The 65,652-nt window shown below is 49.4% G+C and overlaps 1 protein-coding gene across 1 annotated transcript; it reads right to left on the reverse strand.

The window, feature by feature from the left end:
• Positions 1-142: 142 nt before the first annotated feature.
• On the reverse strand, positions 143-46,574 carry LOC137141380 (antigen WC1.1-like; the record flags this gene model as incomplete). Its single annotated transcript, XM_067530241.1, has 15 exons — positions 46,421-46,574; positions 38,513-38,677; positions 28,988-29,320; positions 28,438-28,743; positions 21,940-22,258; positions 21,547-21,869; positions 20,793-21,104; positions 18,842-19,156; positions 9,284-9,598; positions 8,723-9,037; positions 4,835-5,149; positions 4,441-4,569; positions 1,165-1,473; positions 544-606; positions 143-457 (listed from the first exon to the last, which is right to left on the reverse strand). Coding segments are annotated over exons 1-15 (3,988 nt in total), but the record flags the coding sequence as incomplete, so codon positions are not given.
• Positions 46,575-65,652: the final 19,078 nt, after the last annotated feature.

A 65,652-nucleotide genomic window follows, 5' to 3' on the forward strand; every position in this document is an offset into this window, starting at 1 on the left:
TTCCACCCCACAGCATCCATGATACACCTGCACACAGGATGGGAGAGCCTGGTCTGTGACCAAGTCGGTAGTGGGGGGCAGGCGGATCCATCTTTCTCAGGGATAATTACAGCACGTGGCAGAAACATCCCCTGTCACTCACCCGAGCAATTCACGGCAGCATCTTCCTTATGACCACAGTTGCTCTCACCCCAGGGCGTGGCAGGACAGTCCCAGAGAGATGACTCTGTCCCTCTGCAGTTCACCTTCTCCACCCAGATGGGACCAGTCCCCTCGCCGAATGCAGCCTCGCCCGGGGCAGATACGGCAGATCCACAGCCCAGTTGTTTACACACAACGTTAGCGTCCGCCAGGTCCCAGGAGTCATCACAAACTGTTCCCCAGGAGCCACGGTGCCAGACCTCCACTCTCCCCGAGCAGCTGTCCTCTCCTCCCACGACACGCAACTTCTCCTTGTCTGGAAATGCAGAAACCTCACATGTTACTGGGACAGCTGGGAAAGTCCTTAGGGACCAACAGGGAGACAGAGAGAAGCAGAGATACCTGTGCAGCTCGTAGAGTTTGGGCATTCGACAAACAGGGTCTGAGATGGTTTCACTTTTTGTCCTATGAAGAGAAAGTGCTGAGGTGAATGGATTGGCTGTGTGTGTGATGTGGGAGTAGAATTTAAACCCCTAGTTTCAGCATTGTATAAACTGTATTGTGAAGTGCAGGTCACCTAATAACTAATGAATTTGCTATTCTGCTGTATTCGGACACACAGGAGGACATGCAGACAAACCTGTGGGGAATTCCAGTCTTGACCCAAACTACACAACCTGGGCCCATCTCTGATTGTTCAACCCAAAAGGATTAATAATCACAGAGCTGCCTAGGGATGGTCTCAAGAGAGAGTCTTGTCTGGGCGCTCACATTCCCTTAGCACACTGTGTAACGCTGGTTTCTTTTATAATTAATTAATTAATTTGCATGTTTGTTGTTAACCCATCAAATGCTTATTCCTATAAAAGAGCATGAAAATATGTTTGCATCTTATCTTGAGAAGTTAAATATATCTGCCCTGAGATGTGAACAACATCAAAAGTTCTCTCATAAGCTTCCAATTAATTACACATATTGCATGCCTGTGTGTGCACACGCGCATGCAGATCATTTCAGCATTACCATGACAAGAAATATGGGTCTCTTCTGCTCGGTTATCACATGAATTTGGATTCCACTGTTGTGATGGGCACTGCCAAAGGGAGCTGTGCTGCTCACGGCATGCAACGTGGTCCAGCCATGTGGGACCCTTTCCATATTCAGTGCCTCCTGCAATCTGCCCTCCATCTCCACACTTCAGCTGTTTGCATACAATTGTTGCAGTGATTCCAGTCATCTGATTGGAGCAAACGCTACCCCATGTCCCATTGTAGAAAACCTCCAGCCGCCCAGCGCAGTCACTGCTGTCAACCAGCCTCAGATCCATGAATTCTAGAAGAAAACGCACAGAAAGGGAATTGACATTGTTTGAGTCTGAAATGAACTGGGGTGTGAAGAGTGAAATCCCAGTGATGGCTGACACTCCTGTGCCTTAGTTTGCACAAGCAAGTGCCAGAGAGAATCACTCCAAGTACCAAAGACTGTTTTAGACACCACAGGCCCTATACAAACACAATGGGTGTCTCTGAAAGGCCACCATTTACCAACCGTTCCAGACAGGTTTTAGTAAAATAATAGATTAAGGCCAGAAGGGTTCATGAGATCAAATAGTCTTCTTTAAAATGCCCAGTTACCATGCCTAGAGTCAAATACTTGAGTTTGACTTAACCATATCTTCCAGAAAGGCATCCAGGTGTGACAGGAAGACTTCAAGACATGCCAAATGCACCATTTCCTTCGCTAGTTTGTTCCAATGGTTAATAACCCCACGGTTCAAAATGTGTCTTTATATCTAATGTGAATTTTACTGGTTTCAGGTGCCAGTCATTGGTTCTTGTTCTGCCTTTCTTCATAGATTGAACAGCCCTTTAGTAACTGGCATTTTCTCGTTGCAAAGGAATTTATGCACCAGAATCGTCACCTCTTGAGGTTTTTGAAATGCTAAACAGATTCAGAGTCCTACATCTCTTACCACAAGGCTTTTATTCAAGTCCTCAAATCACTTTTGTGCCTCCTCTCTGCCCGCTCTCCAATTTTTGTGGACATCAGAACTGGACACTGTTACCTGTCAGCTCCGTGTTCTTGGGGAACCAGGGCGCCAAACCCCTACTTTCTGACTCACCTGAAACCCCCTGCCCCCAGCCTCTGCTTTAGCCAGAACCGATCAGAGACGGACTTACCAAAAGCAATGAAAAGGCAGTGGGAGACACACCGAAACCCCTCTGGACAAGGGTGACAGGATTATGGCAACTGCCCTAGCCTCATCTAGATCGAAGATGTGAGAAGGAGGCATCTCCATCAGCACAGCGAATGGAAAACAGAGAGCCTCATTTGTATCGAAGATGGAACAAGGAAACATCTCTACTAGCGTACCAAATGGAGAACCGAGCTTCAAGGCAGGGACCGCACTGAAGTCTGGGATCAGAGAAGCGGGGAAGCCCAGCATGATGGGAGATCTCTGCTCCAAATGTTAATGTACCCACGCCTGCACACACCCAGCTCAGCAGTTATCAGATCAGCTCAGCAGTTATCAGTTATCAGTTGTCATAGATCCATTACTGATGTCCAAAACACTGAATCTGCCTGATTGCACCATGAACACTCTCATAAGAACACTGCCCCATAGCCAGGAATGATCCGTTCCTATTGTCCAGCCTAAACAGAACAACCCTGGTATACTCCTTTGAGTCATCGTTAACCCATAAACAAACCTAGTGTTCTCCCTTGAACCATTGTTTCCTCTCTACAGAAAACCCTACCCAAGTTCAAACCTCTGTTCTGAGGCCTGGATCCAAAAGCTGCATCAGTTTCTCTGGGACTTCACCTTTTCTGGACTGATTGTATTGGGGGCTCTTCCTGTCTCAAGCATGCTGGATCCTTACCTGAACTGCCTGTCTCCTGGGCACCTTTGACTGGTTCATGCTGTGCTGAATGGTGAGACCCCGACTCTCTCTGTCTCTCTTCTCTAGTTAAGCCCACTTTTTTCCCCTCAGACCGAATTTGATCTCTCTCTCTTTCTCTCTCTTAATCTAGGTACAGCTTTCTAAACCTGACTTTTAAAATCAAACCTGGCCTAGATTTCCCCAATACCCCCATTGAAATTGTGTAATATTGTAACTGTCTGGTTGTTTTCCTCTCCTTGTACGGCTATTACTGTTAGTATCATAAGTTTTATACACCTGGCAATACAATAACTTTTATAATCAAGCTGGTTGCCAGACTCCCTCCGAACTTTGTTTACTCTTTTGTGTTCTCAGCTTCCCTATTTTCCTCTGCAGCCACGCTTCTCTTACCTAAGTCATGTGCGGTTTGCTCATTAAGGGTGTTACTACCAGAATAATTGTAACGTGACAGTGGGAATAGCGACATGCTGAACATGTGGCATATAAGGGTGTCAGCTTGGAAGTGCTGCTCGGCCCAGCCTGCTGAGTCCAGGGGCACATACGGGTGGCAGCTTTAAAGTGCTGCTAGACCCAGCCTGCACAGACATGCTCTATTCCAGTGCGGTGCCAGTGCAATATAAGGGTGGCAGCTTGGATGTGCTGTTAAACCAGCCTGCTGAGGTCCATGGACATATAAGGGGTCAGATGAGAATGTGATAGACCCGGTCCGCTCAGTCGCACTCTGTTAATCTGGGAATGTGTGTGTGTATGTGGGTGTTTATTTGAGTCTGGGGCTGGAGAAACCCAGCCCTGGGAAACTTAGGTCCTGCAGGGTAGCTCCATTGGGAGGGGACTTGCAGAAGGGAGAAGTAAAGCTCCATCTGAAAACACAGTGACACAAGCAGTGCATTAATAGAACTACAACCCCCCCCCACAAGGAAAGTAACCCTAAGAAATGAGCGTATCCCAAGGTGACGGAAAAATCTGGTCACAACACAGTATTCCAGTATCTGTCTCACAGGGCCATATACAAGGGTAACATTTAGTCCCCACCACTACTCACTGCTCCCCTGCTTATACATCCAGAGCTTGCATTAGCCCATTTTGCCACAACATGGAGCTCGTGTTCAGTTATTTCTCCACCATGCCCCTAAATCCTTTTCACACACACTCTTTTCCAAGATACAATCTCCTTCAGAGATATTCTGGCATTAGGGAAATCTTCTAATATCTCCAGTACCTCTGGGTGGGAGCTGAGGACTTTCTAATGGTGACTCTGGTAGGTATTTACCCAAGGGAAAGAGTGGCAGAGACAGTCAGGGAGAGTCTCCATCATCCTCAGCAATCTCCTTAAACATCTGCCCCCTCCATTAAACTACCTGGTAACCAGGCTCACAGGAGCATTCCCAGAACAGACCTGAGCAAAGAACTCCTGCGTCCTCTTTGTGTCTGCAGTTGTGCTGGCCCCAACCCCTGGAAGGACACTCCCAGAGATCTGATTCATTCCCAGAGCAGTTCACATCATCCAGCCAGATCTGACCAGATCCTGGCCCATAATGAGCAGAGACAGTTGCATTGATGGCGTGTCCACATCCCAGTTGTTTGCAAACAACGTTGGAGTCTGGTAGCTCCCAGGAATCATCACAGACTGTTCCCCAGGTGCCATTGTAATAAATCTCCACTCTCCCGGTACAGCGACCTGCCCCATCCACCAGTCTGATCTGCCTGCTCCCTGCAGGGAGAGAGCCCAGCTGTTAATATGTATTTTCCCACTGAACAGAAAATGTTTGTGAGATTTGGAAATGAATCACCTGAGCAAACGACACCGACGTCCTCAGCAATTCCTGCCTGGGCTGTCTCAGTTGTGGAGATGTTACAGAGAGTCAGATTAGCCTCATTTCCTGCACACTGGACCCTTCTCAGCCCCACGGGGCCTGTTCCTCGCTCAGACTTAGGGAGGGTATAAGCTTTCTCAGCGACTCCGCACTGGAGCTGCCTGCACACCACGCTGGCGTCGTTCATGTCCCACTGGTCATCCAGCACTCTGCCCCACACACGGAGGGAAATCTCCACTCTCCCATCGCACCGGCTCTCCCCATTCCACAGTCTGAGCGACTCCCGACGACCTGGGCTCAAGAGAGATGGGACATAGACTGAATAACACTCTCTGTTGTGCACTAGAAATATTCCAGAGTGCACATGAAATGCTGGACTGTTTCTAAGTAAGAAGGAACAGCCCAGTGATAAGAGTGTGTCCCAGTGTTAAAGGGAACAGCCTCTGTCAGAAGATACTTTTCATTTGACTCTATAAGTGGAAGGTGCTGTAAGGATTGCAATACTCTGAGTTTGACAGAGGGGCTTGCTAGCAGACACTGTAAATGAGTGAACGAGGGCATTCCCGGGGATCACTGATTGAGAAAAGCTTCTCTCTGTGCACTGGTGGAATGGCTCCTGAGGTTTATAGTCACTGAAACTGACTTCAGAAAAGCAGCCTTTGACTTCCTCAAGGAGCTGATGGGCAGGATCCCCTGGGAGGCTAAGATAAGGGGGAAGGGAGTGCAGGGGAGTTGGCTGTATTTTAAATAAACCTTATTGAGGGTGCAGGAACACAAACCATCCTGATGCGCAGAAAGAATAGCAACTATGTGCAGGCAAACCAGCTTCACTTAACAGAGAAATCTTCAGTGAGCTTAAACACAAAAAGTAAGCTTACAAGAAGTGGGAGCTTGAACAGATGACAAGGGAGGAGTATAAAAATACTGCTCAAGGTTGCAGGAGTGAAATCAGAAAGGCCAAAGCACAACTGGAGTTGCAGGTTGCAGGGAACGTAAAGGGTAATAAGAAGAATTACTACAGTATGTTCTCATCAAGAATGTGGTCAGGGAAGTGTGAGCCCCTTACTGAATGGGGGAAGCATCATGGTGACAGACTATGTGGAAAAAGCAGAAGTCCTCAGTGCTTTTTTTTGCCTCAGTGTTCACAGACAAGGTCAGCTCCCAGACGGCTGCACTGGGCAGCACAGAATGGGGAGGAGGTAAGCAGCCCTCGGTGCTGAAAGAACAGGTTCAGGACTATTTAGAAAGGCTGGACATGCACAAGTCCATGGGGCCGGATGCAGTGCATTCGACAGTGCTGAGGGAGTTGGTTGACGTGATTGCAGAGCCATTGGCCATTATTTTTGAAAATTCTTGGTGATCAGTGAAGGTCCCAGACAATTGGAAAAAGTCAAATAGAGTGCCCCTCTTTAAAGAAGGAAAGAGGAGAATCCGGGAGACTACAGACCAATCAGCCTTACCTTAGTCCCTGGGAAAATCATGGAACAGGTCCTGAAGGAATTCATTTTGAGGCACTTGGAGGAGGGGAAGGTGCTCAGGAAAAGTCAGCATGGATTCATCAAGGACAAGTCCTGCCTGACTCAGGAAGTTTGCAGATGACACTAAGTTGGGGGAACTGGTAGATAAACTGTAGGGTAGAGATATGACTGGGATACAGAGCGACCCAGACAAATTAGAGTATTGGGCCAAAATAAACTTTGATGACTTTGAACAAGGATAAGAGTATAGACCTGCACTTAGGACGGAAGAATCCCATGCACAGCTACAGACAGGGACTCACTGGCTAAGCATCAGTTCTGCAGAAAAGGACCTGGGGGTTACAGTGGACAAGAAGCTGGATATGAATTAACAGTGTGCCCTTGTTGTCAAGAAGGCCAGTGGCATATTGGACTGCATTAGTAGGAGCATTGCCAGCAGATGGAAGGAAGTGATTATTCCCCTCTATTCGGCACTGGTGATGCCACATTTGGAAAATTGTGTCCAAGTTGGGGCCCTCGACTACAGGAAGGATGTGTACAAATTGGAGAGAGTCTAGTGGAGGGGAAAAAGTATTATTGGGGAGCTGAGGCACATGGCTTATGAAGTGAGGCTGAGGGAACTGGGTTTGTTTTGTCTGCAGAAGAGAAAATAAAGGAAGGATTTGATAGCAGCCTTTAACTACCTGAAAGGGGGTTCCAAGGAGGATGGAGCTAGGCTGTTCTCAGTGGTGGTAGATGACAGAACAAGGAACAACGGTTTCAAGTTGCAGTGGGGGACGTCTAGGTTAGATATTAGGAAACAATTTTTTACTAAGAGCGTGGTGAAGCAGTGGAATGGGCTACTTTGGAAACAGGAACTCTGATAGAGAATGAGCAGGGGAGTGCAGGAAGAACAAGGACGATCTTGCTAAGAGCAGTGATCGTCATGCACTAGAACTCAGCTCTATTCCTGCCTCTGCTGCAGACGTCACAGGTGATGCTGAGCAGGTCTCTTAAACCTATTTTTCTGGGGTCTGATTTTCAGAAGAACTGAGCACTCACAACTGCAGCCAGAGTCCAGGCAGGATGTGGCTGCTCAGCTATGCTGCAGTAAGGCAGTGAGGTCTGGTGGAACGAGTCCAAATATTCAGTTTTCTCCTGGTTGCACAGCTGACTGCACTCCTGGGGGCCTTGGGCAAGTCACTTTGCTTTTCTGTCTGTGTCACCATCTGTCAAATGGAGCTAATAATAATACTTCCCCACCTACATCCCTGGAGTTTTGTGAGGGTTTCTTAATGTCTGGACAGTACTTTGAACACAAAAAGCTCCACAGAAACGGTGAGTGCTCTGAAGAATCAGGCCCTGAGGGTCTCAGGTTTGAGCCCAATCACCCCAAATAAGTAGCGAGTTTGGAATTTTGGCTTTAATCATTGTTCGTAAAATTTTCAAAACCAACTAAATGATGTGGGAGCCCAAGTGCCATTTTCAGAAGAGATTTAAAGCAACACGAGGGTGAAATCTCCATGGTTCTTGGGCCCCTACGTTACTGGGGAGAAAAATTAGATTTAAGTCCCTAAATCACTTAGGCACTCTTCAAAATGTTATTCTTGGGCTTCTAAGTGCCTACATCACTTTGAAATGGACATCAGAATAGTCTGATATTTCTCTCAGGGGTGTTATGACGACAAATTCATTAATGTTTTTGGTGCACTCTGGTACTACGGTGGCAAGCAGCACAAAAAAGCCCATGAAGAAATTAATAATTCTGTATTCAGTGCAGTGTGTGTACGGTAGGTGTACCGTTCAGTGGGAAAGGTGTGAGAAAAGTAAAAAAGCAAAGTAAGAGAAAGCAGGACTTTCTCTGTGTCATGCTACCAAAAATAGCCTCAGGACCTCATGTGAGAGAAGGGAAATGGTTGTTTTCAGCAGTTTATAATTCAGCCAAACCTGGAAGGAATTTCACTGCACTAGGGAAAGGCACTTTCCTGGCCCCAGCACTGACCTCTTGCCCAATTGCAAAGGCCTGCTGCAAACAATGAGGGACTGAACTTCTGAAGAAGGTGTTGAGAATATTTTATAACAGGATGTGTGAAGCAACCTCCACATTGGCGATCGCTACTAGCTCCCTCTCTAATTACTGGTTCTGCCCCTGCTCCACTGCCCTGAGTAAGGACTTAGTTGCTGTCTTTTTTAAGTGGAAAATCCAGGGCTTTCCCGGGTCACAACTATTCTTTTGTGATAAAATTATTTACTTTTATTGTATTTTTAATATATTTACTGTTATTATACCTGGTTTAGTAACTAGCTCCCCTTCTCCTTCCTGTGCCCTCAGGTCCCCCTGCTCTAGGGGGCAGTGTCACACACTGAGGGGCAGGTGTCATTAATCCAGCATTTCTCCTCCACTTACCTGAGCAATTCACACCGGCGTCATTCTCATGTGAGCACTGAGAGACCCCCAGGGCAGTAACTGGGCAATGCCCCAAATGGGGTTCAGTCCCTTTACAGTGAAATGTGTCTGTCCAGACAGAGCCAGTTCCTTTCCCAAAATACCCTCCTCCTGGAGCCGATACAGCGAATCCACAGTCGAGCTGATGACAGAGAACGTTGGCGTCTGGTAAATCCCAGCGTGAGTCACAGACGGTTCCCCAGTCATCAAGAAACTGGATCTCCACCCGCCCTGAGCACGCTGAGCTGCCGTTCACCAGCCGGAACCCTGTGTGCCCTGGGGAGAAGGGAGAAGGGGTTTAGAGAGGGAGACTTGGAGCTATTTTATAACAAATAGTGAAAGAAAGGGAAGTCAGGGGGGATTTGATCCATTTCTAGTTATCTTGGATCATTTGGGTTTTACCACAAGCTGATGCCAACCCTGTTATCCTAGCTCACTTCACAGTGAGATCATTTATTTTTCTGCATCCTAATCTAGAATACACATCACTGGGGGTTCAAAGACTTTGCACTGAATTCTTACGTGCGCATATGGCTCCAGCATCATTTGCATGTGAGCAGGTATGACTGATATTCAGTATCCTGGGACAGTATGCATGGTGTGACTCATTCCCCTCACACTGGAGTTTTTCAGTCCAGATCGACCCATGTCCTTCTCCAAAGTGAGCTCCTCCTGGGATAGCTAGAGCTGTTCCACACTGTAATTCATTACAGATAACGGTGGCAGCTTTAAGATCAAAGTGGGCATCACAGACAGTGGTCCATGCTTCTCCATCTCTTATTTCCACACGTCCCGAGCAGGCAGTGTCCCCTCCAACCAGCCGGGGCTTAATGTTTCCTAGAGAGTCAAAGAAGGCAGGAATTTACAACAGGGCCTAAGGATTTAGATGCTCCACTGCCATAGAACTTTGGCTAAAGCCCATCCTGGTTCAGTGGCAAAGTGTAGGCAGCAATTAGAAACAAAAAAGCACAGTGGACATGGAAAACCGTAGAACTAGAGAGCAACCAATATACATTAGAAGATATGATGTTATTATTCCTCATTTTATTTTTGTGTATTTGATTTTCCTTCCTAAGTCTAGTATTTTGCACTTGTCTCCATTGAATTGTAATGTATTGATTTCAGACCAATTCTCCAATTTACCAAGGGGATTTTGAGTTCTAATCCTTCTTCCAAAGATCTTGCAATTCCTCCCATCTTGGTGTAATCCAGACATTTCATGAATGTATTCTCTGCTCCATCATCCAAGTCATTAATGAAAATATTGAGTAGTGCCAGCCCCAGACCACTAGTAATATTTATTTATCCACAGGAACATACTGATCAGAAAGAAAAGGGTTAAAGCAACTAAAGGCCTACAGGCCTATGTCTTACTAAAGCTCAGCATTGCCCTTGAAACCTGGGTTGGCCCAAATTATCCCACATACCCCCGTTTCTGAGGACTGGTTTCAGTCTTTTTTCCTGCAGACTGTGTCCCTTCTGCTCTGTTAATCAGGGGTCCTCTTTTAACAGTTCCCAAGCTCTCTGTTGAAGATTTCCTTCCTGAGGGGCCCTGTGATGGAGTGTCTACCCCACCCAGGTGTAAAATGGTTTTATCCCAGGTGTGAGCAGTGGAGGTGAGTCCTCCAAAGAGCCTAGAGAGGCTGCATTGGGTTCATCCATTCAGGGAAGGGCTAGAGTGACCAACCAATCAGGGCCCAGCAGGCTCACCTAAAAGCAGATGCTGGGCCAGAGTTGGTTAGTTGCTGCTTGGAACTCAAGATAGGAGGACTGGGTTCCTAGCAGGTGGATGGAAGCTAGTGCCATAGACAAAGCAGTTACTGGCAGGGACCAGGGGAACAAATGGGAGCTGCTGGTTGGCTGCTAGGATTGACATGCTGAGGTCCTGAGGTAAGGGTGAAGAAGGTGCTGAGGCCACAGGGAAGTGGCCCAGGGAAATATACTGAGCAGTTGGAGGGGAGGCAGCATGTGGCTGCCATCTACAGGGCCCCTGGGCCGGACCCAGGGTAGTGGGTGGGCCTGGATTCCCCACATTTGCCATTGAGGGAAGTGGCTAGATGAATGGACTGCAAATACCGAACTCCAGGATGGGGAAACACTGATGGTGACATGGCTGGAGGGCCGAGTCATGAAGAGGACGTGGCAGTTCCTGGAGAGGCTGCCAGTGGACGAAGAAGCAGAGTGACTTTGTGCAAACCATGGACAGGGGATGTCATCCTTGAGCTAATCCCCAACAGTGACCAGGAGGAGGCTCCAGTCCAGTGGTGAGTGCTGTGCCCCAAGACAGGTCCCTCCCTTCTCCCAGTCTATGGAGGGGGTTGTGTCCAATGGCAAAAGATAAATGGACTTGACACCTGTATTTTCAGACATGCATCAGTTACTAGGTTATCTGAAGCCATTGTCTGCTTTCCCAGGACAAGGGAGAGCTCCAGCAGGAGTTACCCTTTGAACACCTGTAGGAAATGGAAAAAGAGCAATCAAAGAAATAGAGGTACACGTGACATTCAAAAGAATGCAGGCGTCATAGGGGACAAACAACTGAACATGAGCTCGCACTGTGATGTTGGAGCTAATGTGGTCCTGGGATGGATACACATGGTGTATTCAACATGAAATTTGCTCCCAGGAACCGCAGCAGATGCTGAGTGAATCTGACATTCTTGTCACCACTGCTAACAGTAAGACAGGAATGTCCATTTCTCATAGTCAGTGCTGGGGCTTCCAGTGTCTGTGGTGGTGGGGCAGCCCTGCCATGTGGAACGCCCTGGGCTGGGGAATCCTGGCCCAGCTGGGAATGTGGTAGCCCATCCCAGGACTTCCTGGCTCTCGCAGCTGGAGCTGGGAGCCAAGACCTGGGTAAAGCTGGGGCTCCCAGAGATTTCAGGTGCTGGTCTGCATGGCAGGGCTGCCCCAGAGCTGTGGAACCTAGGAGACCAGGGTCTCTGGTCTCAGGACAGTGCTCACCATGGGGCTGCCCTAGAGACATGAGCTCTGGAAGACTGGGGTACCCAGCTCCAGGGTACTTTGCATGGCATGACTGACTGTTGTCTGCCAGGCAAGTTGGATGGGAACCATGCAGGTTTCTGCCACAACCCTGCCTTTGGTTTGAGGAAAGTTCACTGAATCTGATTCTCTTTCACGAGAAAGTTTGGGTTCAACAAACTGGCATTTTCCAATGAAACTCCTTTCATTGGATAATTTCTGCCAAGCTCTAGTAGGGAGGTGATTTTACTGTTGTACAGCATTGGTGAAATTGATACTGCACCCAGTGATCATGTCCACATTTTAAGAGGGATGTAAAATTGGAAAGGGTGCAGAGAAGAGCCACAAAAATAATTTGAGGTCTTGAAAATGAGCCTTGCAATGAGAGATTTCAGGAGCTCAGTCCGTTTAGTTGACCAAAAAGAAGGCCAAGAACTGATTGTATTATATGTGTAAGTGCTTTTGAAGAGATAAAACACTGTGCAATAAAGGCCTCCTTGATCTAGTGGAGAAAGGTAGAACAAGAACCAATGGTTGGAAGTTGAAGCCAGATAAATTCATATTAGAAGTTAGGAATACATGTTTCATAATGAGGGTGATTGACCATTGGAACAAACTACCGGTAGAAGGGAAGCAGAAGATTCCCCACTTCCTGAAGTATCAGATCAAGACTCGATGCTTTTCTGGAAGATATGTTTAGCCAAATACAAGTAAATAAGATTCAGAACAGGAGTAAGTAGATTAAATTCTATAGCCTGTGTTATCCAGGAGGTCAGTTTAGATGAACTAATGCTTTCTTCTGGCCACAAAATCTATAAAGCAATGAATCTGAAAGAAAGTTAAGTTTGCAAAGTCAAGCGCTCAAACATTCAGAATGCTAAACTTGCACTTGTCTGTGAAACCTTTATATGTCCGTCTTGTGACTATGTGTGATGATACTGTTACATGATAATTATATGATCATATACTATTTTTCCACAGGAACCCTGCCTCCTTCAGTGCCCACAACACGTGGTACTCACTGAATGGGAAGATGGTCAAAAGTTCTCTTTATGCTCATTGATCAATATGTGGCCCCAGCCTTGATGTACTGCACGGCATCCAAACCCTACTCCAAATACTGAATTATTAATTTCATCATGGGGTCTTCTATGATGCTCATTTCCGTACTACCTAAATGCTTCAGAAACATTAATTAATTTCTATTCACAACACCTCTGGGAGGTAGAGAACTTTTATTATCTCCATTTTACACACAGGGAACTGAAGCACAGAGACGTTATGGCCAAAATAATCAAAATCGTACTCTAATTTTGGGACTTGAAACACCCAGGTTCTGGTTTTTCAGAGTACTTAGTCTGGTGCAGCACAGATCCCACAGACTTCAGTTTACAGCAGCGAGTGCTCAGCACTTCTGCAAATCAGACCCCACAGTCTCAAGTGTGCCACCCATACAATGAGCAACAGTTATGAAACATTTGGTTTCAGTGACTTGCCAAGCATCACTTAGCAGCTCTGTGGCAGAGGCAGGGATAGAATCCAATTCCCCGGGGCAGCATTCAACTGTCTGAACAATGAGACCCTCCTTTCTCTGCCTGCAACCCCCTGCCTCAGACACAGCAGGCTTTACAGTTTCTGCAACAAATGAGGGAGGGGTCCTACAGACAACCACTTGCTTCACTCCACAACCCTAATTCACAGCACTGTCTATCCTGGGCCCTGAATGAGCCAGGGTTCCTGTGGAGAAAATAGCATGTCAGAATGTAATGAAAGACGGTATGTCAATGTGTACATACAAGTGGCCCAAAATAAAGTTGCAAAGGCAACTTTAATTCTCCCATTTCCTTATATTTTAAGGCTCAACTTTGCAAACTGAATGTTCCTATCAGTAAGTTTTGTGCTTAATTTCCTAGGTTTTAAAAAAAAAAAAAACAGAAAAACCAGATGTTCCAAGATGTGGAATCATATTGACACGCACATGGCTCACTAGTAGGGTTGGACCTTTCGATCCACCACACAAACCTCTGCCACTGGAGCTAAGAGAGTAACTGACAGCAGTAGCAGGTTGTCATCCTCTTTGTGGACCAGCACTAGAGGGGATCAGAAGATTGTTGGCGTTTGACAAATATGTGACAGCAGGGGAATGGCAAAACTCTGCGATCCTGGGCTCCATTCCAAGCATTAGAGAGGAGCGTGCTCTAGTGGTGACAGACCCTTCTTCTCCTGTTTCCCCACGTTTATCCCCTTCTTCCCCCTCCACTCCAACCTGTCCCCATCCCAGTCCTGTCTCTTCCCCATCCCTTGCTCTGTGTCCCAGTCCCATTCTCCTTGTCTACCCAGCTCCAGTCCTTCTCATTCCCAGTCCTAGACTCCTTGCCCAGCAAGCCCTAGACTTCACCTCTGTCTTCCCAGACAGGTCCCAGTTTTCCTTGTTCCCTGTGCTGCCTCTCCCCTCTGAGATCCTCATCTGACCCGTTTCTCTCCCCACCCTTATCTTGAGATGTCCTGTGTCCCCCCAGCCCCAGTTTCACTCCCTTGATGCCTCACCCCATCTCAGGGCTTCTCCACACACACACACTCAGTTTGTGTCACCCTGGGGTGTAAATTCACCCGCACTAGCCGGCTGAGCACTGAGTGTCCACGTGGACCCTGCTGCTGCTGCGCACTAACATTTTCCTAGTGCTTTGAAACGGGAGTAGATGGAAGTGCACTGGGGAACGGTTAGCGCCCGGCAGCACGTCCGCATGGACACTGAGTGCATGGCAGGCCAGTGCAGGGCAGATTTACAGCCCAGCCTGCCACACACTTAATGTTCATGTAGCTGTGCTCGCAGTCTTCCCGCCCCAACCTGCATGCCTATTCCAGTCTCTTTGCCCAGTTAGTCTTAGACTCCCCCCACACCCTGGGTCCTCATCTGATCTGTGTCTGCTCACCCACCCCCAGTTCCTTCCCAGTCCCAGACTCCTCGCCCAGTCAGCCCCAGTCTCCCCCAGCTCCCAGTCTCCTGGTTCAGCAAGTCACAGTCTCTATCCCTGACTCCCTGCTCTAGTCACCCTCCCTAGCCAGTCCTAGTCTCTTCCCCCGACCCTCCTCCCAGTCCCAGTCTCCTTCCCCAGCAAGTCTCTATCTCCCGCTTTCTCTCTGAGTCCCAGTTTCTCTTCCCCCACCAGTATGCAGGCTCAGAACGTCCTGCTCCCTCCCTCGCCCCCCCCCAGCCACCGCACTGGTTCCTCTCCCCGTCTGCTCTCCCCCTCTTACCCCAGTCTGGTTCTTGCCACTTCTACGTTCAATTCAGGGAGCTTCCTTTCCGTACTGTCTGGGCCCAATAGGGGAAGACAGACTCTCTGTGTCAGAGAGCCGGGAGTGAACAGATGAGCTGCACTCTGATTGTGATGCTGGCAGACCAGATGCCAGCTCATGGCAAAGCCCCAGGCTGCACTGAATGCCTACAAATGCATAGCCAGGCCAATTGACATGTGCATCAGTGTAGGTCAAAGTGACTGTTGAATGGATGAGTGTATGTGATGTTTAATCTTCAAGAAAACTCATGCACTGTTACTTGTATTTTCATTCATCTGTATCCCTTTATAATATAATAGCAAACAGTTACACTCTATATACCCCTGTAATCATATAACCCATCAAAGAAGACAGAAGCCTTGTGGGATACAAATGAAGAAGCCTCGTGGAACGCAAATTAACAGGAAAGTGCTAATGTCAAAGCAAGTGGCCATTGTGTGTGATGATGGGAGGTCAGAGACTCTAAATGCATTTGTCACTCTCCATCATCAAAGGAAGAGCCCACGTGGGCAGTGACCCTAGCAGCTTGTTTTCTGGGAGAAGAAGCTATAAGTTTGGATTCAGGGAAAGATCCTTCATCTCTGGGCTGTTTGGATTCTAACAGGGTGGAATAACTGAATGAGAAGATGGAGATCGCCAGAGTTATCCTGGGAAGCTCTGCAAGACTTTTGGGAAACTGGCAGATTAGAAGATCTCTGCTACCATCGGAATTATAGACTGTGGTTCACCTGTACATATGTTATCTGCTTCAACCTCCCAGTAACTCTCATTTCCTTTTAACTAATAATGTTTCGTTAGTTTGGTATGGAATTGGCTACCAGCATTGTCTATGGTGTAGGATCTAGGGTACCCACTGATCTGGGGTAAGCGCGTGGTCTCTTGGACTGGGCGCAACCTGAATGTGGTGTGATTTTTGGTGTAAGTAGCCATTTTATCACATAGTCCATCTTACCTGGATGCAAGACAGACAGGAGAGTCTAAGGGGACTGTGTGACTCCCTGGTAGGAGTGTTATAGTGACCCAGGAGCTCGCATTTGTTACTGGTTTGGTGAAATCCAATGACAGAACACACCACCAGTTTGGGGTGTCTGCCCTGTTGTCTGACAGTCTGACCTGAGCTAGGGACTCACAGTTGTTAGCCACTTCAGACAGCATGACACTGATCGCTTAGACACCATTTAGTCCCCCAGAGAAAGCTGATTGAGGTAATTCAATAACAAAGCTTATGGGCTGGGTATAGGGTGTCCAAATGTCCCGATTTTATAGACCCGATATTCAGGGCTTTGTCTTATATAGGTGCCTATTACAACTCAACCCCCTCCTGATTTTTCACACTTACTATCTGGTCACCCTAGCTGGGTTGGATACAGAGCCAAGTAGCCCATCAGACCAAATCTGATAGAGGCACTGAAGGACACCCCAGGTGGGAGAGAGAGAGGGGAGCAGGGATAGCTGAGCCCAGGCCCAAAAAGATTGCAGAGAAGGGAGATCTCTGCTCCTCTCAGGTCCTGACAAGAGGGCCAAAAACCCAGATGACATTGTAAATAGACTGTTTCACGAGGACTAATGGCGTTGTTGTAGGGAACTGAAAATATGTGGCACTGTGAATGCGCAACTAATGGGGTCTGTGCACTTTTTGCAGGGTAAGATGAAAGGAGCAGGGACACATCTTGGTTCACTCCCTTGTCTCAGTTCTGGTGCCTGTTGTCACTCTGATCCACAGCACACAGAAGGAACTTTCACAGAAAGGTCCTCCCTCCCTGCAATCCCCGGCCTTACTGGCTAAGCACATTCCCACTGCTGTAACAGCTGAGGTAACTGGTTGACTGCAGCCCAGGGACATTCTGGGGCTCAGCCTCACCAGCCTTGTGGATACCCCTCCTGAAGGAGCCTGGGACCACGGCAGGAGCTGCCCAAGATTCACAAGAGCAACCACCCTGCGAACTGCGCTAGAGGGGCCATGCCCCAAACTGAAAGGACAGTGGCAGGAAGCAGCCCAGGGCAGTGGATTTAGACTCCTTGCTGGGAGAGCCACCCTGTTCAGGCCTGGGCTGGGGTCTGGTGGAGAGGGAGGACCTCGGTTCCCTACCCCACCGCCGAAAAGACTGGGGCTATTCAATCTGGAAAACAAGGGGCAGCAGATCAGGTGCACCAACCACTAGGCTGCCCGACCCTTCAAACACCTTGTTACAAACCCTACATTTATTCCCACTGCAAACTTGTAGCTCCAGCTCAGATGCAGGTGCAGTTGTACAGAAAGGTGCACAGAAGGGACGTTTGCTGTGATACCCTTGGTGTGTGTGCAGCTTCCTGGTGAGGTTCTAAGAGAAGGACTCCCTCTGGTGCACTTGCTAGGTGTGCAGTACAAGGCATCGCAGTTGTTATTACCAGGTTAGGGATGTTACACTGGCAAAGGCCAATCTGTTTTTTGCAGAGTTTTGAAGTCCTTGCAATTAAGCTCATTTTTATAGTGTTCCCGCCCACCCTATATTGTTATTTGTTAGAAATACTAGGAAATAGCATAAACCTCCCTTCCCCCACCCCCAGGTGACGAGAACATTAAGGTTTCTCACTGAAACACTCAAAATCCAGGAGAGGCTTATGATTAAACAGTACTGCTGTGCTGTGTAGGGCTGTGCTGTGTAGGGCTGAGGTATGTTCTGGCTGAGCCCTCTATGCTGCGCCAGATCTACAGGGTATCAGAGAGTTTGAAAATTTCTATTATTGCTTGGTCCAAAATGTGACAAGTAACAAAACAGACCAGGGGGTGCCCCAGGTTAAATCTAATTCTGGCAAAGCCGGGAGAATCCACCCATTCCTTGGTCACCCTATGGGGGTGGGAAAAGGGGCTATATAAATGCCCCCACATATCTGTACATCTGTGGCTGGGTGTCTAGGTCTGGATTTTAGGGTCAGGGTAACATTTTCAAAAGTGCCTCAGTGACTTAGGAGCTCACATGATATTTTCAAAATGACTCAGGGCCAGATTTCAAAGGCCCTGGCAGGTGCCTAGAAATGCAGACAGGGGCTGGTGGGATTTTCCAAAACTCCTGGGGTTCGGCACCAGAAACATTTGAAAATCCCACTGGGCGCCTGTCTGCAGTTTTAGACACCTCAACATCTTGATAAATCTGGCCCTTAGTGATAGTCTCAATGAAAATCAGTGCAAGTTGGGCACCAAACTCCTGTTGCCTTCTTTGGAAATCCCATGGTAAAGATATATAGAGTTTTGCAAACAAAAGTTAATGGTTACAAACAGACACATGATTTGCAAGCAGGCAAGTTCACTTATTAAGTGAGTCTCATTAATTTTTCTAGGGCAATGATGAAGTTTCCCAAATATTTTTTCCCCAAATTGGCGACTGGCAACCACAGCCACAGACCCTGTGGGGCAGGTGACAGCAGCACTACTAAGTGCCCTGACAAACAACTGCATCCTTAGGAAACCTTCAGCCCTGCCCAGCAGGCAAGCTCCAGGCCAGATCAGAGATCCCTTCCCCATGAGCCCTGACCCCTGGCCACGGGTCCCACAGCTGGGACCTACTCAGACAAAAAAGGGAAAGGAAAGACGTGGCATTGAAACTACTGGAAATGCGATAATGAAAAGGCTTCACAGCTACATGGGGGATCCTCCGTGGCCAGTGACATGAATAGTAATAATTACAGCTCAGTAATGACAGGACTTGCTCTGGTTTCTGTTCACTTGTCATTAGGTTCACAGGCACACAAAGTCCTCTGGGTTCAAGCCTTTTTGTCTCAGGGAATTTGCCTTTCAGGACTGAGTTGTCTGATTCTTACCTGAGCAGGTCACTCCAGCATCCTCTCCGTGATTGCAGTTATGCACAGCCCATCCCCCATTCCTACAGTGCCAGAGATCAGTCTCGGTACCACGACAGTCAACATCATCCAGCCAAATCTCTCCAGATCCTGCTCCAAAATGAGCATTATGATGGACACTGACAGCAGATCCACATCCCAGCTGCTTACAGACAACACCAGCATCTTTCATGTCCCAGCCATCACTACACACTGTCCCCCACTGATCCTCGTGTTTAACCTCCACTCTCCCGGCACAGGGGCTGTCTCCATCCGCCAGCCGCAGCTCGTCAGCACCTGCAAAGAGACACAGAGCAGGGTCAGAGCGAGCAGGGAGCCCCTCCCCAGCATTGTCACAGCAGAGTCCGCGCCCGGCAGCAGGGATCCGTGCCCAGAGCCATGAGACGGGGACGTGCCCAGAGCTGCCTCGTGGAGCCACCTCCTCACGTCTCAGGGCCTCACACGGGCTGTCAGTGCTGTAGCGCTCGCCATTTTATCGCCACGCTGCCATTTGGGGGTTCACCTGTCTCGTGATAACAGGATGGAAGGCGCCAAGTCACCGAGTTTCCCTGAGTCCAAATGGCGCCAGATCCTGTCACTGTCAGTGGGGCTGGACCTGGTGAGATGCTGCCATCTCCTGACAGTCTGTCAGCGTGTGGGGGAGTCACTCCACCTGAGCAAAGATGGCTGCCAGCTCCCACTGTTTGCAATGGGACTGACGCCCACAGGGAACATGGCTGCCCCTGGGTGGCTCAGGGGCTGGACAGGACCCAAGGACTGAGATGGGCAGCAGAGACCCTGTGAAAGGAGGGTGGAGAGTGAGGGGAGCAGGGCACTGGGGGCAGGAGGCAGATTCAGGGGTTACAAGGGAATGGGGTGAAGACAATGACTGGGCAGGAGAGAGGAGAGGAGAGGGGGTTTTGGAGCAGGGGGCAGGAGGCACCGAGGGGGCAGGGTCTGGAAAGGGGGAGCAGGGAGCCAGAGTGAGGAGTGTGAGCCCGGCTGTGTTCATTAGCTCAGTGGGTCTCCAACTCGTCCCCAGCCAGCCCTACGTCTGCCAGAAGCAATGGAGCAGGAGGGGAGAGTGAAGGCAGCCCTGGGCCATGGCCGGCAGTGCCTGTCTCCGGGTGAGCAGAGGGTAAGCGCAGTCTGCAGCCGAGCAGCCAGGCAGAGTTGTGCAGTTTGGGTGCATTGAAGGTGACGTTGCAGCCTGCGATTCGCACCCCGCTCTGGCCGAGGAGCCGAGGGGAGTTCAAATGTCCGGAGACAGACTGAATAACGTGACTGGCTGGTCTTTACCGTCTCATGATTCTTGATTTGTGGAGCTTGGCAATGCTGCCTTGTGCTCCCCACTGGAGCTTCCTCCCCCTGCCTGCCCCACACATTTCCCTCTGCCACAGGGCCCTGCCCTTCCTCCTGCTCTGGATCCTCTAAGGTACCTCAGTGGTTTATGTCCATGTTTTGCATGTATGAGGCTCTGGGTTCAATCCCCAGCACCTCTATTTTGTCCTGCTCTGAACAGTGAGTCGGACTTGATGATCTCTTGAGGTCCCTTCCAACTCTAATATTCCATGATTAAGGAACTACTTCTCCCTTTTCTCTTCTCTCCTTTCCACCTAGCCCCTCTGCCCTGCATGTACGGGCTGCTCTCCCCCGAATGAGCAGCACAAGCTGGCTGCTGGGAGAAAAGCCACTGGCAGGGCGTGGGACCCAGAGGAGCGGGTGGGTCTGGGTCTCTACCCCACTCCCTGGGGAGATCGGGTAACTGGTGATGCCCTGGCCCACTACAAGAGGCAAAACCACGAGACCCACTAGGGTGAAGCTGGCCGTTTGCCAGAAGAGTAACAAACTGCAATAATTATATTAAACCCTTTCAGTGACCTAGACCTGACCCCTGAGAGAGTGTGTGTGTGTGTGTCCATTTGCTATTTACCTTGGCAGGAGAGGTGGGTTTCTTGTTCTCTGATACATGACTGTGGTTCCCAAGGGTCTGATGGGCATTGCCACAGGGAGCTGTGCAGCTCATTGCACTGAACACCATCCACCCAGGTGGGGCCAGAGCCGCTTCCATGTGGAGAGTTTCTCAAAAGAGTCCCAGCGTCTCCACAGTCCAAGTGTTTGCATATAAGCGCCATGGTGACTGCATCCATAGGATTTCTGCAAACACTGCCCCAAATCCCGTTGTAGAAAACCTCCAGCCGCCCAGCACAGTCACTGCCATTCACCAGTCTCAGATCCGTGAACTCTAGGAGGAAATGCACAGGTTGGGTGTGAGGTTTTCTGAGTGTGACACACACTGGGATGTGGAGGCTGAAATCCCAGAGATCACTAACAAACCTGCCCATTCTTCTACAGCAGCAAGATTCATTTGAGGAATCAAAGAGGTTCTTCTAGAGACCAGTGACAGGCCCATGAGCACTGGAATTGTTATTTAAAAGACACCATTTACCAACAGTGACACACAGTGGTACCCAAGATTCACAAATTACTCCATGTTCTAAGGCTAAGGAAATAATGTGACATTTCTAGTCCCTCTTAGTATTAACTGTTGACAGTGCAGGTAGGTAGGGAGGGGAGAAAAAGAAAGGAGATAAACTTTCTGTCATCGTTGGCTCACTGCTCAAACACCCCTATGCTTCATTAAGTCCCCTGCTGACCAGACTCACTGGAGCATTCAGAGAACAAACCTGAGCAGAGAACTCCTGCATGGTCTTTGTGTCTGCAGTTGTGCTGGCCCCAACCTCTGGAAGGACACTCCCAGAGATCGGATTCGTTCCCAGAGCAGTTCACATCATCCAGCCAGATCGGCCCAGATCCTGGCCCATGATGAGCAGAGACAGTTGCATTGATGGCGTGTCCACATCCCAGTTGTTTGCAAACAACGTTGGAGTCTGGTAGCTCCCAGGAATCATCACAGACTGTTCCCCAGGTGCCATTGTAATAAATCTCCACTCTCCCAGCACAGCGACCTGCCCCATCCACCAGTCTGATCTGCCTGCTCCCTGCAGGGAGAGAACCCAGCTGTTAATATGTATTTTCTCACTGAATAGAAAATGTTTGTGAGAATTGGAAATGAATCACCTGAGCAAACGACACCAACGTCCTCAGCAATTCCTGCCTGGGCTGTCTCAGGTGTGGAGATGTTGCAGAGAGTCAGACGAGCCTCATTTCCTGCACACTGGACTCTTCTCAGCCCCACGGGGCCCGTTCCTTGCTCAGACTTAGGGAGGGTATAAGCTTTCTCAGCGACTCCACACTGGAGCTGCCTGCACACCACGCTGGCGTCGTTCATGTCCCACTGGTCATCCAGCACTCTGCCCCACACACCACGGAGGGAAATCTCCACTCTCCCATCGCACCGGCTCTCCCCATTCCACAGTCTGAGCGACTCCCAACGACCTGGGCTCAGGAGAGATGGGACATAGACTGAATAACACTCTCTGTTGTGCACTAGAAATATTCCAAAGTGCACATGAACTTCTGGATTGTTTCTAAGTAAGAAGGAACAGCCCAGTGATAAGAGTGTGTCCCAGTGTTAAAGGGAACAGCCTCTGTCAGAAGATACTTTTCATTTGACTCTATAAGTGGAAGGTGCTGTCAGGATTGCAATACTCTGGGTTTGACAGAGGGGCTTGCTAGCAGACACTGTAAATGAGTGAATGAAGGCATTCCCGGGGATCACTGAAAGAGAAAGACAAGCAGCAGAGTCAGTTCAGCACACACCCAGCTGGCTGTGTCTGGTACAGTGTGTACCAGGGTGGCAACCTGACGGGGGCCGTGTGTGTGTACTGGGTCCAAACAGCTCAAGGATCTTGGAAGCCAAATAACATTTCAAGCCTAAGAGTGAAATCCTGGCCCCACTGAAGGAAACGGTAAAACCTGCATTGACTGCAATGGAGCCAGGAGTTCACCCTAAGACTGGACCATGGGAATGCATCCAACTACCCAGTGCAGTGTGAGGGTAGAGAGTAGACTGGGGGCTGTCCAAGGAGGCCCATGGATGTAACTGGTTACCACAGCCCCGCAGGAAGGACAGATGGGATCGTGGCAGATGGAGCTCGTAAGGAAGGGACCAGGTGGAGGAGTTGCACGGTATGTTAGGGAGCAGTATGATTGCTCAGAGCTCCAGCATGAAACTGGAGAAAAGCCTGTTGAGAGTCTCTGGGTTAAATTTAGAGATGAGAGCAACAAGGCTGATGTCATGGTGGGCGTCTGCTGTAGCCCACTAGAGCAGGAGGATGAGGTAAACGAGGCTTTCTTCAGAAAATTCACAGACGTTTCCAGATCACAGGCCCTGGTTCTCCTGGGGTACTTCAGTCACCCTGACATCTGCTGGGAGAGCAGCAGAGCAGTGCACAGACGATCCAGGAAGTTTTTGGAGAGTGCTTAGGACAACTTCCTGGTGCAAGTGCTGGAGGAACCAACTAGGGGCCATGCTCCTCTTGACCTGCTGCTCACAAACCAGGAAGATTTGGTAGGGGAAGTAGAAGTGGGTGGCAACCTGGGCAGCAGTGACCATGAGATGGTCAAGTTCAGGATCCTGACAAAAGGAAGAAAGTAGAACAGCAGGATACGGACCCTGGACTTCAGAAAAGCAGCCTTTGACTTCCTCAGGGAGCTGATGGGCAAGATCCCCTGGGAGGCTAAGATAAGGGGGAAGGGAGTCCAGGAGAGCTGGCTGTATTTAAAGAAACCTTACTGAGCGTGCAGGAAGAAACCATCCCTATCTGCAGAAAGAAAAGCAGCTATGGCAGGCAACCAGCTTGGCTTAACAGAGAGATCTTCGGTGAGCTTAAACACAAAAAAGAAGCTTACAAGAAGTGGGAGCTTGGACAGATGACGAGGGAGGAGTATAAAAATACTGCTGAAGGTTGCAGGAATGAAATCAGAAAAAACAAAGCACAATCAGAGTTGCAGGTAGCAAGGAACGTAAAGGGTAATATGAAGAATTTCTACAGTATGTTCGCAACAAGACAAAGGTCAGGGAAGTGTGGGCCCCTTCCTGAATGGGGGAAGCAACCTAGTGACAGATGATGTGGAAAAAGCAGAAGTACTCAGTGCTTTGTTTGCCTCTGTCTTCACAGACAAGGTCAGCTCCCAGACTACTCCACTGGGCAGCACAGAATGGGGAGGAGGTGAGTAGCCCTCAGTGCTGAAACAACAGGTTCAGGACTATTTAGAAAGGCTGGACATGCACAAGTGCAGTGCATCCGACAGTGCTGAGGGAGTTGACTGATGTGATTGCAGAGCCATTGACCATTATTTTTTAAAACTCCTGGCAATCAGGGGGGTCCCAGACAATTGTAAAAAGGCAAATAGAGTGTCCCTCTTTAAAAAAGGAAAGAGGAGGATCCAGGGAGCTACAGACCAGTCAGCCTCACCTCAGTCCCCAGAAAAATAATGGAGCAAGTCCTCAAAGAATCCATTTTGGAGCACTTGGAGGGGAGGAAGGTGCTCAGGAGCAGTCAGCATGGATTCACCAAGGACAAGTCATGCCTGACGAACCTGATTGCCTTCCTTGATGAGATGACTGGCTCTGTGGATATGGGGAAAGGGGTGGAGGTGATATACCTTGACTTTAGCAAACTTTTGATACGGTCTCCCACAGTATTATTATCAGCAAGTTAAAAAGTATGGGTTCGATGAATGGACTATAAGGTGGATAGAACGCTGGCTAGATTATTGGATTCTTAGGATAGTGATCAATGGCTCGATGTCTAGTAGGCAACCAGTATCAAGTGGGTGCCCCAGGGGTTGGTCCTCGTGCCGGTTTTATTCAACATCTTCATTAATGATGTGGAGGATGGGGTGGATTGCACCTTCAGGAAGTTTGCAGATGACACTAAGTTGGGGGAACCGGTAGATACACTGTAGGCTAGGGATAGGATACAGAGCGACCCAGACAAATTGGAGAATTGGGCCAAAATAAATTTGATAAGGTTCAACAAGGACAAGTGCAGAGTCCTGCACTTAGGACGAAGAATCCCATGCACAGCTACAGACTGGGGACCCTCTGGCTAAGCATCAGTTCTGTAGAAAAGGACCTGGCGGTTACAGGGGACAAGAAGCTGGATATGAATCAACAGTGTGCCCTTGTTGCCAAGAAGGCTAATGGCATATTGGACAGCATTAGTAGAAACATTGCCAGCAGATGGAGTGAAGTGATTATTCCCCTCTATTCGGCACTGGTGAGGCCACATCTGGAATATTGTATCCAGGTTTGGGCCTCAACTACAGGCAGGATGTGTACAAATTGGAGAGAGTCTAGTGGAGGGAAACAAGTATGATTGAGTAGCTGGGGCACATGACTTAAGAGGAGAGGCTGAGGGAATTGGGCTTGTTTAGTTTGCAGAAGAGAAGAATGAGGGGGGATTTGATAGCAGCCTTTAACTAGCTGAAAGGTGGTTCCAGGAAGGATGGAACTAGGCTGTTCTCAGTGGTGGCCGATGACAGAACAAGGAGCAATGGTATCAAGTTGCAGGGGGGGAGGTCTAGGTTGGATCTTAGGATCAACTTTTTTACAAAGATCGTGGTGAAGCACTGTATTGGGTTACTTAGGGAGGTGGTGGAATCTCCATCCTTGGAGGTTTTTTAGGCCCAGCTTCACAAAGCTCTGGCTGGGATGGTTTAGTTCGGGCTGGCCCTGCTTTGAGCAGGGGGTTGGACTAGATGACCTCCTGAGGTCCCTTCCATCCCTAATCTATGATTCTATGATTTATACTTAGGAAGGTTTCTCCTTCTCGTAGTTGTAAGAAGAAATCAGCATCCTCATGTGCTGAGGAGTTCCCTCCAAGAACCAGGGTATGGGCTGGGTAGCCAGTTAGGAGAGGCAGGGCGTGGCTGCAGGGAATTGAGTTAGGAATGCAGGTAGCAGTGTCTGTGAGAAGCTGGAGAACTGTGAGGTGAATTGCCACCACGGTACAAAGGTATCAGCTGTAAAGAGGAGAGTAGACATCTGTTCAGAGTGCTGGGCAGGACCCGTATAGGCTCAGTCATGGTGTGTAATGGAACCAGTGACCCTGAGCAATGTGAGAGAGAGTCCTGGAAGCTATTTGTAAATTATTAAGAAGAAGGTTTCAATCCACAGCTTCTTTGGTAGGTTTCTCTGTAAGGATCCCAGTACCAGCCAGTGAAGAAGTACTATGGAGACTCAGTGCATGGGTGAGAAGATGGGGCAGAGAGGGGAGCTGCACCTTCATTAAGCAGTGGGGGTCCCTTTGGTGAGGGGAGAAGCAGAGGATCACAGTGGCCTCTTTGGGTCTTAGAAATCCATGGATCTATGACTTGGAACCAGAAGACGGGCTCCATTGAGCCACAAGGAAACCAGACTGGCTGGCAATAAATATTAAGTTTTCCAGTGAATTATTTTTTTCCCACAGGGCATCTGCCACTGTCTGTGCCCAGGATGGATGAAAGGGGGATGTGCAGTGTCAGGCTGTTGCCTGTACGACCCCTGCCTCATTCACCTTAGAAGCTGGAAGGCCAGTCGAGAATGAGAAGCAGAGCACAGGAAAAACCAGGATGATGTTGCTAAGAGCAGTGACCGTCATGCACTAGAACTTAGTTCTATTCCTACCTCTGCTGCAGACGTCACAGGTGATGCTGAGCAGGTCTCTGAAACCAGTTTTTATGGGGTCTGATTTTCAGAAGCACTGAGCACTCAAAACTGCAGCCAGAGTGCAGGCAAGATGTGGATGCTCAGCTATTCTGCCGGAAGGCAGTGAGGTCTGGTGGAACCAGCACAGGGCTGTGAGTCAAAATATTCAGTTTTCTCCTGGTTGCACTGCTGACTGCACTCCTGGGGTACTTGGGCAAGTCACTTTGCTTTTCTCCCTGTGTCACCATCTGTCAAATGGAGCTAATAATAATACTTCCCCGCCTACGTCCCTGGAGTTTTGTGAGGGTTTATTGATGTCTGGACAGTCCTTTGAACACAAATAGCTCCACAGAAATGATGAGTGCTCTGAAGAGTCAGGCCCTGAGGGTCTCTGGATGGAGCCCAATCACCCGAAATGAGTAGCGTGTTTGGAATTTTGGATTTAATCATTGTAAAATTTTCAAAAGCAACTAAACGATGTGGGAGTCCAAGTGTCATTTTCAGAAGAGACAAGAGGGTGAAATCTCCATGGTTCTTGGACCCCTTCATTACTGGGGGGAAAACATGAGATTTAAGTCATAAAGTCACTTAGGCACATTTCAAAATGTTATTTTTGGACTTCTAAGTGCCTAAGTCACTTTTGAAATGGGCATCATAATAATCTCCCACGGGTGTTATGGAGACAAATTCATTAATGTTTGTGGTGCATTCTGATACTACAGTGACAAGCACCACAGAGAAGCCCATGAAGATATTAATAATTCTGTATTCAGTGCAGTGTGTGTGTATGGTATGTGTAGTAAATAAGGCCCCGGGGCACATTTTGAATAACGAAGATAAGAAGAAATACTCAACCGCTCTCACATGCCCTGAGCACCATCCAGCCGGTTCAGAGAAGGAGGCTGGAGCTGCGGAGGATGATGCATGTGTGTGTGTGAAATAATAGAATGTGTGCATGCAATTAGACTGTATCATAAGGTATATGCACAAGGAAGGGGGAAGGAATTAACGTTGCCTGGGCAATCTGAACTCTGGTATCTCCTAATTCCTGAGCATTTTGCTTTGACTAAATAACACTGTTTAATTTTTTTTTAAGTAAGGTCGACACCCCCAATTTTTTTCCTGTGAGGTATTTCAAATGCAGTATTTTAGTTTTTTAACAGATCCAATATATTGGCATGTGGAAATAGAATGAGAATTTTTGTTTAGATGCTGATTAAAATGTTGATTAACTTCAACTTTTCGGAAAGGAAAAAAAGTCAATTTTCCTTTTCAGTTTTTGGGTTTACAGATTTCCTTTTTCCTCCCCCTTTCTCATTTTCATCTTTTTTTCACTGTAAAAAGCTAGAAATTTTTTTTTTTAAGGTGTAAGAAAGCAGGGGAAATTTTGTTTTCAATGGGAAAGGTGTGAGAAAAGTAAAAAAGCAGAGTAAGAGAAAGCAGGACTTTCTCTGTGTCGTGCTCCCGAAAATAGCCTCAGGACCACTTGTGAGAGAAAGGAAATGGTTATTTTCAGCAGTTTATAATTCAGCCAAACCTGGAAGGAATTTCACTGCGCTAGAGAAAGGCACTTTCCTGGCCCCAGCACTGACCTCTTGCCCAATTGCAAAGGCCTGCTGCAAACAATGAGGGACTGAGAACTTCTCAAGAAGGTGTTGAGAATATTTTATAACAGGAAGTGTGAAGCAACCTCTACATTGGCGGTCGCTACTACCTCCCCCTCTAATTACTGGTTTTTCCCCTGCTCCACTGCCCTGAGTAAGGATTTAGTTGCTGTCCTTTTTACTGGAGAATCCAGGGCTTTCCAAGGTCACATCTATTCTTATGTGAAAATATTATTTACTTTAATTTTATTTTTAATATATTTACGGTTATTAGTTTAATAACTAGCTCCCCTTCTCCTTCCTGTGCCCTGCTCTAGGGGGCAGTGTCACACACTGAGGGGCAGGTGTCATGAATCCAGCATTTCTCCTGCACTTACCTGAGCAATTCACACCAGCGTCATTGTCGTGTGAGCACTGAGAGGCCCCCAGGGCAGTAACTGGGCAATGCCCCAAATGGGGTTCACTCCCTTTACAGTGAAACGTGTCTGTCCAGACAGAGCCAGTTCCCTTCCCAAAATACCCTCCTCCCGGAGCCGATACAGCGAATCCACAGTCGAGCTGATGACAGAGAACGTTGGCGTCTGGTAAATCCCAGCGTGAGTCACAGACAGTTCCCCAGGCACCAAGAACCTGGATCTCCACCCGCCCTGAGCACGCTGAGCTGCCATTCACCAGCCGGAACCCTGTGTGCCAGGGGAGAAGGGAGAAAGGGTTTAGAGAGGGAGCCTTGGAGCTATTTCATACCAAATAGTGAAAGAAAAGAAAATCAGGGGGCATTTGATCCCTTTCTCATTATCTTGTATTGTTTGGGTTTTTGATCCAACCCTATCAAAACCAGATCCCTACACAGTGAGATCATAACATTCATTCGCTTGAATCTAGAACACACATCACTGGAATTTTAAAGACATTGCGCTGAATTCTTACGTGAGCATGTGACTCCGGCATCTTTTGCGTGTAAGCATGTCTGTTTCACTCGTGGTATCCTGGGACAGGAAAACAGGAGAGACTCATTCCCCACACAATGGAATTTTTCAGTCCCGATCAGCCCTTCTCCTTCTCCAAAGCGAGCTCCTCCTGGGGTAGATAGAGCTATTCCACACTGTAGCTCATTACAGATAACGTTGGCAATGTTGAGATCAAAGTATGCATCACAGACTGTGGTCCACGTGTTTCCATGTATGATTTCCACACGTCCCGAGCAGGCACTGTCCCCTCCAACCAGCCGAGGTTTAATGTGTTCTAGAAAGTCAATGAAGGCTGCAGATTATAAAGGGATCTTTGGGAGTTAGGTTGCTCCATTGGCTTAGGACTTTGCCTAAAAGCTCATTCTGGTTCAGTGGCCAAGTGAAGGCAGCAATAGAGATAAAAAGGTAACATATAAAAAAAAAATGGGGAATTTGTTAGCTATCAATCTACATTAGAAGTTATGATATGTACGGAACATATAAGGGAAACCACAGGCATCAGGGTAAATCCGTGACTGGCAGGGCTAAGAACAATAGGAAGGAGCTTTTTCATGTATATTAGAAACAAAAAACAAACATGCAAACAATTCCTAACATTGGTGTAGGCCCATTACAGATGAGGATGGTAAAGTTGTTAATAATGATGCTGTAAAGGAAGAGGTGTTCAATAAATATATGTGGTTTTGGAGAGAAGCAGGATGCGTGTTCATATCATGTGAAGAGGATGAAGCACTCTGTAGCCCACTGGTAACTAAGGAGGATGTTCAAGAACATCTACTAGGGATAAACATTTATTTTTATATCAGAAGACCTCAATAGCTGATAAAACCACAGAATAATAGAAATGCAGGGTTGGAAGGAACCTCAAGAGATCGTCTAGTCCATCCCTGCACACCAAGGAAAGCTTAAATGTATCTATGCCATTCCTAGGTATGCAAATGTTTGTCTAACTTGTTGTTAAAAGCCACCAATGATGGGGGTTAATTTCCCTTGGTATCCTATTCCAGTGCTTAATTACCATTATAGTTGGAAAGATTTTCCTAATATCTAATCTGAATCTCTCTCCCTGCAATCTAAGGTGATTATGTCTAGTTCTATCCTTGGTGGACATGGATAACAACTGAGTTACAGAATTTCCCATATTTGAAGGCTGTTATCAAGTACCCCCTCAGTCTTCTCTTTCCCTAGACTAAAAATGCCATTTTTTTCAATATTTCCTCATAGGTCATGTTTTCTAAACCTCTTATTATGTTTGTGTCTCTCCTCTGGACACTCCCCAATTTGTCCACAACTTTCTTAAAGGGTGATGTGCAAAACTGGACACAGTACTCCAGCTGAGGCATCACCAGTTCTAGGTAAAGAGGGACAATTACTTTCTGTTTCTTCCATATGACATTCTTGCAATACAAGCAAGAATGACATTTCCCTTTTTTGAAACAGCATCACAGTTTTTCAATTTGTGATCCACTAAAACCCCAAGATAATATTCAGCAGAACTGCATTATATCCTGTTTTGGTGCTTTTGCATTTGATTTTTCCTTCCTAATTGTAGGACTTTGCACTTGTCTTTATTGAATTTTAACTTACTCATTTCAGACAAATTGCAGGAAACATGCTATCACCACAATAATGTTCAATATGCCAAAAACACCTTACATGGCATACTTTGCATCAGACAACACACAGTTACACTGCAGAGGTGAACATGAATGATACACAAATCACACTGTCATGCTGTCTGGATAAGGGGGGCCCCTCAGGTGTATTCAGGAGCTCCGATTACTCCTTTCTATACCAGTCTCGCGTTGGGGGTGTCATGTGGGCTGGCTTGAGAGGGGGAGCAGTTAGTATATTGTGTGACATCTGGATGGCGGAATCATAATAATCCATGTGGGATATGCCATGTCAGGTACTGTTCGGAAGGTTATAATATGCTAAGTAAGATAATAATACTTATGTCCATGTGTGATATGTGAAATGGAAGTTATAGATGTATTTGAGATATCTGTGTTTCAAATTGTGCTGCCTGGGCAACACCCCAGATAGGATGGCCGCAGAACAATGGCCAGCGTAATGGCCCATTAAGGCATTCCCAGGTACACGGGAAGGCCCAGAGAGAGAAGCCAGCATCACCAATGAGTCACCAGAACCTGCTTACATGACTGGACCCTGGGCACACCTGAAGAGTCACCAGGATTGGCCCATGTGACTCTGGACTCCATTTTGGTTCTTGTGACTGTCCACAGGCTGCATGGCCCGGGGAGGGGGTTTATAAGATCAAACCACAGAATCCATTTTGTCTATGATCCTGTCCAGCTGCAGACACACACCTACCTCTGGATCTACTCATCTTGCAACTGAACCGAAGGACTTAGACCCAGCCAGGTACTGGATGCGAACCAGAGGGAACTATACAAGCCTGCAACTCCACATTTCTTCCAGAAACCTGATGTAAATGGACTTTTAATCATTTGTATATCTGTGATTTACTTTAACCCTTTAACATTTCTCTCATGGTTTATTTCTTTCTTTTCACAATAAACCTTTAGTTTAGATACTAAAGGATTGGCGGCCAGCGTGGTGTTTTAGGTAAGATCCAAACTTATATTGAACTGGTGCTGTGGCTGATCCCTTGGGGTCAGAGGGATCCTTTTTAGTAAAGAGAAGAGAGTTTAAATAACTGGTCTCTTTACTGGACCTAGTGCTGATTTGGGAGCCTGGAGCTGAAATGCAGTAAAGGGGGCTGTGGGCATTTGTGGACTGGCTTCTTGATATCCAGTGTGGGGAAATCAGAAGCAGTTCGTGGCTGGTTGGGAAGCCGGGCTTCAGTGTCACCCACCAGCGGGGGAGAATCTGCTCTCCTTTTGCAGCCTGCCCTGATCTTGGCATTATCAGTTGGCTACCCTGGGCACGGACGAGTCACACGCACCATAAGGGCGTACATGTGGTACAGCGTGTCACAATCATATGCTATTTTTTCCACAGGACACTTGCCTCATTCATTGCACAGGACACACGGTGCTCACTGAATGGAAAGATGGTCAATAGTTCTTTTTATACTCATTTTACATGTGTGGCCCCAGCCCCCGTGTACTGCACGCCATCCAAACCCTACTCTGAATACTAAATTATTCATTTCCTCCTGGGCTTGTCTATAGTGCTCATTTCTATACTACCTGAGTGATTCACACACATCAGTGTATTTCTCTTCACAACACCCCTGGGAGGTAGGGAAGTTTTATTATCTCCATTTTACACATGGGGAACTAAAGCCCAGAGACGTTATGGCCAAACTTAACACAAGTGTCCATTAATTCTGGGTGCCCAATTTAAGACACTCGGGTCCTGGTTTTTCCGAGTACTTAGGCTTGTGCAGCACAGATCCCACTGACTTCGGTTTACAGCAGCGAGTGCTCAGCACTCTGCAGATCAGGGTCCATGGTCTCAAGCCAGCCACCCATAATTGTAGGAATATATAGAGCTAGAGACCTCTTGTGAAACATTGCCAAGCGTCATAGAAACGCTGTGGCAGAGGCAGGGCTAGAATCCAGTTTCCCAGAGCAGCATACAACTGCGTTAACAATGAGACCTTCCTTTCTCTTCCTGCAATCCTCTGCCTCATACAGTGCACACTCTACAGTTTCTGCAACAACAGGCTGGGGTGCTACAGACAACAGCTTCCTGCACTCCACAACCCTGACTCACAGCACTGTCTCTCCTGTACACTGATTGAGGCAGGGATCCTGTGGAGAAAATAATTACATGAGAACATGCCAAAGACTGTATCTTAATGCTTACGTACAAGGTGGCCAAAATAAAGTTACAAAGGCAACTTTAATTTGCTCATGTCCTTATATTTTACTGCTCAGCTTTGCAAACTTAATGTTCCTTAAAAGTAATGTTTGCTCCATAATTTCCTAAGCTTTTACAAAAGCACCCGGAAAAAAACAAGTTGCATCACATGGTATCATATTGACCCCAAGTGGGTCACCATGGGGGTTGGAACCTTTAGATCCACCACACAAACCTTTCCCACTGCAGCTAATAGACTAACACACAGCAGTAGTAGGCTGTCATCCTCTTTGCAGACCAGCACCAGAGGGGGATCAGAAGATTTTGTCGGGGGCAGGGGGTTGACAAATATTTGCTGACAGCAGGGGAATGGCAAAACTCAGGGATCCAGGCTCTGGAGAGGTGCATGCTCCAGTTGTCATAGACCCTTCTTACCTTGTTCCCCCAAGACTAGCCCCTCCTCCTCCCTCACCTACAACCTGTCCCAGTCCTGTCTCTTCCCCATCCCTTGCTCTGTGTCTCAGTCCCGTTTTCCTTGTCACCCAGTTCTGTCTCCACTCCTGAAGCTTCTCATGTCCAGTCCCAGTCTTCTTGTCAAACCAGTCCTAGACTTCACCTCTGGCTTCCCCAGGCAAATCCAAGTTTCCCCCTGTTCTCTATGTGCCGCTGCCCTCTGGGATCCTCATCTGATCCGTTTCCTCCCTCATCCTTCCCTTAGGTGGTCCCATCTGCCTCCAGTCCCAGTTTCACTCCCTTGTTGTCTCACCCAGTCTCAGGGCTTCTCTACATACACACTTCATTTGTGGCAAACTGGGGTGTAAACTTAACATAAATTGCCTTCTATGATGAAATGACTGATGAAATGAAAAGCCCTGACTGGGATGATTGAGTTTGGATTGGTCCTGCTTTGAACAGGGGATTGGACTAAATGACCTTCTGAGCTACCTTCCAACCCTAATATTCTATGATTCCATGATACTATGCTACGCCAGATCTACTAGGTACCAGAGATTTTGTAATTTTTTATTGCTGCTTGGTCCAAAATGTTAAAAATAACAATACGGATGTGGGGTGCTCTCTGCTAACTCTAATTCTGGGGAAGCCAAGGATCAACCCATTTCCTGATCATCCTACGAGGGTGGGAATGGGGCTCCATAAATGCCTTACCCCCTGTGCATCTCTGCTCCATAAATGCCTGTCCCCAGCTACTCTGTCCAGGTGTCTGGGTCTGGATTTTAGTCTAAGGGTAAAAATTTCAGAAGTGCCTCAGTGATTTAGGAGCCTAAGTTTCATTTTCAACGTGACTGAGGGCCAGATTTTAAAGGACACTCAGACAGCACAGACAAGCACAGACAGGCAGCTACTGGGATTTTCCAGATCTCCTGGGAATGTGTCACCAGGAACATTTGAAAATCCCTGTGGGCATCTATCTACGTCTTTAGACTCATAGACGGTAAGGTCAGAAGGGACCAATATGATCATCTAATCTGACCTCCTGCACAACGCAGGCCACAGAACCTCACCCACCCACTGCTGTAATAAACCTTTAACCTATGCCTGAGTTATTAAAGTCCTCAAATCATGGTTTAAAGACTTTAAGGTACAGAGAATCCACCAGCAAGTGAGCTGTGCCCCATGCTACAGAGGAAGGCGAAAAACCCCCAGAGCCTTTGCCAATCTGCCCTGGGAGAAAATTCCTTCCCAACCCCAAGTATGGTGATGAGTTAAACCCTGGGAATGTGGGCAAGATTCACCAGCCTGACACCCAAGAAAGAATTCTCTGTAATAACCCAGAACCCACCCCATCAAACGTCCCATCACAGGCCATTGGTATATCTAGCACCAGTGGTCAAAGATCAGTCAATTGCCAAACTAGGCTGTCCCATCACACCATCCCCGCGCTAAATTTATCAATGAAAATCAATATCAATATCAATGAATTTATGAATGAACAACTGCCAGGCACTGCCTGCTGTCTCGGGAGGGACTCGTAGAGCACCAGTGGCAATGAACAGGTCACCAGTGTGAGACGTGCTCGCCTCTCGCAGTGACTGCAGGGCTGTGTGCTCACAGAGGGCTCAGTTCCCATAGCGCTATGAGGCAGCAGCTGCAGCAGTGTGAAGATGGTGTGAAGGGGCCTCACACAACAGCACCAGTGACCTGCCCCCACTGCCACCTCTGAGGTGATTGTTGCCTGTGTGCGGTAGGTGTAACTGCAGCTAGAGCGGCTGGGCCAGTGAGAGAAGAAGCAGGCTCCAAACGAGGATGCGGCTGAACAAAGACGGGTGAGGTTAGCAATATCCGTACTGTGCGTAGTCTCCAGGTGCGATCCTGGGCACATTTGATGCAAGCGACTGGTGTACGCGCGGAGCTGGTGTGCAGAGATCCTGCTCCATAACCAGATTTAACAAGGCCTTGCTCTGTGCTGCCCTCCCCCCGTTCTCTCTTGGGGAGACGTCTCTGTTTTTATTCTCCCCTCCCTGCTACTGCCTTGTGTGTCCAGGATTGCAGCCTGGCACGTAGACTATGGGAATTGCAATGTATTAGCCTGGGTGCGATATGGCTCAATGGCCATACAAGGTTTGTGTGGGTGCAGGGTGTGAAAGGCACGGAGGGGCCGTGCAGACAGGAGAGGTGGGGGAGAGGGAAAGTGGCAAAGCAGCGGAGCTGATACTGACTGGTAAAGTGGGGTCTTTGCACATCCAGCCAGTGCTGGTCAGGGGGTGGGAGGGTCGTTGTGCAGGCCAGTGTGTGTGAGCATTGCCCTAGCACAGACTCTGGACAACTTCCCAGCAGCCGTGTCTGGGAGCAGCGCTCTCAGCTGCGGTGCTGAAGTGGGAATTCTGTGTGATATTTTAATGAAGGGCAGGCAGGGCAGTGACTTACCTGACTAAGCATTGCCACCCGCTCAGTGCCAAAAGGTTAACACGCTCTATGGGAGCAGAGCTGAAGACATGTCACTGAACAGTCTGGGGTGGGATGAATGGGTCGTTACAGGACTGGGTGCAGCCCACCCCATCCATGGAGGCTCCAGACAGACAAGGGGACCTCCGGGACTGAACAATCGACATCTTACAATGGGAGACTTCAGCAGGCAGCAGCTGTGAACTCAGCAGGGGTCGGCAGGAGGATGACAGCAGACCGAGCAGTGACAGGAGCCTAGGATAAGAGCTGGTCTTTGCAGAGACACGGGAGCTCACCCGGACTGAGAGACAAAGGGACAGAGAAGAGAGGAAACCACGACGGGGGCAGCAGCATGGCTCAGGGGATCCCTGACTTGGCCAGTGTGGACTGTATCTTAACCTTTGCTTCTTCTCTGTGCTGACCTAAGGACTTCCCAGTGCTGGGTTCCAGCTGACTAATAAATCCTGCTCTGTTTTGAAAAGGCTGCCCGGCGTCACTGCAGATACTGGCTGAGCTGCATTGGTCCCTGATGAGTGTAAAAGTCTCTGAGCAGGAGTCTGTCTCAGCTGGACTCACTGGGCAGAGCTCACAGCCTGAAACAGGAGCGCTGGAGACCAGGGGCTCTGACTTGGAGACGTTCAGGCAGCCTGACCTACCCTTAAGGAACAGTCAGACCCGTGGGGGCTCTGGCCCACTGAAGCGGTTCTTCCACGGGACTGTTTATAAGCTGGGGCATAGCACAGCTCCTGTAGCTCTGTGACACCTGCCAAGGCCCAGCTGTGGTGTCCGTGTGTGACAAAGACCCAGCGTGAAGGACACACACTGGTCATTCACACATGAAAGTTAAAGTGCTGAGGAATCTTTTCCTTTAGCGGAAATGTCTCTGTAACTTCAGGACAGTGAGTCTTTACTTCTTAGGTAAGTAATTTTCAATACTACACGTGAGGGGTCACTCAACTTATGTGCTCATCAGTTGCTCTGGTACCAAGATGGGTTACATCCCTTGAAAGGAGGTGCACTGGAGTGGGACGAATGGAGCGAGGGTTTCTCAGACAGGCAGGTTTCCACTTTGTGTTTATTCAGCTTTTGCCCTGGGAACTGCTTGTGATTCACTCCCAGACAGCCGGTCGAGTTCCTTGGTACCCTCTGGACATGCCCCGAATCCCCCAAGCAGCAGCGACAGGCCCAGACATTGCGGGTTCACAGTCCCAGAGCTGCCGCAGAGGGACAAGAACAGGCCCAGCAGGGAATGGGGTGTGGCTGCCAGGCTCCCACTTTTGGCTTCTCCAGTCGTGCAAAGGAGCTCCCCTCTGCACGGCCACGTTTCTGGTATAGACACAGTGCAGATAATGACGGTGCCGCTCAGTCACTTACACCAGGATCAGCCCAGACACTGCAGCTGCAGAGCTCACTTCACACAGGAAACCCAGAATCTAGCCCAGAGAGAGACCCTGGCCCTGCTGTGTCATTGCACCAGTGCTCAACCTGGCGCAGAGACTGAGAGGGGAGCCAATGCAGCTCCCTGTGCTGGGGTTACTCCTCTGTAGGGCCTGGGCAGTCTGAGGGAAGGGTGGGGGCTTCTGGTGACTGTGGCCCATTTGTGCTGACACAGCCTGGCCCACGAGGGCACAGGGCAAGGAGTGAACTCCCCCCGCAGTTTCTGGGACCCTGTCACTGAGTGGGATAGTAAGTGAGTGGCAGGGAGGGAGGGGGAGACACACAGAGAACTGACCCCCGCACTCAGGTGTGACCTCACCAATGCTGGTGCTCAGTGACTAGCAGAGAGGTGCAGACTGAGCGGTCAGCACACAGAGGGGTTATTGCTCTTCAGCCAGCCACAGACACCCCTGTTCCTACACTGACGTGTCACCTGTGCCGGGGGCTGTTTCTGTCAGTGCACTGGTCACTCCGGTCAAACGCAGGCATGTTTCCCGCACACCCTCTGGTGAAGCCAGGTTCTGTATAAACATTTATTTCCCAAATGCAGCGTGCGGAGGGAGATGGATCCAGTCTGCACCACATTACCACCCTGCCTGGGAAGGCCGCCAGCTGGGCTGTGGAGCCAAGATCTACGCACCACACGGGAGTTTTGTGCCGGACCCTGCGGGGGATTTGGGGAAGGAGGGCACGGCAGCCGTGTGGGGCAGTGCAGCCAGTTTCTGCCCCCTGCACCTGCCCCAGCTGTCTTGGCCCCTCCCCCTTGCCACGGTCAGGCTCAGGGCTCCTCCCCTGCTGCCTCGGTGAGCTCTGGGGAAAGCTCCACAGCTCTCGCCCCCACTGGCTCCGGTCCCAGCTCCAGCAGCCACAGGCAGGGTCACGGCTGCTGCTGCTGCTGCCCTGAGGAGACACTGGGCTGCTGTACACAGACACCTACCAGCACAGCTCTGCTAAGGGGCCATCCCCCACCCCACACTTAGCCCACAACAACTGCCCCACCTGCCCCCTGTCGGCGGCCCAGAGGATGGGGCAGCTTCTCATCCCATCTGCCCAGGGAGCTCAGGAGAGACTGGTCAGCTGCACCCTGACCCAGTGCGGGCACGACCCAGCTCTGAGCCACCGGGACTGTCACACACTTTGGGGTCAGTCCCTTCTCCCTCCTGGGGAGTGTCCTACAGGGGCAGGCTGGCCGAGTCCTTACCTGAGCAGATCACTCCGGTATCAAAAGAATGAGAGCAGGAGAATGTACCCCATCCTGCATGTGTGCAATCCCAGAGAGCTGCCTCGTCACCACCACAATCAACACGAATCAGCCACGTCGGTCCAGATCCTGCTCCAAAATGAGCATTACGAGGGGCACTGACAGCAGATCCACATCCCAACTGTTTACAGACAACACCAGCATCTTTCATGTCCCAGCCATTGTGACACACTGTCCCCCACTGATCGTTGTGTTTAACCTCCACTCTCCCAGCACAGGGGCTGCCTCCATTCGCTAGCCGCAGCTCGTCAGCACCTGCAAAGAGACACAGAGCAGGTTAGAGCGAGCAGGGAGCCCCTCCCCAGCGTTGTCACAGCAGAGTCCGCGCCCGGCAGCAGGGATCCGCGCCCAGAGCCATGAGACGGGGACGTGCCCAGAGCTGCCTCGTGGAGCCACCTCCTCACTCTCAGGGCCTCACACGGGCTGTCAGTGCTGCAGTGCTCGCCATTTTATCGCCACGCTGCCATTTGGGGGTTTTCACCTGTCTCGTGATAACAGGATGGAAGGCGCCAAGTCACCGAGTTTCCCTGAGTCCAAATGGCGCCAGCTCCTGTCACTGTCAGTGGGGCTGGACCTGGTGAGATGCTGCCATCTCCCCACAGTCTGTCAGCGTGTGGGGGAGTCACTCCGCCCTGAGCAAAGATGGCTGCCAGCTCCCACTGTTTGCAATGGGACTGAAGCCCACAGGGAACATGGCTGCCCCATGTGGCTCAGGGGCTGGACAAGCCCCAGGGACTGAGATGGGCAGCAGAGACCCTGTGAAAGGAGGGTGGGAGTGAGGGGAGCAGGGCACTGGGGGATCAGGAGGCAGATTCAGGGGTTACAAGGGAATGGGGTGCAGGTGGTGGTGGGCAGGAGAGAGGCAGGAGAGAAGGTGGGGGGACTGGGGGAAGGGGCAGGAGGAAGGGATGGGGAGGGGGCTGGAAAGGGTGTTAGGAGGAGGGGAGAGGAGGGTGTCTACTATAGGCAGTCAAGAGGCAGGGGAGGGGAGGAGGGTCTAGATAAGAAGGAAGGCAAAGGGAGTGGGGGGCAGGGAGGTGGGGGTCTGGAGCAGAGGGGCATGAGGAGTATGGGGAGGGGAATGGGGTCTGGAGTAGGGGGCAGGATGGAGAGTAGAGAGGGGAAGAATAGGGGGTTTGGAGCAGGGAGGGAGGGGCTCCAGCGTGTGGGGTGTGCTTCTCAGTCTCATGCAGAGAAGTTGTGGGGTGGGGTGGGGTGGCGGGAACCAGGGAAGGCTAAACCAATCCCAGCGTGTTACGGTGACATGACAGTTGAGGTGAATGGTTGATGTCAGTGTGAAGGTCTCCGATATCTGTCTGTAACTCACCCCTGAACAGTAACAAAAATTCTGTGTGCGAGCGTGAACCAGGCTGCGTTAATGAGCTCAGTGGGTCCCAAACTATTTCCCAGCCAGGGGAAATGAATCAGGAGTGAAGACAGTGCCAGATGATGGATGGCAGTTCTCCCATCACAAGGGTAAGGGGACGGTAAGCAGAGTCTCCAGCTGAGCAGCTGGGGGAGTTGTGCAGTTTGGGAGCCTTAAAGGTCACATTTTCAGCCTGCAATTCTCACCCCCTCTCTGGCAGAGGGGTAGAGGGGAGTGAAAGAGTCCAAAGACAAACTGACTGACAGACTGGATCGATTTTATAGTAACACGATTTTTGATTTGTGGAGCGTTGGCCTATCCTTGATATTTTCTCATTTCTTTCCCTGGACCCCCCATAATTTTACAAATTTCTTTGTCTGCACAGTTTAAATAGGTCAATACTGTGATGGTCTTCTGGCAAAGACTGATGTGGCCTCAATTCAGTGCTCATGGAGGAGGATTTGGGCATTGGGAAAAAGGGAAAAGTAGCTACATGGTGATATCATAGAAGATTAGGGTTAGAAGGGACCTTCAGAGGTCATCTAGTCCAACCCCTGTTCAAAGCAGGACCAACCCCAGATAAATCATCCCAGCCAGGCTTTGTCAATCCTAAAAACCTCTAAAGATGGAGATTCCACCACCTCCTGGTAACCAATTCCAGTGCTTCATCACCCTCCTAGTGAAAAAGCTTTTCTTAGTATCAAACCTAGACCTCCTGCACTGCAACTTGAGACCATTTTTCCTTGTTCTTTCATCTACTACCACTGAGAAAAGCCTAGTTCCATCCTCCCTGGACCCCACCTTCAGGCAGTTAAAGGCTGCTATCCAATTCCCCCTCACTCTTTTCTGCAGACTAAACAAGCCCAGTTCCCCCAGCCTTTCCTCATAAGTCATGTGCTCCAGCCCCTAATCATTTTTGTTGCCCTCTGCTGGGACTCTTTCCAATTTGTCCACATCCTTTCTATAACAGGGAGCCCAAAACTGGACACAATACTCCAAAGGTGGCCTCACCAGTGCCATATAGAGGGGAATAAACCCTTTGTACTTGTCCTTCTTGAACTCCATCAGATTTCTTTTGGACCAATCCTCCAGTTGGCCTAGGTCCCTCTGTATCCTATCCCTACCTCCCAGGGTATCTACCACTCCCCCCAGCTTAGTGTCATCTGCAAACTTGCTGACAATGCAATCTACCCCATCCTCCAGATCATTAATGAAGATGTTGAACAAAACCGGCCCCAGGACTGACCTCTGGGGCACTCTGCTTGTGACCGGCTGCCAGCTAGACATGGAGCCATTTAACACTACCCGTTGAACCTGATGATCTAGCCAGCTCTCTATCCATTTTATAGTCCATTCATCCAACCCGTACTTCTTTAACTTGCTGATAAGAATACTGTGGGAGACTGTATCAGAAGCTTTGTCACTAGGTTGCCTCCCCTATTCTGTAAGGGGCCCATATTTTCCTGATCTTCTTTTGTTACATATCTGTAGAAACCCTTCTTGTTACCTTCACGTCTCCTGCTAGCTGCAAATCCAATTGTGCTTTTGCCTCCCTGATTTCACCCCTGCCTGCTCGAGCAGTATTTTTATAGTCCTCCCTGGTCGTCTGCCCGAATGTCCACTTCCTGTCACCTTCCATTCTGTGTTTAAGCTTCCTTTTTGTGCTTCCCCTGCACTGTACAATCCCCTGCCTCACTGTGTCTGCGTCATGTGAAGCAAAGTCAAATTTGCCATAGAAAATAAAAAACATTCAGGGAATGAAGCACATTGGCTCATAAATCCAACAAACATACATTCAAACAGAACATGGGCTGGACATCACTACATGAAACTATCCCACAAATAACTGCACAGTAATTTATACCTCACACGGCAACAATTGTCCATCTCCTGCACTGTCAAGCTGATCACCAGGAGTCACCATAGAATTCTCTGATTTTTAGTCATGTACAGTTGTACCTGGGCTCTACTCCCAGCATGTTATATTCGAACTGCTTGGGAATTTGAAATATAAACTCCAGGTAATTTGCTAGATAGTCTGTTTGCTGAGGAATTTCTGGGTATTAGACCCCTACTCAGTGCACAGTTACTGAGCTGTCTGTGCAATATACGTTAGGGCAGGTTTTTCTCTAAGACAATAATTTAGACTCATGATTCAGCTTTAGCTTGATTATCAGCTTTAGCTTCAGTAACACCACCCCAACAGGTTCTAATCTCTGTATTATTTAAATCAGATCAGTTATAAGCCAATTTTGAATCAGTTTTTAGTCTTTGGGTTAGATTCACTCCCTGATGCACCCGCACGTGCTGCTAACAGGTCTGGATCCCCCACTGGTGTTAAGTCTGCCCAGAGCTGGGACACAGCATGGCAAAGAGCCTGCAACCCCCTGTGCTGGGGGAATGAGAGCAGCCCTGAAACTGGGCAGGGGCAGCCTGGAGGGCGAAACCAATGTGGCCATGAGATGCCCTGATACAGCACCTCTGCCCTGCAGCTTGTGCTGGTCGGGCTTCTCTACTAGGATTCAAAGCTTCTCTGCTCCCACAGAAACCCTGGGGCAGGGAGGCAGGGCTCCTTCGGGATAAATCTTCCTGCTGGCACAACTTCCAGTACCCTCGTGAGCACAGGGCATTGCACACTGCACCCCAACACACACACACACACACACAGAGACACACAAACACGTATACACCCCACTCTGTGTGGGAGGAATCAGCTCTGGGCTCATTGGGTCAAATCCTGCTCACTTCACACATGCAAAACTTCCGCTGACTGCAGTGAGTGACTGGGGGAGTGAGGAGCCAGGACTCGGCCCTTGGAGCTGTTGGCTTTGGACCAAACAGACATTTCTGTTGGATCCCAAATTACGGATGTATTTATTTGGAGTTAAAATACTAAAGCGAGGCCTAGCCAAGGCTCTAGGCACCCGGACAGCATTGACAGCACACGCAAATCCCAGCAGCATCGACCATATCAACAAGAACTCAGCCAGCCGGACACCTACAGAAACTCCTTCCCACCCCTCTCTCGGTATGTCAGGCACAGCCTGGGTCCTCCCCAAATGCCCCATCAGAAACCTGTGTTTGCCAGTGTGCCAGGAAGTCATAAACCTGGGCTATTTTGGCCAAAAGGGAAGAGCAAGTTGCTGAGCCCTGGAGTCACAGAGAGCACCTAGCCAGGCACCCACCCCTCTCCTTTATAAAAGGGGAACCAGCTTGGGCACCCTGCAGACTGCAGCTGTGGCAGTACGGCACAGGGGGAGAGGTGATCCTCAAGGAGGCCGGTCCCAGGCCTTTTAGGACCTATAAATCAGAACCAACATCTTAACCTCCACCCAGAGATGGGCAGCGGGTGCAGATCCCACAGCAGTGCTGTAACACGCTCCCAGCCAGAGACCCACTCAGTAAGTGAGCCGCTGCGTTCTGCACCAGTTTGGTCTCTGAATGGTTTAAAGTGCAGCCCCATGCAGAGGTCACTGCAATAATCCTAATCTCCGAGGTAACAGAAGCCTGGGGAACAGTGGCAAGGTCTGCACCTGACAGGAAAGGTCACCACCTCCTAGCCAGACACAGACGGTCAAAAGCTGACTGTAAAAGTTACCATCCTAGTTCCCGTTAACCCAGCTCCCCATCTGAACTAAAGAGGAGACTTACCTGCTGCGTCCTGACTTGTGAGGAGAAGAAGCCACAGCACCGGAGTGCAGAGATGTCCCTTCATTGCCAGCCTGACGTGCTGTCCCCTCCTCTCACTACACTGGCTGCACCTGAACACCCGGCCAGGGCTCCTCTGAGTCTGACAAGTGATAACAAAGCCACGGAAGGGAAATATATAGATTCAGAGGCTGGCACCAGCTGCCAGAAGGAACCAATAGCAAACCCACCTGCCTTTTTAGTTATTATCAGTGGTTTTATCTGTGAATTTCTGCAGCTAAAACATCCAATAAAACTTGAAAGCAACAAACATCACCATATATGAGTGATGAGCCCCCTCCTGACGTCAGCTTTACCACAGCCTCAGAGCATCGTGTAACCCCCTCCCTCCTCCCTTCCTTCCCCCTCCTCATCTCTGGTGCGGGAGAGAAAAGTTCTGTACAAACTGTATCTGTGCTGTGTCTCACCCGATAGATTCTATAGTGTAGTAAACATGAATTGGGAGACATTAGAGGCTGGTAATTTCATAAACTAATGAAGAAATCCCCTGTGCCACAGGTGATCATTACCAGACCAACTCCCGGTGTAGGGCACGGCCTATTGTAGACAAGGACAAGTCACTAGAACTAGGTTGTGCCACTCAGATCAGCTGTTGTAGAAAAGGAATTACCCCAGCGCCATCTGTAACACTGATAGTTCTTAGTGCTCTCTGCACAGTCCATGGCCATGTGTGATAGCCGTCGTCTTTGAGGTTTCCTGCCTAGACCATGGTCATTAGTATTAGAAGGAGAGCTTAGCGCTTCCTGAGCAGGCCATGACTCTCTCTTGCAGTAGCAGGCTGTCCTGTCCTGCACACACCAGGCCCATCAATGCTGTCAGGATGAGGAAGTCTCTTGGAAACAAGTTGACTTCATTCATGTGAGACAGACAATAAATGAGCAGGCGCAAGGCAAGCGGCATTTAGAACAGAATCACGACTGGCTTACACCACACTTACCTCAGGCTGTTCTCTAAAGAGAACTCTTGCAAATACTTGAATTAAGGGAAATGTTTTTAATTCTTTACCTTTGCATTTTCTCCCATACTGCCCTTCCTGTATGCTTGCAGTCTCTACCTGATCCTCCTTCAACTCCATCCTTAACACTCAGTTCAGTTGTGATTCTGGGAAATGACTCAACAAAGAATGGCTTGACAGGTGATAGGGTGTGGCTGTGCCTCTTCCTTCCCTCTCCTCATTTTTACCCTCCTCCCTGCCCCAGTCCTACCATTCCCCCTCACTCTGCTTTCCCCTATTTAAAAAACGATAACAAAAAAGCAGGAAATGGATCCAATTATCACCATGTTACTTTGTTTCTATGTTATTTCTCCCATCTTCAATCCTGGATGTTCTTGAGGAAGCCTGACAGTAAACTTTCTGGAGCTGGGAGTGGGTCTGTATCTGTGACCTGAATGGGCCTTTGCTGTATTACCCGGAGTCTTAAAGAAGAAAGAAGCGAGCTGCACCAGTTAAAAGGCTAAAACAAACTAGCTTAGAATGGAAGTGAAGGCAGCAATACAAATTACACATGTATGTAAACCTTCTGCCAGGCGAGTGGGCAGCAGCGAAGCGCCGAGTTCTATGTTTAGGGGTCTCTGTCAAACTGGCTCAAGCCCCCACCCAATCACCTGGGAAATCACACACTATCCCCTGGGTGCCCCAAAGGGCACTCTCGCAAGCACAGAGTCTGAGTGTAGAAAGTAAACCTTTTAATATCAGAAGGGCAGTAACACAGCACTGGTTTGGGAAACAGTGCAAACAGCATTCATGAACTCAAGGAGCCAAACCCAGCCCAGAGTACAGGGCTTGTCCTTCGCTTCTCCCTTCTCGCTTTCCCCTGTACTGACCAGCGCAGTTGCAATGTTCACCTCTCGGTTGGGCTCAGCCAGTCCCCATCTGCAGGCTCCTGCCAGACACAGGCTTGACCAGGCCTCCTCCAGTGCAGCCTCCTGACACCTCCGGGCCTCACCGAGTCCCCGCTCCTGGTTCCCGCTGTCTGCAGGCCCCCCGCTATCTGCAGATGCTAACCTGCTGGTGCCGACCGATCCCGCAGTCTGCTGGCACTTCTCTGCTGGCATCCACTGCTGGCACTTCTCTGCTGGCTGTCAATGGAGCTACTCAAGTGCTTGGACTTCAGCACCTTTCAGAACTCTGCTGGATTAGGGCCTTCAGAAAAAAATGAAATAAAATATCCTTGTCAGTTTCAGGGGAACTGCACTTGTATTTCCTCTACCTCCCCACGCCTCCCTGGCCCCTGCTGGTTCTGTGACTCCCCATCCCCCTCAGCCCTGCTGCCCCCTCCAGCCTTCCACCCATCTGCCCATCAACCCAATGAGTGGCTCTGTTTCCCAGCTGGAAGATGTAAGTGAGGATCCACCTCTGTAAGCGATGGGGGAGGAAAAATTACTGGTAGAAATATATGTCAGTGGTGGATTTTGTTATTACTCTGGCCCCATGGCCCCCTAAGGCAAAGGGACAGCTATGACCCTTGAGCTACTGGGGATAAAGGAACCTGCAGTATCAGCCCAGGTCAGGACTGTCACTATTGTTACCTTTCCATATGTCTTGTCATTGTGTGGCAGAAGAATAACAGAGGAGGCTAAAATAGAGTTGAGAGGGGCTGATTGTTTTGCCCCAAAACTGGTGGACAGGCCAACTTGAGTGGTGGAGAATGCAGGCAGGGCGAGCAAGCAAGCAGTCTACCAATTGCTCCAACCCCTCAGGCAGGGCGGGCGAGCAAGCAGTGTCCTCAAGTCAGGAGTGCAGGGGACGGTACTCACTCTCTGGGTGGCAAGGAAAAGGGGGAGAGGAGGAGGCCCTAGCAGTGGCAAAGGCATTGCCACTAAGTCAGCGGGGCTCCTGCTGCAACACGCCGACGGGGCTTGCCCCTGTCTCAGCCATGGCTATGGCTGTCCCTGGGCCACTTCCTCCCCGTATCCCCAGGTACCTGTATCTGTGGGATCCTCAGTGTCACTGGTGTAGACCGCCCGTGGCAGGCTCGCCAGTCCCTCGGTGTCAACAGGCGGTAAGGCGGGAAGCTCCTCTGCGAGGGGCAGCTCCTCCAGGTCCCAGGGCTCGGGGGATGGCTCGGCCTCAGGCATCTCCTCCAGGTTAGGTCCGGCCTCGGGGGGGATCTCCCAGCCCTCTGGCTCAGGGGGCTCAGTCCAGTCACTAGGGCCTACAGGCTTGGCCCAGTCCTGGAGGCCTGTAGGCCTTGGCCAGTCTTTGAGGTCCAGGGGCCCTATCCAACCCCTAGCGGGTGGTCGCTTGGGCCTCTCCCGGGGTCTTTGCCCCAGGGGTCACTCACTTGTGGCAGCGGCCCGGCCCAGGCCTTGGCTGGAGACACACATCTGCCTCCAGCAGCAGCTTCTCCATCTCTGAGCTGTGGGGCCTGCTTCTTATAGTCTCAGCTTTGGCCGAGGCTCCACCCCTCTGGTGCTGGATTGGTCGTCCTGCAGGACCTATCCCTAGCTGGCCTCTCGGTTGCTGGGCAGACTGGGTGGGACAGACACGACAAGGTTCTCAGGCAGCTGCAAGGACCTGACTGGTTGATGAGAGCTCCTCTCACTGGCTGGGTGTCCTGCTCCAGCTCCTGGCACTGCTGCTGGGCTGGAGGAGTGATGAGGAGGGAGATGTGGGGAACTGGGGGACGTGGCTCTGCCCTCTGCGAGGTTGGGGGGGGGGGTCTCAGCTCACTCACCTCTCCGGAAGCTGGGATGTGTGCACCCTCGTGGGAGGTGGTTCCCCCAGTCCCTGCCTGCGCAGGCTGCTGTTCTTGTGCTCTGAGGGTCATGCTGGAGATGTCTGCAGCCAGTGGGTGATTTCTAAGGGGTTCCATGGGTGGCACCCCAGGAGGGGCACAGACCGGCTGTTTTGTCCTGGTGGGAAGGCCCACCTGGGTGTGTCCAGGCGGGGAGCACTTGTCAGCCAGCAAGCATCAAGGAATCCTGGGCGAGGTTGGCCCCGGAACCCCAGCCATCCGTGGAGTTGCTGTTTCTGCTAGGAGAGAGGGAGGCACACATGGGACGTGGGTCACGGACGGGTGGGGGAGCGGGGCAGAAAACATTTGGAAACCTCTGGGCTAGCAAGTGTCCAGGATCCATTCTCTGACAACCTGTTTGGGGATGGACTGGAGGAAGAGGATGGAGAGGGAGCAGCACAGAGCCAGGGATCGGATCCACAGCCCGGGAAAGATCCGATCTCCCAGTGCCCACCATCTTTCTTATTACCATGGGGGAAAGTGTAGCATAACAGGGAGGCATTATTCTGTTGTGACCAATAAAATTATTGCTATGGAGGATATTGCATGCAACAGGATGGGGTTGGCTTTGGCTGAGGTCAGTTGCTGTTTACTTCCCCTCCCCCCCACGTGTGACCAAGATGGATTCCAAGCAGGGGGTGGGAAATGTAAACATACAGCTAGTGACTTTGTCTAACGACCCTTGCAGTTATTCCTAGTGCAGAAATGTTAAACGGGTAAAGGCCCAGCAAGTGTGAGTGCGTCTCTTCGCAAGTACTGCTCTCTTTGGTAACACAGTCACTCTGCTGTAATGACACAGATTTATACCTTGACTAACAGGAAAACATGGTCCCAGATGCAGGGAATTGTGAGCCCAGGGCTGAATGAAGAGGTATAGGCACTTCTAGACCTCAGTGCTTGTCCTTTGTGTTCTGTGCATTCACATCACAATGTCCTGGCTGTGTGGGAAGGGAGAATCTGCTCTGCTGTGAGCAGGCCTCTGCATCCTAGTCCAGCTTGTGGTGATGTTTGTTCTAATTTTCACCCACTGGTGGATGATTTCTAAGGGGTTCCAGATCGCCGTGCTGCAGGGAGCTTTTAGATCTGTTGGCTCAAGAAGCCTGGAGTTGTAAGCTAAGGAACTGCTCCTTTTGTTCTCAACACCTCCTGCGTTCGGAGCAGCAGGACTTTGCTCAGCTTGTGTTTGCTATCCTTGCCCTGCCTGAGGACCAGGGCCCCTAGACTGTCTACTGCCCTGCCCTGCCTCATAGACAGCTCATGGCCCTGCCCTGTCTGAGGGCTGGAGTTCCCCTAAAGTTGCTAAGTGCTTGGCCCCACCAAAAGGATCAAGGCCTTATCACTTAACTGGCTAATCCAGTTACTAGACTGTGATCATGGTGATGTGGGGAGGCAGTATGGCCTACCTCTAAGCCAGTGGGGGAGGGATGACCGCCACCGCACTACACTTAATGGCGAATGCAGGCAGTGACCATACCCTTGCGATATGGGGTCCAGAGCAAGTCACGCCCAACCATCCTGGCCACGAAGATGGAAATGGACAAGCTCATCAAATACCTGGCTGAGCGCCAACAACAGCAATAGGCAACCCACCTACAGCAGCAGCAGCAACTGGTGCAACAACTTAGGGCCCAACAATAGCAACCACTTGGGGAGTTGGGAGCCCATCATTGTGACCAGTGGCAACAGTACCTACAGCAGCAAGTAACCCTGCTGCCCAGCTCTAGCGGGACCTGGCCATTGGGGGTGACTGGCCCCTCTGCTCCTGCCATAGTGGTATGGCTGGCCAAGATGGGGCCCAAATATGACCCGGAAACCTTCCTTCTGACTTATGAATGAGTCTTGTCCATTGCTGGGTGGCTGTCTGAACAGTGGGCCAACCTCCTAGCTCTGTACCTGACTGGGGTAGCTCAGACTGCCTGCCTGGAGCTTCCAAACAATGAGGCCCAAGACTATGGGAGAGTGAAGATAGCCATCTTGGAGGCCCTCGACATCACCCCAGAGAGCATCCAGCGACGGTTCTGGGGAAAGATCTACCCACTAGGCACCCAACCCGGTTTCTGACCCAGGAATTAAGCAATGCCTATTAGCAGTGGCTGCAGCCCAAGCAGTGGACCACAAGCAGATCGCACTCGAACAGTTTCTGTACATCCTCCCACCCTGAGGGAAGGCCTCGGTCCTTTGGCACCAGCTGATTATGCTGAGTGTGGCTGTCACCTTAATGGAGGACTTTCTGGCTGTAGAGACCCCTGTCAGACCAAGGGCCCAGGCTCAGACACCAGGATTGAGCATCTTGGGCCCTGAGAAGAAGTCCAAGCCCAAGGCTGAAGTGCGACCCGGTCCCTGAGGACACGACATCAAGCAGGGCAGGTTGCTGTCTTCACGACCACCCAGTTACCCAGCTCAGGCAGCAACGTGTTGTGACGGATTCAGCTAGGGTATAAACTGGAGCTGGGGCACTGTTGTGCCCCCTTAATTCACCAACCTGGGCAGTCCCTACAATGCTTTGCTAGTGAGAAACAGAAAACCCCTCCAGGTGCCATTATCACTCAGCACAACAGCATGTGAAGCCCCACCCCCAGCTAGATTGCATGAAAGCTCCCAAAGCCACTCATGAATCTTACAGAGAAAGGCACCAGCCAGTTCACCCCAGCTCTCTGCCTTGCATTCCGAAGTTGCACCATCCTGCCCTGGTCAGAAGCCTGACAAGTATATGTTTGTTAATCAGTTTGCCCCTCCCTCAGTGTGGAGAGGAATACATAAGCCTTTGTTAACTGAGATGAGATTTTCCAAACACTTCAGCTGAAACATACTGCTTTAGTTAAAATACAAAACAGATTGATTAACTACAGAAAGGTGGATTTTAAGCGAGGATAAGTGGTAGGCATAAGAGATCAGAGATAGGTACCAAAGAAAATAAAGATAAGTGCACAATCTACATCTGAAACTGTCTACCACTAGGCAGTATCTAGATTAAGCAGTTTTTCTGACCCCACTGGATGTTAAAGCTCTTTCATACACAAGCTTCTTCCTGAAGCTTGGGGATCAGTCTTCTGTTGAAGTCTTTGTTTCTCAGTGCTCTCGCTGCTTCCAGCGTAGGTGAGGGAGGAGAAAGGTCCTGGCATACTGCCACTATCCCCCATTTTATATCTATGTCCATGTACTTGGAAGACACTAGTCCGGACATGTCCAGGTTGGCTCTGTTGATCACAAGGTTGCTCAATCCTCCTTGGTGTCTTCTCATGCGAGTGAGTCACAGAGTTAAGCAATCTCCATTGTATACTCTTGTGTAACTGTCATTGTACTGTAAATCCTTTGTATACCATTACAGGTTCCTGTGCTGGATAGTAGTCACTTAACACTCTCCTGGGCAGGGTCACTGCCCTTGTAAAAGAGATTCTTAAATTTACAGCATATTTATTTTAACAACTATATAGCAAAACCTCACCACTTGATACACATTCATGATACACATATTTTGACAGCACAATTGGTTTTAGAAAATTAAGACTTTTCATTAGATATCTTATATGGCATGCTTATTATGAACTATTACTACCATACAGGAATGATGAATATGGGGTTTACAGGGTGCTGCTTCAGGGTACTGTGTGCCACACCCATCCAGGGCACCTGGAATTGGGGCCCTGCTTCTCATGTGGGAGGCTCAAACACCTGCAATTTGAATGCCCCAACATGGACAGCAGCTTTGGTCGAGTCTACATGGGCGAGTGCCATATGCGCTGGCAGCCCACTCACAAGCTCACAAACATCATAGAGGTCACCAGCCTCATCAACTCGGGCTCCAGGAAGACCCTCATCTGCTGAGAGCTCACCCCTGACTCCAAGCCAGCCCTTGGGGAAATTCAACTTCAGTGTATCCATGAGGACGTGAAGCTGTATCTCAGTGCCTTGGTCCCCCTAACCATAAATGGGGTAACCCAGGTGATGATATTGGGGCTGACCGCCCACAATGTTCTACTCTATCACCCTTGGGTGTGACTGGCTAGAGTTTGCAGAACTGCTTCAGGTCACACAACCCAGTGCTACGCCCACACAGGAGGCCCTCGAGGGGGATCTGCTTGAGAATGATGAGGAGGAGCCCAGGGGGCCAAATACTAACAAACCCCTGACCCTGATCTTTGACCCGGACCATCCAAAGGGAGCTGACACTCGGCTTGTGCTCACAGACCTTAGCTGTGACCAGATGGAGGATCCCATCCTCTGCCACGCTTATGAATATCTGGCCCGGGTTAATGGAAATGTAAATGACCCTGAGGGCAGCCCAATGCCCCTGATTTGAGCTGACCAGTGACCGGCTGTACCACATAAACTGAGAGCCCCAGATCCATGGTATCTGGATTCAGCTGGTCATCCCCCAGTGCCACTTCCACGCCATCTTGAGACTCACCCATGTCCCTGCAGGAAGCCATCTAGGACAGGAGAAGACCCTGGCTAGGGGTCCTGGTCCATTTTTTTGGCCTGGGCAGATGGAGTACTGTAGCTCGTGTTCCAAGTGTCAGCTCGTGGCTTCCCCCTGGGAGTGCAGAAGGCCCCTCTGGTCTCATAACCCACAGTTGGGGTCCCCTTTGAGTGGGCTGCAATGGACCTAGTAGGACCCCTCCTAAAGAGTAATGCCAGCTACCAGTACATCCTCGTCCTGAAAGATCATGCCACTCTCTTCCCCGCGGCCATCCCCTTAAGGAACACCACCATCTGCACCATTGCCATGGAGCTCATGAAGGTCTTCATCCGAGTGGGGCTCCCCTGGGAGATCCTCACCGATCAGGGGACCAACTTCACATCCAAGCTGCTTCACCAGGTGTGTGCCCTATTGGGGATCTAAAAGTTGCAGACATCTCTGTACCACCAACAGATGGATGGGTTGGTCAAGCGGTTCAACAGGACCCTAAAAGAGGTGCTCCGAAAGTTTCCTCTAGAGGAACTTTACCAGTTGGACCAGCTGATCCCTCCCCTACTATTGACTATTAAGGAAGTACCCCAAGCATCCACAACATTTTCACCCTTTGAGCTACTGTACAGCCGACAATCCTGCGGACTGTTGTACCTAATGAGGGAGGACTGGGAATACACCCCATCAACGACTCAGGGGCTCTTACAATATGTCCTACAGCTACAGAAGCGCCTGGCTTGGGCAGGGGACCTCACAAGGGACAACCTACAGGCAGTCCAAGGGATCCAAGAACAGGCCTACAACTGGGGACCTCGGGCTCACTCCTTAATGCCCGATGATTGAGTACTTCCTTTACTTCCCTTGGAAGATTCAAAGCTCCTGGCCTGCTGGCAAGGCCCCTACAAAGTAATTTGGCTGGTGGGTGCCATCATGTATGAGATCAGACAACTAGACTGACAGAAGAACAAACAAATTTACCATGTAAGCCTCCTGAAACTCTGGCCAGAGCGGGAGGGGCTGTTGATTGCTCCTTAACCCCCCTGAACTGGCCCTGATCCACAGGCCGCAGAGGCCACTGCCAATGAGGAACCCCAATTTGACGATACCCTTATGCCAGAGCAGCAGAAACAACCCCACAGCCTTTTAAAGCCTTCCCCAAGACCTTCACTGTGGTGCCCAGCCAGACCACACTCATCCAGCATGCCATCCTAACAAAACTTGAGGTGGTTGTGGAGGAGGAATTGTTAACATGGTGGAAGTAGGGGTCATAGAGAATCGCAGAAGCACAGCCCCAACGTGCTTGTCCTGAACCCCAATGGGACCCTCCAGTTTTGCATTGACTTATGAAGGGTAAATGCAATTTCAAAGTTCGTTGCTTACTCAATGCCCTGAGTAGATGAGCTCCTTGACTGCCTTGGGGAGGCTTACTACATCATGACCTTCAATCTCACAAAGGGCCAGTGGCAGATCCCCTTGGACTCAAGCTCCAAGAAGAAGACTGCGTTTGCCAACCTGTCCAGACTTTTTCACTTTATTCAGATGTCCTTTGGCCTTCACAGAAACCTGGTGACCTTTCAGGGGCTGATGGACCGCCTCCTACAACCCGGCATACGGTGCTCCCTACCTGGATGATGTGGTGATATACAGCTGGCGCTGGGAAGACCATTTAAACCAGATGGGGCCATCCTCTGAGCCCTGCACACTGCCAGGCTAACCGAGAATCCAAAGAAGTGCCAGATTAGATGGCAAGAAACCACCTACCTGGGCTGAGTCCAAGTATGCCCTCTCATCGGGACAGTCCAAGCACTGCAGAGCTACCGGCCCTGACCACACAGAGGCAGGTGTGGCAGTTCCTGAGCTTAGCTGGCCATTACTGCTGGTTCGTGCCCCAGTTTGCTTCAATCACAGCCCACCTGACTGAACTCCTGACTAAAGACAGCCCCTGCTACAAAAAAATGTTTAGCTGCTGCAGCTTGTTAACATTCAGCACCATAAACAGCTCCCTGTCACACAGCTGAGACAGCGGGAAAGCTCATAACTGGCATGTTCTAATTAACATAACTGAGATGGTAGCAGAGGACCCCTAGATGGCAGAACTGTGGTAGGGAGTAGCCCAGGGAAACCAGACTTGAGTCCAGTTCTTGCTGTCAGTGCTTGAGTCAGCGTGTGACGGCTGGATCCCCGCTGATTCAGGGGTGGAACCACCTGCCACTCTTAGGGCCCTGGCCTGGGAACCAGTGGAGTAGGGTGGGCCTGCATCCTCCTATCCCCTCTGGCCAACCCCATCCCTGGGGTGGGCACCTTCCCTCCTGCAACCTAACAACCTGCATTTACTAGCTCTGCCCTGTCTCAGGGCCTGAGCCCCTAGACTGATTGGTTCTCTGCCCTGCCTGAGGGCCAGAACCTCATTCTCTACTGCTCTACTTGGCCTGAGGGCCAGAGCCTCAGAGATGGCCTCCTTCTCTGCCCTGTCTGAGGGCCAGAGCTCCTATAGACTTCCTAGTGCCCTGCCCTGCTTGAGGGACGGGGCCCATAGCCACCTTACTTCCTCTGCGTGCCTAAGGGCCAGAGCCTCATAGACTGTTCATGGCCCTGCCCTGCCTGAGGGCCGGAGTTCCCCTAGGTTTGCTAAGTGCTTGGCCCCACTAAAAGGGTCAAGGCCTGAACACTTAACTGGCTAATCCCCCTAGTACTAGACTGTGATCATGGTGACGTGGTGACGTGGTGAGGCCTCCCTCCGAGAAAGAGGAGGAGGAACGACCGCCAGCACGCTATAATCACAAAGGTGCACACTGCCATGGGGCCGAGGAGCTGAAGACAGTTCCTAATTCATGTCTGAAAGTTTCCCTGAATGGTCCTTACCAGAGCTGACAGAGTCACAGATCTGTGTAAAGTGGGTAGCTGTGGCTATCGCTATCGATGAGTCCAGTTATGCACCTACGAACTGAATTCCCTGCACTGGTCATAAGATGGATTTCTTTATGTTTAGCTGTTGGCCCAACTCCTGGGATATAGCAAGGGCATTCTGAGTGGATGACAACACTGCCTCGAAAGAGCGGCCTTTGGGAAGCCTGCATTTCTGGGGATTCTGGAGGTCTTTGGTACCCCAAGAACTGAGCAGGGCATGATCTCTGGGCAGTCTGTGACCTCCTGAAATGCTTCTTGCTAGTAGACCTATCAATGCCTAAGGAATGTAGGGTGGCCCTGGAGTCCATAAGCATGTGCAGGGATCCTGTCATGGTCTCCAAAAAGAGTTTGTAACCACCAAAGGGGAGCTCCTCTAAGTTATTTTGGACCTCTCACAGAGACCCCGAAAGCTGCAGTCAGGAAGTTCTGGACATAACTAGCATTGTGGAGATGGAGCAGGACCTGCCATCAATATCAATATCAATATCTAAGGACACTTGAAGAGCCATTCTGTCCAACAGCTGATCCTCAGCAACAATTGAGTTGAATTGTTCCCGTCTATGGAAGACGTTCAATAAAGGCCGTAAGTTTTCTATAATTAGTAAAGTTACATTTAGCCATGACCACCTGATAATTTGCGATCCGGAACTGTAAGGTTGTGGACGAATAAGATCTTTGTCAAAGGAGGTCCAGTTGCTTTGCTCCTTGTCATAAAGGATAGCCCTGGAATAAGGCTGTCTACCCTGCTCATTCACAGTATCCACCATGAGGGACTGAGGTGGGGGATGGGAAAACAAAGTCACAGTCCTTAGGAGACACATGATACTTCTTGTCTTCCCTTTCTCACTTGGTGGAATAGTGGCCAGCGGCTGCCATACCATCTGAGGCAGATCCAGGAGGGAGCTGCAGAATGTCCACTACCCTTCTAATGAGTCCTGGAACTGTCTGAAGTCGTTGGTGATGGAAGAAGAGGGAGGCATAAACACCTCATGTGGCGATGATGATGAAATGGGAGTTTCAGAGGCAACTTCCTCATCTACCCTAGCTTCCAACTCCTCAAATGTCGCCTTCTGTCTTGGACGGGTAAAAGGAGGATGTGGAGCCCTGGTCTCCTGCCGGGAAGGTACCAGAGGTTTGTTGAACTGTTACCCATACCTTTGTTCTAGAGCAGGGGTTCTCCAAATAGTTTTGCTGGGACCCCCTTTGAAAATATTTCAGGCTGTGAGGCCCCCCCCCCCCCGCATGCCATGCCACCCTTACTTCTGTGCTGCTGTGGGGGGCAGTGCTGCCTTCAGAGCTGGGCACCCGGCCAGCAGACGCTGCTCTCCGACCACCCAGCTCTGAAGGGCTCTGGCTGTCAGCCATGTGTGGGGCTGACAGCCACAGCCCCAGCACGCACAGGGGCTCATGGCTCATGACCCACCGATAATGACCTTCTGACCCCTTCATGAGAACCCCTGGTCTAGACTATAGTTTCCTGAGCATTTCCATTTTAAAAGGCTCCTTTCCACCTCTATATAACTTTTATATTTCAGGTTGACATTTTCCACTCTAGTCTCTCCTTAAGGTGATTAAAAAAAAACCAGCCAAAACAGGCCACACATCTGTATGCACAAAGAAAAAGAAAAAATACATTTTTACCAGTGTTAAAACAAAACACATCTTATACTGACCAGCAATAGCATCTCTGTGCTTTGGTGTAGAAACTAGATACGTGAGATACGCTGTTAGCAAAGAGAAAATCTTTTAGGGATTTGGCCTAGTGATGAGAATTTAAAAAATGGACTTTGCTAATGATTTACTAATGTGCACTTAGAATGAGACTTTATATAGAGAGATAGACACACTCAATTATTTTTAATTATTTGTATTACTGCAGTGCTGAGAAGCCCCCAGTCAGGATTACGGTCCCACTGTATATGAAGACTGTACAAACATATGTTAAAAGATATCCCCACCTGCAAACTCTTCCGTACACCTTTCATAAATGTCTGAGAGAGCGAGAGAGCACACGCACCCCAAGAGCCAGATTACCGGGTTCACAAAACTATTTATAACTGGCTGTCGTTATGAGTACACACGTTTGATTTTCAGCTGTGATCTCTTATAAGGATGTGTATGTCAGAGATGGAGCTAACAGCAGCATTTACACCCGGGGGAGGAAGGAGCGATATTGCCTGAGGGGAAATGAGTGGTGGGAGAGAAACCACTTTCTTCCTCACTCAGGCCCTCACGCAGTTTGAGACTGGCACAGAGGAGGTGCTGTGGTTTCTGCAGTTCAGGCTGAGTTTTATAAGGATTAATCTCTGTATCTCGAATGCGAATGTTGGGACCCTTTTTTTGAACAGCACCTGAGACCAATCTCTCTGGATCAGGGTGCATGTGTGTGTGCGTTCCTGAATGCATTGAAGAGCCTGTTTCAAGAGCTGCTTCTACAGCTCAGAAATGTACTAACTCCTGCAAGAGCCGAGCATCTCAGGGGAGAGCTGAGCAAATATTGTTCACAATCGCTGGGTTGAAGACAGCAAATTTTGAAGAAATTTCCTTTTTGTGAGAGAAATTTCAATAGAAAAATGTTGGCGGGTTCTTTAATTTTTAATTGCAAATATTTTATCATTTTAATTCCACACATTTACATTTTTATTTTTTGGCTCCCTGCTCCTTTTGATTGGTGACTGAATGTTGTCCCATGCTGCCAGGCGCTGTTCTAGGATCGGCGAGTGTGTCCACACCTCCTGGGAGAGCGTGGGATCACCTCAGCTGCCCCACACATCACACAAGGTGAACTGTTGCTGCTCTGGCTGTGATGAGCAGTGGGGCTAGGCCAACAAACAGGAAATGACTGACCATCTGCTTGGGGGCTCTCTTATAGGGCAGCTGAGCCACACTCCTTCCCTCCAATCTTTGAGGCAAAGGAAAAGTTTTGGGGCTGGTGATAGTCTCACAGTTTGCAGCTGCTTGGCTGGGATTTTAATTACACAGAGAGTCCCACCCAACAGTGTTTGCAATGCACCCAAAACCTACACAGAGGTTCCCCTCTGCGCCACTTCCTGGCTTGCCATTCTTCAGCAAAAGGGCCATTATCCCCCCATGGTGGTTATATAAATAATGCATAACTGTCTGTAAAACCCATGATCCATACTGGGAACTGCCGGTAAAGTTAGTCGGCGTCACCATCCACACACACTGCTAGGTGTTCTGCTTTGTCATCAGTAACAGAGAGCAACAGCTCAGCGTCTGCCCAGATCACAGATTCCTGACTCATCTGCCAGACCAGCACATTTCTTCTCAGGCAAAACTGCGTTTGTCATCTTGAAGCTGTTGCCATCAGTTGTAACACTTGCTTACAGAACTGAAAGGATTCACTGGGTGACTGCAGGTAACACCTGCAGCACCACAGGCAGGACTGAACTTCCAGCTCACCCCCCACGTTGGATACAACATAACACACAAGACAACAACTTAACACTCAGATAAAGCTACCGCACCATGTACTGGTGGAGGTGCTGTCTGCACTAATCATTACAGTATTTTCATTGTTTTCTCTCTAAGGGTTTGTTTACACAGCCCTGCAATTTGGAATACAAGGGTGCAAACTGCAGTGTGCACTAGCGTACGTCACTGTAACTGCCCCATACAGACCTTGCAGGTGCAAATAAATGTAGTTAATTTGCACTGACATAGTCCTGGAACAGGACTACGTTAATGCAAACTACGTAACTTTTAGTTTGCGCTCACAGGGTCTACACCGGACAGTTACAGTGCAGCACATCAGTGTGCACTGCAATTTACACCCTCATAGTTCACACTGCAGGGCCATGTAGGCGTGCCCAGCATTGAACCCTAGAGTCAGGGATAAAGGAGAGGACGGAGGGGGTGGGTGACTGACTCAGAGCACAGTGAGGCCAAAGGGCATGGAGCTAACATACCCTTTTGTTGTCCCTGTGTGGTGAGGTGGACGCGGCAGAGGGAGGGTCTCTCCTTTAAATGGCCCCGTCCCCTTCTTACTCACCTTCCTCTTACTTACAAAGGAGGGTTTTAACCCCACAGTTGTCAGGTCACATGTAGTATGGGAATTGTGGGTCCGCAGGCCCAGTGAAATAGTGCTCTTCAGAGAGGACTGGAGTAGCAGGGGGGCTGCAGGGCAGGAGTCGGGGCATTTACAGAACCGGGTAGCAGATACTTTGCTCTGTCCACCACATTCCCGATGATCTGTCCCAGAGTCATGCATCGCTCCAGTGCCCTTTCGTTACTGTCTGTTTGGGATTGCCTCCAGCTCTAACTAGAAATCGCACACAGCACTCTTTACACAGACCTAGCTAGCAACCCAATAGAGAGATCACAGCACATTAAACTGCTGCCTGTGATTTGTGCAGAGTCCTCTGTCTGCAGCTCCAAACGGGCAGGCTGTAGGCCTGATTTTAAATCACACATGCACCCGTGGAAATCAGGCTTTTCCAGTTACCCATGTTTCACAAAAATCTACAGGATTCTGCCCATAATAACTAGAACTTCCCTGGAATTTTGGAATTGATCGGCTGGGGATTACAGAGGGAAATAAACTCTGTCTGGCTTCTTTTCTCAGGTCACGTTCTACGTCTGTTCTGTGAGAAGAAAAAAGAGAAAACGGAGTAAAAACCACAAGAGTGATTGTAACAGGGCAATGCTCTGTGCATCCTCTGAAACTCCAGAACTGCTCAGACCCACTTAGTTTTAGCACCCAGTCTGTATTTTATTCCAAATCCTTCCACCAACTCTAGCACAGGGCAACATCACAGTTTTTAATCCCTCCGTCTTTCAATCCCCCTTTACCAGGGCCATAGGAGGAAAAGAGAGCTCGCTGTCTTGGAAACTCTCAGTCTGGGCTCAGCTAGCCAAGTCCTCTTTCCTTTGCAGCACTTCCTCCCTGGCTTCTATCAGGTTAGCCAGCTGACGGCTAATTTGTTCCTTATGTCTCCAGCCTCTCCTTCTGACTAGCTAATTGCTTTAGCAGCTCTCAGTAGAGGAACTCATTGAGGCTACAGCCATCAGAGTGCTGTCCCACCTGTCAGGCCACAGCACTGTCACTGCGATGAAAATGGGAAGTCTGCACAAAAAAAGCCCAATTTTCTCCCTGGAAAATGACGTTTAGCCGCACAGAATGAGAACAGGCCAGTCCTGGAAGGGGCTTTCTGAGAGTTCCATGTGGGACAATGAAACATCAGCCGGTTTGGCCCCAGGAGCAGCAATCCTACCTCCCTACCCACCGCACCCCACCCATCCTCTCTCCTTCCTGATTTATGCTGAAGTGAGACAGATCAGGATCTGTCCCACTGGCTCTGATGGGAATTCTGGTTGTGCCAGGAGACAAAACTCACACTTAATCCCTCTGCCTTTCTTCTCCAGCTCTACAAACCAATGCAGCTGCAGGAAGTTGCTGAAAATGTAACTGCAGAAATATCTCAGAAATTGTCACCAGCTTTTTATGCAATTTCAGCCCCGCGTGTTTCACTTTTCCATGAAACTCCCTGAAACGGCTGGTTGCAGCATCAGCACCATGCCACGTTTCAAACCCTGAATATGCCACAGTTCCGATTCCAGAGTCACCTTCAGCTGATTTTCAGAAGCGCCTCAGGAGCACACGTCCCACTGCCCTTCAATAGCACCCGTGCATCTAAGTCATTGAGTTGCTTTTGAAAATCCTGCCTGATGGGCCCATTTTCTGCTCAGGAATAGGTTTATTTCACTGTAAAAAGGGATTCATTTCCAAGCCCAACATCTGCAACATTTTGTACCTCTTTGCTGTGGCATGGGCACATTTTCAGAGACCTCAGAGAATGTTTCAGAGCATTTTGGATTTTGAACAGCTCTCCCGTTCATCTGATTACATCTCTGCATGACATCCAGTCTGTCCTCCTACCGCCTGCTCCGCTGCCCCCATTCTTGTCATTCGCTCTGTAGAGTACCCTCGCAAGTCGCTCTATGCGGTGCAGACTTGTAGCTGCTTTCAGGGTGGGAAGTCTGAGCCCAGGCTGCACTGTACTCCACACAACATGCTTGTCTGCAAAAGATGGAAAGATGCAGTTTGTTTCTGGCCCTACAGCTGCAGTCTAAACATCCATTGTCTTCACTGGAGACTTTGCAATCACTTGAGTAGCATTTTGCTCAGGCTGTGAATAGCTGTTCACTCTGCAGTACGCAGCGCTCAACTGACATGTAGACAGACCAATAGATACACATTTGCTTGCTGAAAGAAACGTGTTTATCCCCTGCTGGTGGCTGCACCCAACTCACAGAACTGAAAAAAGAATTTTCATTATATACACACACCTCCTTACGTATTAAGCAGACAGATATTTTGCAATGATTTTGATGGCCAGTGTGACACGTGATTTCAGCAGAGACCTTTTATGGGACTCTGGCAAACTAGTATGAAAATACCAGACACATTTGGAGCCCCCGTGTCTTCCACCATCTGGCACCAAGAGGTTCCTGGGTCACAGCCTCCCTTGTTTCAGGCTGACCTGTATTCACAGCAGATCTATCCACTCATGGGCAGAACCTCACATGTTCAGTAAGTCACTAAATATTTGATGAAACTCTCTTGACATCTCCCCATTTTGGATCGATCCATTCTCAAAGCAGAGCTACGATAGACAGGCAGTGTCTGGTGAGTTCCAATGAGTCCACTGATCTCATCGGGAGAGACATGGGGCTAGTAGCCAACACACAAACTGGGAGTGGCCCTGTGTCAGTTGTGGTAAGAGACCAGCAGCAAAGTGTAAATAAACACCATCCTCTTAGTGGAAACAGACAAGGATCCCAGCCAGGCCTCCTACCTCTTTTGTAGCAATTGTACACCAGCACTGACGCTGATTTCACGTTGGACACAGGAAATGCTTGCTCAGCTGAGAAAGGGAATCTGACCTTGTTCTGTGAGACCTGGGAATGCAGGACAGAGGACAGCATTAGATATTGTCTTTTGATACCAATTTCTCTTCACCAGAGACCTACTGAGCTGGGTTCCAAACACATGGGGCTCCCATCTTCCATGACAACACTCCCCAGAGAGTCTCTGTTCACCTCGTCCGTTTCTTTACAGTTGTCGTGTTAAGTTATTCGGCCCTGAAACCAAAAATGTTCACCAGGCAACTGTGTAAAGCTCGTACCCGTATAGAATATCAAGAAAAAATTAGAATTGATGTTCTCGGTGTCGAAGAGGACACGGTTGTTCTTGGTTTCCAGCTGCATCATCACACGATCATCATGAAGCTCTAAACAAGAACATGGGAGAGTGGGTCCGTTATTAACAATCGTTCAGAATAGGAGGCGTCCCAGCTCCTGCAGCAATGGCCATGGGATGACATTCTGAGCCACCACCTTCTTAGCTGGTGCTAGTCGTGGTAGTTCTATTGCTGTGGAACAACAGCGGCATCTAGTGGTCAGAGTGGAAACTACACAATCACCTCTAGGAGGCAAATTTTCAAGGTTATTTAAGCACCAGACACTATAACTGTATTAAACTGACTGTTGATAACGAAGGGGACGGCAACGTGTCCTGAGCCGGGTGGGCTCTGGTGAATGCCCGCATGGCTCAGAACACTGGTTGGCTAGCCAGGCCCCTCCTTTTATCCAGCCCAGGGTATAACCCTCTCTGCCCCTGGGGTAGCTTATTCACGTCGCTCCCATCCTTTACCTTCTGCAGGGATGATCTGGGAGGGATGACGCCTGAGAGCAACTCGGCATCAACAATGGCCATGCCATTATGCTTCCCAGCATAGCTGAAACGAGAGAGACCAGACCAGAGTGAAACACGAATGAGGAGGAAACACAATGATACGTTCTGCCCCAGAGCACAGATAGCCTGTGAAGACCTTTCTGATGTACCTGTTCCATGATTACGTAATTACATGGAGGAGAAAGAGAGAGAGGGTGGTGAATGGTCCCCTGCAGGGACAGGGCATGAGAGGAGGCCCATTCATACGGTGCCTGGTTTCCATGGTGCTGAGTGCTATACAGACCTAGGACAGAAAGGGTGTTGCCATGATGCACAATAAGTTCCATGCAGGGCGAGGGAGCTAATGTTCCACAGTGTGTGACGAGGGTCCTAGTATAAAGGGGCAGGATCCAAAAGTTATTGGACTTTGTTATAGGGGGGCCATTGAATACAAATCACATTTGGGGAGGGGTCCCAGCACCAGGAAGAGAGGCAACAGAGGTCTCAGCAGGGGAAAGTGCTTCAGGGGACTCAGGTATCACAGGTCTGTGGCTGGAGAGAACCCCAGTGTGCTTACAATGGCTGAAATGTGGCAACTGCCAATTAAATGAGTCATTGCTCATGTGATGTTGTGATTTGTACTCATGCCAAGAACAAGGTGGTTAAAGGGTGCAGGGAGAAAACATGAATTATCCCCATTATACAACAGCAGCACCACTGTACTCCACTGTCTAGTGTATATCTGCACTGCAGGGGATTGTTGGATGGAATCAGAAATGCTTAGTTCTGTATCATAGGCCCTATACTGCTAACAGCTAGTGGAGGATCTCCTTTAGCTCCAGTCATTGAGGCCTGGGTTTTTTGTGTAGGAGAAGCCAAGTCCTATGCACACAGTCACAGTGCACCACTGAATGGCCATGCAGGGCAGCAGTGACAGTGGGGAAGTCCTTGGATGCCACAGATTTGTTCCAATATTTATAATCAGTAGTCCTGTTTTCAAACCTTCCAGGAAGCTCCAGGAAGCATTTACGCTCTGCAGAGAGAGATTGAACTCAAATGCCTTTTCGGACACAAGATGTTGTATCTCAGGATTGTGTACAACAAAGATGGAATCTCCATTCATAGAGGTTTTTAAGGCCCAGCATGACAAAGCCTTGGCTGGAATGATTTCATTGGGATTGGTCTGTCTCCCACACAACAAAGAAAACAACAGAACCCCACTGGTCATCACCTACAGTCCCCAGTTAAAATCTCTCCAACACATCATTAAAGATCTACAACCTATCCTAGCAGATGATCTGTCTCTCACTCAGGCTGAGGGAGACAGACCCATCCTGGCTTACAGACACCCCCCAACCTGAAACAAATACTCACCAGCAACCGTACACCCTACAAGAAGTTCAATCCAGGAACCTATCCCTGCAACAAACTCCGTTGCCAGCTCTGCCCACACATTGACTCTAGTGACAGCATCACTGGTCCAACCACATCAATCACACCGTAAAGGGCTCATTCACCTGCACATCCACTAATGTGATATATGCCATCATGTGCCAGCAATGCCCCTCTGCCATGTACATTGGCCAAACTGGACCATCACTACGCAAAATGATAAATGGACACAAAGCAGACATAAGAAATAATAACATCCATAAACTAGTCCGAGAACACTTCAATCTCCCAGGACACTCTGTCTCTGACCGGAAAGTTGCTATTCTCTCATAGAAAAACTTCAGAAACAGACTGCAAAGAGAAACTGCTGAGCTAGAAATCATCTGCAAACTTGACACAATCAAACTGAGTTTAAACAGGGACTTGGAATGGCTCTCTCATTACCAGAGGTAATTTCCTCCGATCATCCGCTCTCACCTCCTACTCACTGGTTGTCATTAGGTCTCAAGTACCCTGCTTTCATCCACCTAGCCCAGGGTTGTCAATGCCCTTGGATATGTGTATGTTGTCTCCTATATATGTTGCCTATATTTGTTGTATTATTTCTACTAACAGCATCTGAAGAAGTGGGTTGAAGCCCACGAAAGCTTGTGCCTGCTGACATTAAATGTGTCAGTCTTTAAGTGCTACAAAACTCTCCTTGTTTTGCTGTGTGATTTCTGTTACCCTGGGATAGTGTATGCACAAGAAGAGTTGTTCACATTCTAGTTCTAAAGGCTTTCCCTTTTGGGTTGGTGTGTTGCTCTGCACATAGAAGAATAGTGATTTAGTTTTCCACATTTGTGGCACGTTTTTCCAAAGGCTGGCAGCCTATGGGTAGCTGTGTCACACCACCGTGTGTACAGAGTTTTTGTCTGAGCGGCTGGTGTGTCTGCTTTGCTCTGACTCACCCGTGGCTGGACCCTGCCCATGATGCCCGAGTACTCTTTTGTGTAACCTCCTCTACACACTTGTCAGTCTGTGGCCCAGACATGTCTGTGTCTTCGTGGCTTGTGAGGCTCTGTAAATGCCTATTGCTTTCTGCAAGCCCAGATCAGGTTTGCTCAGCAACCTTCCCTTCAGTCCCTTATCAGTGACGCTGAACAGAGTCTTGTACCTGGGAAAATCATTGTCAGTATTTCCAAACTCACAATTTCTTCCACTTTGCCTCAGCTCTGTGACATACTTGTCTATCTGCTCTCTCCCTAGGGGCAGGTGAGACCACCACAGAGCTGGTACCATTCAAACACAACATTTTTTTAGGGTTACAGTAATTCCTAGGCATTGTTAGGACCTCATCCAAGGTGGGAGCATTTTCCGCCTGCTGCGGTAAGAGTGTTACAAACTTCCAGAGCTTCCTCCCCCAGTGTGTGCAGTAAAATGGCTACTTTTGTGCCACACTTTTTACACTGTTCCGGGGGTTTTCATATCGATCGGGGAGGTTTGTTCCCATCTCCTCCAATTTTCAGCAAGATCACCACAGAGAGGTAAAGGTGGGGGTGGCTTGCAACTTTCCCTCTTCAGGACTTTATTTAAATACTATTTTCAAGTTGAACTGCTTTACTTTCGCCTTCACGTCTGTGTACTCACTGTTTGTTTTCTGCTCCTCTGTGGATTGCAGTTTCTTGTCAGTGTGTGGCGATTTGCACCACCTACTGATATGCTGCGTCCTGACAAAACAGCCACTTGCTACAGCCTGGGTCACTTCTGATGCCACAGAGCGCTGCTAGCAGTCACACAGCCGGGAGTGTCACTGTCTTCTTTGTGAGTCGGCTGCAGACTGCCTGCTTCAGGAACCCAGAGTCCGAGCAGGGATATGTGTCTCTTTTATTATGTGCACAACAAGATGGCTCCTACAGACTCTGGGAATGCAGCCGCCCCCCCCTGCACTATGTCTGCCTGATGTAAGAGACCTCTGACAATGGGAGGACAGGACAGGACCCATTTTAAAGAGACAGCACCACAATATACAAC

The sequence above is a fragment of the Emydura macquarii genome, unplaced genomic scaffold (genome assembly GCF_026122565.2).
Source record: "Emydura macquarii macquarii isolate MOO-44397 ecotype Brisbane River unplaced genomic scaffold, CSIRO-AGI_Emac_v2 contig_3047, whole genome shotgun sequence".
Lineage (NCBI taxonomy): Eukaryota > Metazoa > Chordata > Testudines > Chelidae > Emydura > Emydura macquarii.